Source organism: Ranitomeya variabilis, chromosome 6, assembly GCF_051348905.1.
Source record: "Ranitomeya variabilis isolate aRanVar5 chromosome 6, aRanVar5.hap1, whole genome shotgun sequence".
Lineage (NCBI taxonomy): Eukaryota > Metazoa > Chordata > Amphibia > Anura > Dendrobatidae > Ranitomeya > Ranitomeya variabilis.
The window spans coordinates 501,056,085-501,128,173 of record NC_135237.1 but is presented as its reverse complement, the minus strand read 5'-3'; the positions used below and the strand labels follow the sequence as shown (position 1 = coordinate 501,128,173).

The window sequence follows — 72,089 nt, the reverse complement described above, 5'->3', positions numbered from 1 at the left end:
GTGTGGTAATAAACATTCGGGTCCGGACCTGTGTGTGAATAAGTATGTGTGGATGTCCACTGAAAACATCAGGTGGAAGTAAGCATCCGGGACTCTGAGTTCTATGGTGATTAGTCCATATACAGTGGGGAAAAAGTATTTAGTCAGCCACCAATTGTGCAAGTTCTCCCACTTAAAAAGATGAGAGAGGCCTGTAATTAACATCATAGGTAGACCTCAACTATGAGAGTCAAAATAGAGAAAACAAATCCAGAAAATCACCTTGTCTGATTTGGCAAGATTTATTTGGCAAATTATGGTGTGACTGTTTGAGGTTGTGGACAGGTACAGGTGCCATTACTACAGTATACGAGTGGAGGACAGAGGAGTCTCTTAAAGAAGAAGTTACAGGCCTGTGAGATCCAGAAATCTTGCATGTTTTTATGTGACCAAATACTTATTTTCCACCATAATATGCAAAATAAATATTGCAAAATCAGACAAGGTGATTTTCCGGATTTGTTTTCTCAATTTTGACTCTCATAGTTGTGGTCTACCTATGATGTCAATTACAGGCCTCTCTCATCTTTTTAAGTTGGAGAACTTGCACAATTGGTGGCTGACTAAATACTTTTTTCCCCACTGTATGGTGGCGGCCATTCTCAGCCCTATGACCTTCCAGTTGGAGTTGCCCCCAGTGATGCATATCCATAACATGTTCCACAGGTTGTTGCTTAGGAGATTTGTCATGCCTCCGGAGCCTACGTTATTACCATCACAGTCAGTCTGCGTTTGCTATGACCTTGAGGATCAGGTGACTACGGAGGTGAATGCTAGTGTTTTGATGTGTCCCTGATGCACGTCTTTTCTGAACAGGTCCAGTGTTAAGGGTCCTGAGGCCTCTCATAGAAAAGGGTGTACTGTCACGAATCATTAAGGGATTCTTTGCAGCTCTGGTTCTGCTGGACTTTAAATGTAGAATTTTTTTCCTTTGGTTCAGCAAGAGTTAATGTCAGTCTCTTGCTGGCAGCTTCTTTTAGATTGGTCAGCTGATGTTGGTTCGTAACCAATTCCACCTAAAAATCAGCTTCTCTACATGTCTGACAGCCATTCCCTTCCAGTGTCAGTTGAATTCCAACCAGAGTACCCCTCATTCTAATTAGTGTGCTTCTGATTAGGTGATCACCTGAACCAAATCTTATTTAACGAAGGAAAGTATAAAAAAGAACACTGCTGTGGTGTTCATAATCCTCTTGCAACAGGACAAGCTGGATGGCAAAACTAGTGCTAGTAATATCCCAAAAGTAATATGAATGAAAAAATAACTTTTAATCATGCCAAAGGAGTTGAAAAGAAGGGCTCAATTCTTTCTTTACTAGCAGAGGGAAACAGTGAGCGTCATGTTGCCTCCATCCTTAATATTTCTAAGGCAGCAGTCAATTACAACAAGGTCAAGCAGCAGACATTGGGGACAACAAAGCTACAGACCGGCAAAAGGCAAAAACGACTTTCCACTGACCGTGATAACCGCCATCTTATTCGAATAGCACTCAGCAACCACAGGATGACATCAAGTGACCTACAAAAGGAATGTCAAATGGCTGCTGGGGTGAAGTGGACAGCAAGAACAGTTCGTAACAGGCTCCTTGAGGCAGGGCTCAAGTCATGTAAAGCTAGAATAAAAGAGAAGCAAAGGAGAGCCAGGCTGAAGTTTGCCAAAGACCATAAGGATTGGACTATAGAGGACTGGAGTAAGGTAATCTTCTCTGAGTCGAATTGTCAGCTTTGCCCAACACTTGGTCGTAATGGTTAGCCATAGACCTGGAGAGGCGTACAAGGCACAGTGTCTTACACCCACTGTGAAATTTGGTGGAGGATCGGTGATGATCTGGGGATGCTTCAGCAAGGCTGGAATTGGGCAGGTTAATCTTTGTGAAGGACGTATGAATCAATACGCATACAAGGTTATCCTGGAAAAACAGTTGATTCCTTCTGCTCAGGCAATGTTCCCCAACTCTAAGGATGTCACGGGAGATCTATGTAGGAAAGAGCTAATAACCCGGGCCCCTGTGATTTCCCTCAGACTAGGGAAACCCTGCCTGACCCTCTCCCAGAGTTTACACTGATTGTGTGCATGTCTGGGCCTCCACCCTCGCCCTATGTCCTGTTTCAACCCTAGGCTGAAACCACTACCCCCCCACCAGTGAAGAGACCACACTCCAATACCCACAGTTAGCACAGACAAGGATAACGGAAAAATAAGCACCACGCCGCAGTCACTCAGGAATACACTATAAATGCAAAGGGCAAAACAAATACAAATATGGGAAGGAGAAAATAAGACAAAGGGAAATACACCACCAGCAACGATACTCCAACTACTTAGCTCACCACTCCAGACCGAGATAACAATGCACAAGACAGAAGCTATAATCGGCGACGCCCAAATGTTCAGGAGAACTATTTAAAGGCAGTGGGCATGGCCCAGCTTCCAATCCGAGCACCAGGTAAATTAACCCCGGACCAGCTAGATAAAATCTAGCCGACGCCAATGAGCGCATAGTGGACAAAAGCGGAATTACCGCTGTCTGTCGGACGACCTGGTCTGAACAGCGTCCGACATGACAAAGGACCGTTTTTTCCAGCAGGACAATGCGCCATGCCACACAGCTAGGTCAATCAAGATGTGGATGTAGGACAACCACATCAAATCCCTGTCATGGCCAGCCCAATCTCCAGACCTGAACCCCATGGAAAACTTCTGGAATGTAATCAAGAGGAAGATGGATAGTCACTAGGGTTGAGCGACTTTCATTTTTTTAAGATCGAGTCGGGTTTTGGGAAACCCGATTTTGTCCAGAGTCGAGTCGAGTGCAGTCGGCCGATTGTCGCTAAAAGTTGGGGATCGACCGAAACACGAAACCCAATGCAAGTCAATGGGGAAGCATAGTCGGCAGTGAGTGGAGGCCAGGAAAACACCTACAGTGCCCATTTTAATGCCAAAAACATCCATTCTTGTTTCTGAAGCTTGTCAATCTTAATTAACTTTATAATAATAGTTGGGCATTGGAACTTGGGGGTCATTTGGCAAAAGTTGTTGGGGGTAGGGCTGGTTCAAGGTTTTAATGGGCCCAGGAAACGTGGACTACGTCACGGCGGTGGAGCAGGGAGAGGTAAGTATTTTAACGTTGCAAGTGCTGTGATCCTGAGCAACCAGGGGGGGCCCAATCGTTTGCATTGGCACTGGCACAGGGCCCCTCAAAGTATGGCGGTGTGTTTGCATGGCGGGGGCGCCTCCCACCAGCAGCGACACTTTTGCGTACTCTGAGGGGCCCTGTGCCAGTGACGTCGCCAACGAGTATGCCCCCCCCACCTGATGAAGGAACCTGCACTTTCATCTGCACCTTCCTCTTTGTCCCTGTGTAAGGTGGTGTAACATGCGGGAAGGGGAAACTTACTTTCAGCAGGGTCAGATTCTGGCTGTGTAGAGTGCAAGGGGAATGTAGTGGTCTAGGTCAATGTACCAGCAGACTCATCTAGCAGTGGCTGGGCAATGGGCAGGATGAGGAGGAAACAGATATAGGGCCAAAGAATAAATTAGGCTAAATGCAGTTCAAAATTGGTAACAGGACTAAACAGGCGGCATTGCTTTGTTCAGTGGAGTAGCAAACCCAAGAGCAGCAAACACTTTTTCAAGGGCCCAACCACACCAGTAGGCCAAATGCAGTTTAATATCTGATACTATAGGCCAAAAGCCAGAAGGTAGAAGCTCAGCTGTATTCAGTTGAGGACAAACACCAGGCAGGGGCAGACACCGTTAGTAGGCCCTAAACACCATTTTTTTTTTTAAATAAACAGCACTTAATGAGAGCCAGAAGGTTGAAGCTCAGCTTTATTCAGTTGAGGACAACACCAGGGAGGGGCAGACACCGTTAGTAGGCCCTTACCACCAATTTTTAAAAACACAGCACTTAATGATAGCCAGAAGGTAGAAGCTCAGCTTTATTCAGTTGAGGACAACACCAGGCAGGGGCAGACACCGTTAGTAGGCCCTAAACACCATTTTTTAAAAACACAGCACTTAATGAGAGCCAGAAGGTAGAAGCTCAGCTGTATTCAGTTGAGGACAAACACCAGGGAGCAGCAAACAGAGGTATTAGGCCCCATCCAGCAATTTAAAAAAAAAAAAAAAAAAGCTTAATAAGAACCAGAAGGTAGAAGCTCAGCTTTATTCAGTTGAGGACAACACCAGGGAGGGGCAGACACCGTTAGTAGGCCGGAACCACCAATTTGTTTAAAAACAGCAGTTAATCAGAGCCGGAAGGTAGAAGCTCAGCTTTATTCAGTTGAGGACAACACCAGGCAGGGGCAGACACCGTTAGTAGGCCGGAACCACCAATTTGTTTAAAAACAGCAGTTAATCAGAGCCAGAAGGTAGAAGCTCAGCTTTATTCAGTTGAGGACAACACCAGGCAGGGGCAGACACCGTTAGTAGGCCGGAACCACCAATTTGTTTAAAAACAGCAGTTAATCAGAGCCAGAAGGTAGAAGCTCAGCTTTATTCAGTTGAGGACAACACCAGGGAGGGGCAGACACCGTTAGTAGGCCCTAACCACCAATTTTTATAAACACAGCACTTAATGATAGCCAGAAGGTAGAAGCTCAGCTTTATTCAGTTGAGGACAACACCAGGCAGGGGCAGACACCGTTAGTAGGCCGGAACCACCAATTTGTTTAAAAACAGCAGTTAATCAGAGCCAGAAGGTAGAAGCTCAGCTTTATTCAGTTGAGGAACACACCAGGGAGGGGCAGACACCGTTAGTAGGCCCTAACCACCAATTTTTAAAAACACAGCACTTAATGATAGCCAGAAGGTAGAAGCTCAGCTTTATTCAGTAGAGGACAACACCAGGGAGGGGCAGACACCGTTAGTAGGCCCTAACCACCAATTTTTAAAAACACAGGACTTAATGATAGCCAGAAGGTAGAAGCTCAGCTTTATTCAGTTGAGGACAACACCAGGGAGGGGCAGACACCGTTAGTAGGCCGGAACCACCAATTTGTTTAAAAACAGCAGTTAATCAGAGCCAGAAGGTAGAAGCTCAGCTTTATTCAGTTGAGGACAACACCAGGCAGGGGCAGACACTGTTAGTAGGCCGGAACCACCAATTTGTTTAAAAACAGCAGTTAATCAGAGCCAGAAGGTAGAAGCTCAGCTTTATTCAGTTGAGGACAACACCAGGGAGGGGCAGACACCGTTAGTAGGCCGGAACCACCAATTTGTTTAAAAACAGCAGTTAATCAGAGCCAGAAGGTAGAAGCTCAGCTTTATTCAGTTGAGGACAACACCAGGGAGGGGCAGACACCGTTAGTAGGCCCTAACCACCAATTTTTTAAAACACAGCACTTAATGATAGCCAGAAGGTAGAAGCTCAGCTTTATTCCGTTGAGGACAACACCAGGGAGGGGCAGACACCGTTAGTAGGCCCTAACCACCAATTTGTTTAAAAACAGCAGTTAATCAGAGCCAGAAGGTAGAAGCTCAGCTTTATTCAGTTGAGGACAACACCAGGGAGGGGCAGACACCGTTAGTAGGCCGGAACCACCAATTTGTTTAAAAACAGCAGTTAATCAGAGCCAGAAGGTAGAAGCTCAGCTTTATTCAGTTGAGGACAACACCAGGGAGGGGCAGACACCGTTAGTAGGCCCTAACCACCAATTTTTAAAAACACAGCACTTAATGATAGCCAGAAGGTAGAAGCTCAGCTTTATTCAGTTGAGGACAACACCAGGGAGGGGCAGACACCGTTAGTAGGCCGGAACCACCAATTTGTTTAAAAACAGCAGTTAATCAGAGCCAGAAGGTAGAAGCTCAGCTTTATTCAGTTGAGGACAACACCAGGGAGGGGCAGACACCGTTAGTAGGCCCTAACCACCAATTTTTAAAAACACAGCACTTAATGATAGCCAAAAGGTAGAAGCTCAGCTTTATTCAGTTGAGGACAACACCAGGGAGGGGCAGACACCGTTAGTAGGCCGGAACCACCAATTTGTTTAAAAACAGCAGTTAATCAGAGCCAGAAGGTAGAAGCTCAGCTTTATTCAGTTGAGGACAACTTGAATTAGGGACTGCAGACAGACTTAGCAGGCTGTCCCCTGTGTGGACCATGCATCCAATACATTAACCCATTGAGCCACAAAGGACACGTAACCTTCCGTGGCCATGCCTACAGGTCCATGTGTCTGTTGTCAGGTGTACCTTTGGACTCACAGATTGACAGAATGCAAGGACAATGCGGTCTTTAACATGCTGGTGGAGGGGTGGGATGGCTTTTCTCGCAAAAGAATTGTCAACTGGGTAGCTCATAGCGTGGTACATCGTAGTCCATCCTGGCTTTATTAATATTAAATAAAATAAAAAAAATAGGCTCTATGCACTTTATAATTGGTTCCAGGGGTACACGGGCAGCAGTGGTCTGGTCAGTGGAGGCCTAGTGGAAGGAGGGACCGCAGACAGGCTTCGAAGGCCTAACACAATAAAATGGGCTGGCTGTAGGCACTTTAAAATAGGTTCCAGGGGTACACGGGCAGCAGTGGTCTGGTCAGTGTAGGCCTAGTGGAAGGAGGGACCGCAGACAGGCTTCGAAGGCCTAACACAATAAAATGGGCTGTCTGTAGGCACTGTAAAATTGGTTCCAGGGGTACACGGGCAGCAGTGGTCTGGTCAGTGGAGGCCTAGTGGAAGGAGGGACCGCAGACAGGCTTCGAAGGCCTAACACAATAAAATGGGCTGGCTGTAGGCACTTTAAAATTGGTTCCAGGGGTACACGGGCAGCAGTGGTCTGGTCAGTGGAGGCCTAGTGGAAGGAGGGACCGCAGACAGGCTTCGAAGGCCTAACACAATAAAATGGGCTGGCTGTAGGCACTTTATAATTGGTTCCAGGGGTACACGGGCAGCAGTGGTCTGGTCAACGGAGGCCGATTGTAATGAGTGTCTGCCAGTTAGTAGTCAAAAACAACAATTAAATGTGAATGTCTCGCATTAAAACAAAACAAAAACACTAAAGGGTGCAATCATTAGGTTCAGGGGTGGGATACTCTGCGTTGTTTCAGACCTACTAATTTAGCGCAAAGTATTTACAGTGGTAAATAGAGGACACTGCCCCTGACTATGTTAAGTACCATCATACATGTCAACACAATGGTATTGTCAGTGGCAGGTATGGAAGGATGTCATCGCATAGACTAAACATTGGTGGAAGTGTGAGAGATAACTGTGGAAGTGGTAGAGCAATGTTTGACCTGGGGGTGGGTGAACTCTCTTGTGGCCGGTGGTACAGGCCCAGGGCCCCTCATGTTACAACAGTGTGTCTGACGTTGGGTGCGCACCACCACCGCCAGAGACACTTTATTGTACTATGAGGGACCCAGTAGCAATGCCGTCGACCAAAAGCAAGCACACCCACCTCTTCAAACAAACAACAGTCTCACGGGTGCTTGCGCCAAGTCGCGATACCACGGCCCCGTGTGGGGAGTTTGGCCATTTAGGGAGGTGTAAACATGTCGTATGCTGGACAATCAGCTGCAGAAAATTAGACATTAGAAAAGTAATTCACAGTAGTCCACAGGCAAGAGCTTTTCATAGGAAAGCTAGGTGTCGGCCGGGCAAGGTGGGGCAAAAGATTTCGAAATCCAGTTGTGGTTCATTTTAATGAATGTTAGATCGTCAACATTTTGGGTAGCCAGACGAGTCCTTTTTTCGGTTAATATTGAACCTGCAGCACTGAATACTCTTTCTGATAGGACACTTGCTGCCGGGCAAGCAAGCTCCTGCAATACATATTCTGCCAATTCTGGCCAGGTGTCTAATTTTGATGCCCAGTAATCAAATGGGAATGACGGTTGAGGGATAACATCGATAAGGGATGAAAAATAGTTAGTAACCATACTGGACAAATGTTGTCGCCTGTCACTTTCAATTGATGCAGCAGTACCTGTCCTGTCTGCGGTCATAGCAAAATCACTCCACAACCTGGTCAGAAAACCCCTCTGTCCAACGCCACTTCTGATGTGTGCACCCTAACACTCCTAGTCTGCTGCCCCCTGGAGCTCGTGTGAGAACGATCACGTGCGCTGTGTGCTGGGAATGCCTGAAGCAAACGGTCAACAAGAGTTGATTGTTTGGTTGCTAATATTAGTTCCAAGTTCTCATGTGGCATAATATTTTGCAATTTGCCTTTATAGCATGGATCGAGGAGGCAGGCCAACCAGTAATCGTCATCGTTCATCATTTTCGTAATGCGTGTGTCCCTTTTTAGGATACGTAAGGCATAATCCGCCATGTGGGCCAAAGTTCCAGTTGTCAAATCTCCGGTTGTGATTGGTTGAGGGGCAGTTTCAGGCAAATCTACGTCACTTGTGTCCCTCAAAAAACCAGAACCCGGCCTTGCCACGCAACCAATTTCCAGTGCCCCCGGGAAAGCTTCCGCATTAAAAATATACTCATCCCCATCATCCTCCTCGTCCTCCACCTCCTCTTCGCCCACTACCTCGTCCTGTACACTGCCCTGACCAGACAATGGCTGACTGTCATCAAGGCTTTCCTCTTCCTCTGGTGCAGACGCCTGATCCTTTATGTGCGTCAAACTTTGCATCAGCAGACGCATTAGGGGGATGCTCATGCTTATTATGGCGTTGTCTGCACTAACCAGCCGTGTGCATTCCTCAAAACACTGAAGGACTTGACACATGTCTTGTATCTTCGACCACTGCACACCTGACAACTCCATGTCTGCCATCCTACTGCCTGCCCGTGTATGTGTATCCTCCCACAAAAACATGGCACAGTCTCTGAAGCATGTGCAGTGTTGAGTTCCACCTTGTTGCAACGTCTATGATTAGGCGATGCTGGGGAAGGTTCAAAGACCGCTGATAGGTCTGCATACGGCTGGAGTGTACAGGCGAACGTCGGATATGTGAGCAAAGTCCACGCACTTTGAGGAGCAGGTCGGAGAAACCAGGATAAGTTTTCAATAAGCACTGCACCACCAGGTTTAAGGTGTGAGCCAGGCAAGGAATGTGTTTCAGTTGGGAAAGGGAGATGGCAGCCATGAAATTCCTTCCGTTATCACTCACTACCTTGCCTGCCTCAAGATCTACTGTGCCCAGCCACGACTGCGTTTCTTGTTGCAAGAACTCGGACAGAACTTCCGCAGTGTGTCTGTTGTCGCCCAAACACTTCATAGCCAATACAGCCTGCTGACGCTTGCCAGTAGCTGGCCCATAATGGGACAACTGGTGTGCAACAGTGTCATCTGCCGATGGAGTGGTTGGCCGACTGCGGTCTGTGGAAGAGCTGTAGCTTCTGCAGGAGGACGAGGAGGAGGAGGAGGAGGGGGTGCGAACGCCTACAGCCAACTGTTTCCTAGACCGTGGGCTAGGCACAACTGTCCCGAAATTGATGTCCCCTGTGGACCCTGCATCCACCACATTCACCCAGTGTGCCGTGATGGACACATAACGTCCCTGGCCATGCCTACTGGTCCATGCATCTGTAGTCAGGTGCACCTTTGTACTCACAGATTGCCTGAGTGCATGGACGATGCGCTGTTTAACATGCTGGTGCAGGGCTGGGATGGCTTTTCTGGAAAAAAAGTGTCGACTGGGTAGCTCGTATCGTGGTTCAGCGTACTCCATCAGGGCTTTGAAAGCTTCGCTTTCAACTAACCGGTAGGGCATCATCTCTAACGAGATTAGTCTAGCTATGTGGGCGTTAAAACCCTGTGTACGCGGATGCGAGGATAAGTACTTCCTTTTTCTAACCAGAGTCTCATGTAGGGTGAGCTGGACTGGAGAGCTGGAGATCGTGGAACTTTCGGGTGTGCCGGTGTACATGGCAGACTGAGAGACGGTTGGAGATGGTATTGTTTCCGCCGGTGCCCTAGATGCAATATTTCCTCCTACAAAACTGGTGATTCCCTGACCCTGACTGCTTTTGGCTGGCAAAGAAACCTGCACAGATACTGCCGGTGGTGCGGAAAATGGTGGCCTTAAAGTGAGGACTGTCACTCAAGCACAAATGTCAATATTAATCTCCCACTGTTTTCTTTTTTTTTTCTTTTTCAGGGAGACTTTAGAAACCAAATAATAAAAAATAAATAGGCTTTCTATGGCCCACTGAGTAAGAGATGGCACACACAGGAGTCAGGAGTGGCACACAAGCAGAAAGGGCAATATTAATCTCCCACTGATTTATTTTTTTTTTGTTTTTCAGGGAGACTTTAGAAACCAAATAATAAAAAATAAATAGGCTTTCTATGGCCCACTGAGTGAGAGATGGCACACACAGGAGTCAGGAGTGGCACACAAGCAGAAAGGGCAATATTAATCTCCCACTGTTTTATTTTTTTTTTCTTTTTCAGGGAGACTTTAGAAACCAAATAATAAAAAATAAATAGGCTTTCTATGGCCCACTGAGTGAGAGATGGCACACACAGGAGTCAGGAGTGGCACACAAGCCCTGACTGAGGCCAATATTTTGCTCCCACTGATTGATGTAGTGTTTTTTTTTCAGGTAGATTTTAGAACCCAAATCAAGCAAAAAAATTAATAGGCTTTCTATGGCCCACTGAGTGAGAGATGGCACACACAGGAGTCAGGAGTGGCACACAAGCAGAAAGGGCAATATTAATCTCCCACTGTTTTATTGTTTTATTTTTTTTTTATTTTTCAGGGAGACTTTAGAAACCAAATAATAAAAAATAAATAGGCTTTCTATGGCCCACTGAGTGAGAGATGGCACACACAGGAGTCAGGAGTGGCACACAAGCAGAAAGGGCAATATTAATCTCCCACTGTTTTCTTTTTTTTTTCTTTTTCAGGGAGACTTTAGAAACCAAATAATAAAAAATAAATAGGCTTTCTATGGCCCACTGAGTGAGAGATGGCACACACAGGAGTCAGGAGTGGCACACAAGCCCTGACTGAGGCCAATATTTTTCTCCCACTGATTGATGTAGTGTATTTTTTTCAGGTAGATTTTAGAACCCAAATCAAGCAAATAAATTAATAGGCTTTCTATGGCCCACTGAGTGAGAGATGGCACACACAGGAGTCAGGAGTGGCACACAAGCCCTGACTGAGGCCAATATTTTTCTCCCATTGATTGATGTAGTGTTTTTTTTCAGGTAGATTTTAGAACCCAAATCAAGCAAAAAAATTAATAGGCTTTCTATGGCCCACTGAGTGAGAGATGGCACACACAGGAGTCAGGAGTGGCACACAAGCCCTGACTGAGGCCAATATTTTTCTCCCACCGATTGATGTAGTGTTTTTTTTTCAGGTAGATTTTAGAACCCAAATCAAGCAAAAAAATTAATAGGCTTTCTATGGCCCACTGAGTGAGAGATGGCACACACAGGAGTCAGGAGTGGCACACAAGCCCTGACTGAGGCAAATATTTTTCTCCCACTGATTGATGTAGTGTTTTTTTTTCAGGTAGATTTTAGAACCCAAATCAAGCAAAAAAATTAATAGGCTTTCTATGGCCCACTGAGTGAGAGATGGCACACACAGGAGTCAGGAGTGGCACACAAGCCCTGACTGAGGCCAATATTTTTCTCCCACCGATTGATGTAGTGTTTTTTTTTCAGGTAGATTTTAGAACCCAAATCAAGCAAAAAAATTAATAGGCTTTCTATGGCCCACTGAGTGAGAGATGGCACACACAGGAGTCAGGAGTGGCACACAAGCAGAAAGGGCAATATTAATCTACAACTGTTTTATTTTTTTTTCTTTTTCAGGGAGACTTTAGAAACCAAATAATAAAAAATAAATAGGCTTTCTATGGCTCACTGAGTGAGAGATGGCACACACAGGAGTCAGGAGTGGCACACAAGCAGAAAGGGCAATATTAATCTCCCACTGTTTTCTTTTTTTTTTCTTTTTCAGGGAGACTTTTGAAACCAAATAATAAAAAATAAATAGGCTTTCTATGGCCCACTGAGTGAGAGATGGCACACACAGGAGTCAGGAGTGGCACACAAGCAGAAAGGGCAATATTAATCTCCCACTGATTGATGTAGTGTTTTTTTTTCAGGTAGATTTTAGAACCCAAATCAAGCAAAAAAATTAATAGGCTTTCTATGGCCCACTGAGTGAGAGATGGCACACACAGGAGTCAGGAGTGGCACACAAGCCCTGACTGAGGCAAATATTTTTCTCCCACTGATTGATGTAGTGTTTTTTTTTCAGGTAGATTTTAGAACCCAAATCAAGCAAAAAAATTAATAGGCTTTCTATGGCCCACTGAGTGAGAGATGGCACACACAGGAGTCAGGAGTGGCACACAAGCAGAAAGGGCAATATTAATCTACCACTGTTTTCTTTTTTTTTTCTTTTTCAGGGAGACTTTAGAAACCAAATAATAAAAAATAAATAGGCTTTCTATGGCCCACTGAGTGAGAGATGGCACACACAGGAGTCAGGAGTGGCACACAAGCAGAAAGGGCAATATTAATCTCCCACTGTTTTATTTTTTTTTTCTTTTTCAGGGAGACTTTAGAAACCAAATAATAAAAAATAAATAGGCTTTCTATGGCCCACTGAGTGAGAGATGGCACACACAGGAGTCAGGAGTGGCACACAAGCAGAAAGGGCAATATTAATCTCCCACTGTTTTATTTTTTTTTTCTTTTTCAGGGAGACTTTAGAAACCAAATAATAAAAAATAAATAGGCTTTCTATGGCCCACTGAGTGAGAGATGGCACACACAGGAGTCAGGAGTGGCACACAAGCAGAAAGGGCAATATTAATCTCCCACTGTTTTATTTTTTTTTTCTTTTTCAGGGAGACTTTAGAAACCAAATAATAAAAAATAAATAGGCTTTCTATGGCCCACTGAGTGAGAGATGGCACACACAGGAGTCAGGAGTGGCACACAAGCCCTGACTGAGGCCAATATTTTTCTCCCACTGATTGATGTAGTGTTTTTTTTTTCAGGTAGATTTTAGAACCCAAATCAAGCAAAAAAATTAATAGGCTTTCTATGGCCCACTGAGTGAGAGATGGCACACACAGGAGTCAGGAGTGGCACACAAGCCCGGACTGAGGCCAATATTTTTCTCCCACTGATTGATGTAGTGTTTTTTTTTCAGGTAGATTTTAGAACCCAAATCAAGCAAAAAAATTAATAGGCTTTCTATGGCCCACTGAGTGAGAGATGGCACACACAGGAGTCAGGAGTGGCACACAAGCCCTGACTGAGGCCAATATTTTTCTCCCACCGATTGATGTAGTGTTTTTTTTTCAGGTAGATTTTAGAACCCAAATCAAGCAAAAAAATTAATAGGCTTTCTATGGCCCACTGAGTGAGAGATGGCACACACAGGAGTCAGGAGTGGCACACAAGCCCTGACTGAGGCCAATATTTTTCTCCCACTGATTGATGTAGTGTTTTTTTTTCAGGTAGATTTTAGAACCCAAATCAAGCAAAAAAATTAATAGGCTTTCTATGGCCCACTGAGTGAGAGATGGCACACTGTCATGAATCCCCAATGGCTAGGGATAGCACAGGACAAGCAAAGTACAAATAGATAACGGACGAGCTCTAGGGTGATGGAACCTGGGCTGACCGCTGCCCTACGCCTGACAAACGCAACTAGAGATAGCCAGGGAGCGTGCCTACGTTGGTTCTAGACGCCACACACCAGCCTAAGAGCTAACTAGTACTGCAGAGAAAATAAAGACCTCACTTGCTTCCAGAGGAATGAACCCCAAAAGATATAGTTGCCCCCTCACATGTATTGACGGTGAAATGAGAGGAAGGCACACACATAGAGATGATATATATAGTTTTAGCAAATTGAGGCCCGCTGTAAACTAGAAAGCAGAACGATACAAAAGGGGACTGAGCGGTCAGCAAAAAACCCTAATCAAAAAAACCATCCTGAGATTACAAGAACCCATGTGCCAACTCATGGCACATGGGGAGAACCTCAGTCCACTAGAGCTACCAGCTAGCATAGAGACATAATAAGCAAGCTGGACAAAAAAACCAAACAACGGAAAATCAGCACTTAGCTTATCCTGAAAGATCTGGGAGCAGGTAGGCAGGAACCAAACAGAGCACATCTGAATACATTGATAGCCGGCAAGGGAATGACAGAAAGGCCAGGTAAAATAGGAAACACCCAGCCTCTGATGGACAGGTGGAAACCAAAGGCCGCAACCCACCAAAGTCACCCAGTACCAGCAGTAACCACCAGAGGGAGCCCACAAACAGAATCCACAACAGTACCCCCCCCTTGAGGAGGGGTCACCGAACCCTCACGAGAACCCCCAGGGCGATCAGGGTAAGCTCTATGGAAGGCGCGGACCAAATCAGTCGCATGAACATCGGAGGCGACCACCCAGGAATTATCCTCCTGACCATAACCCTTCCACTTAACCAAATACTGGAGTTTGCGTCTGGAAACACGAGAATCCAAGATCTTCTCAACAACATACTCCAATTCTCCCTCCACCAGCACCGGAGCAGGAGGCTCAACCGAAGGAACAACGGGCACCTCATACCTCCGCAACAATGACCGATGGAACACATTATGAATAGCAAACGATGCTGGGAGATCCAAACGAAAAGATACAGGGTTAAGAATCTCCGAGATCCTATAAGGACCGATGAACCGAGGCTTGAACTTAGGAGAAGAGACCTTCATAGGGACAAAACGAGAAGACAACCACACCAAATCCCCAACAAGAAGTCGGGGACCCACACGGCGACGGCGATTAGCAAACTGCTGAGTCTTCTCCTGAGATAACTTCAAATTGTCCACCACCTGATTCCAAATCTGATGTAGCCTGTCCACCACCACGTCCACTCCAGGACAATCCGAAGACTCCACCTGACCAGAGGAAAAACGAGGATGAAACCCCGAATTACAAAAAAAAAGGAGAGGCCAACGTGGCAGAACTAGCCCGATTATTAAGAGCAAATCCGGCCAGTGGCAAAAAAGCAACCCAGTCATCTTGATCAGCAGAAACAAAACACCTCAAATAAGTTTCCAAGGTCTGATTAGTTCGCTCCGTCTGGCCATTCGTCTGAGGATGGAATGCAGACGAGAAAGACAAATCAATGCCCATCTTGGCACAAAACGTCCGCCAAAATCTAGACACAAACTGGGATCCCCTGTCAGAAACGATATTCTCCGGAATCCCATGCAAACGGACCACGTTCTGAAAAAATAAAGGGACCAACTCAGAGGAGGAGGGCAACTTAGGCAAGGGCACCAAATGAACCATCTTAGAAAAGCGGTCACACACAACCCAGATAACGGACATTTTCTGTGAAACCGGAAGATCAGAAATAAAATCCATGGAAATGTGCGTCCAAGGCCTCTTCGGGATGGGCAAGGATAACAACAACCCACTGGCCCGAGAACAGCAAGGCTTAGCTCGAGCACACACTTCACAAGACTGCACAAAGGTACGCACATCCCTAGACAAGGAAGGCCACCAAAAAGACCTGGCCACCAAGTCTCTAGTACCAAATATTCCAGGATGACCAGCCAACACAGAAGAATGGACCTCGGAGATGACTCTACTGGTCCAATCATCCGGAACAAACAGTCTTTCTGGTGGACAACGATCCGGTTTATCCACCTGAAACTCCTGCAATGCACGTCGCAAGTCTGGGGATACGGCGGACAATATTACCCCATCCCTAAGGATACCAGTAGGCCCAGAGTCTCCAGGAGAGTCAGGCACAAAACTCCTGGAAAGAGCATCTGCCTTCACATTCTTTGAACCTGGCAGGTATGAAACCACGAAATTGAAACGAGAAAAAAACAACGACCAACGAGCCTGTCTAGGATTCAAACGCCTGGCAGACTCAAGGTAAATGAGATTCTTGTGATCAGTCAAGAGCACCACACGATGTTTAGCACCCTCAAGCCAATGACGCCACTCCTCAAATGCCCACTTCATGGCCAAAAGCTCCCGATTACCCACATCATAATTGCGCTCGGCGGGCGAGAATTTTCTAGAGAAGAATGCACATGGCTTCATCACCGAGCCATTAGAACTTCTCTGTGACAAAACCGCCCCCGCTCCAATCTCGGAAGCATCAACCTCAACCTGAAAAGGAAGTGAAACATCTGGTTGACACAACACAGGAGCAGAAGAAAACCGGCGCTTAAGTTCCTGAAAGGCCTCCACGGCCGCAGGAGACCAATCAGCAACATCAGCACCCTTTTTAGTCAAATCAGTCAAAGGTTTGACAATACTGGAAAAATTAGCAATGAACCGACGATAAAAATTAGCAAACCCCAAGAACTTCTGAAGGCTCTTAACAGATGTAGGTTGTGTCCAGTCACAAATAGCCTGAACCTTGACGGGATCCATCTCAATAGTAGAAGGAGAAAAAATGTACCCCAAAAAAGAAATCTTCTGGACTCCGAAGAGACACTTTGAACCCTTCACAAACAGAGAATTGGCCCGCAGAACCTGAAACACCTTCCTGACCTGTAGAACATGAGACTCCCAGTCATCAGAAAACACCAAAATATCATCCAAATACACAATCATAAACTTATCCAGATATTCACGGAAAATATTGTGCATAAAGGACTGAAAGACTGACGGAGCATTGGAGAGTCCAAAAGGCATTACCAAATACTCAAAATGGCCCTCAGGTGTATTAAATGCGGTTTTCCACTCATCACCCTGTTTTATCCGCACCAGATTATACGCACCGCGAAGATCTATCTTAGTGAACCACCTAGCCCCCTTAATGCGAGCAAACAAATCAGTTAATAATGGCAATGGATACTGGTATTTGACTGTAATCTTATTCAGAAGGCGATAATCTATACAAGGCCTCAGGGAACCATCTTTTTTTTGCCACGAAAAAGAAACCTGCTCCCAGAGGGGACGAAGATGGACGAATATGTCCCTTTTCCAAGGACTCCTTAATATAATTCCGCATAGCAGTATGCTCTGGCAGTGACAGATTAAATAAACGACCCTTAGGGAACTTACTGCCAGGAATCAATTCTATAGCACAGTCACACTCTATATGAGGAGGGAGCGAATTGAGCTTAGGCTCCTCAAAAACATCCCTATAGTCAGACAAAAATGCAGGGATCTCAGAAGGAGTAGATGAAGCGATTGAAATCGGAGGTGCATCATCATGAACCCCCTGACATCCCCAGCTTAACACAGACATTGTTTTCCAGTCCAGGACAGGATTATGAGTTTGTAACCATGGCAGACCAAGCACTAGTACATCATGTAAATTATACAGTACAAGGAAGCGAATCACCTCCTGATGAACGGGAGTCATGCGCATGGTCACTTGTGTCCAATACTGCGGTTTATTCATAGCCAATGGTGTAGAGTCAATTCCCTTCAGAGGAATAGGAACTTCCAGAGGCTCCAGACTAAAACCGCAGCGTTTAGCAAATGACCAATCCATAAGACTCAGGGCAGCGCCCGAATCCACATAGGCATCGACGGAAATGGAAGACAGTGAAAAAATCAGAGTCACAGACAAAATGAACTTAGGCTGCAGAGTACCAATGGCAAAAGATTTATCAACCCTTTTTGTGCGTTTAGAGCATGCTGATATAACATGAGCTGAATCACCGACATTTCCGAAATTTTTGACAATATATTTCCGCTTCATCATGCCCCTGAGAGAGGGCTAATAAAACCTTTTCAGCCTGAATCTCTAGGTTCAGACATGGGAGTGTGAACAACAAAATCCTGTATGTTTTGAACTTTTGCCGCGAGATTGCTCAGGCTGGAAGCCAAACTCTGGACATCCATGTTAAACAGCTAAGATCAGAGCCATTCAAGGGTTAAGAGGAGGTAAGAAGCAGCTAGACAGCAATTAAGGGCTAGGCAGCAAAACTCTGAAGGGAGAAAAAAAAAAAAATTCCCTTAAACACTTCTTTTTCTCCTGCTTCAGCCCAAACAATTAACACTTTGTGGGCCGGCTATACTGTCATGAATCCCCAATGGCTAGGGATAGCACAGGACAAGCAAAGTACAAATAGATAACGGACGAGCTCTAGGGTGATGGAACCTGGGCTGACCGCTGCCCTACGCCTGACAAACGCAACTAGAGATAGCCAGGGAGCGTGCCTACGTTGGTTCTAGACGCCACGCACCAGCCTAAGAGCTAACTAGTACTGCAGAGAAAATAAAGACCTCACTTGCCTCCAGAGGAATGAACCCCAAAAGATATAGTTGCCCCCTCACATGTATTGACGGTGAAATGAGAGGAAGGCACACACATAGAGATGATATATATAGTTTTAGCAAATTGAGGCCCGCTGTAAACTAGAAAGCAGAACGATACAAAAGGGGACTGAGCGGTCAGCAAAAAACCCTAATCAAAAAAACCATCCTGAGATTACAAGAACCCATGTGCCAACTCATGGCACATGGGGAGAACCTCAGTCCACTAGAGCTACCAGCTAGCATAGAGACATAATAAGCAAGCTGGACAAAAAAACCAAACAACGGAAAATCAGCACTTAGCTTATCCTGAAAGATCTGGGAGCAGGTAGGCAGGAACCAAACAGAGCACATCTGAATACATTGATAGCCGGCAAGGGAATGACAGAAAGGCCAGGTAAAATAGGAAACACCCAGCCTCTGATGGACAGGTGGAAACCAAAGGCCGCAACCCACCAAAGTCACCCAGTACCAGCAGTAACCACCAGAGGGAGCCCACAAACAGAATCCACAACAGCACACACAGGAGTCAGGAGTGGCACACAAGCAGAAAGGGCAATATTAATCTTCCACTGTTTTATTTTTTTTTTCTTTTTCAGGGAGACTTTAGAAACCAAATAATAAAAAATAAATAGGCTTTCTATGGCCCACTGAGTGAGAGATGGCACACACAGGAGTCAGGAGTGGCACACAAGCAGAAAGGGCAATATTAATCTCCCACTGATTGATGTAGTGTTTTTTTTTCAGGTAGATTTTAGAACCCAAATCAAGCAAAAAAATTAATAGGCTTTCTATGGCCCACTGAGTGAGAGATGGCACACACAGGAGTCAGGAGTGACACACAAGCCCTGACTGAGGCCAATATTTTTCTCCCACTGATTGATGTAGTGTTTTTTTTTCAGGTAGATTTTAGAACCCAAATCAAGCAAAAAAATTAATAGGCTTTCTATGGCCCACTGAGTGAGAGATGGCACACACAGGAGTCAGGAGTTGCACACAAGCCCTGACTGAGGCCATTATTTTGCTCCCACTGATTGATGTAGTGTTTTTTTTTTCAGGTAGATTTTAGAACCCAAATCAAGCAAAAAAATTAATAGGCTTTCTATGGCCCACTGAGTGAGAGATGGCACACACAGGAGTCAGGAGTGGCACGCAAGCAGAAACTGCAATATTAATCTCCCACTGATTGATGTAGTGTTTTTTTTCAGGTAGATTTTAGAACCCAAATCAAGCAAAAAAATTAATAGGCTTTCTATGGCCCACTGAGTGAGAGATGGCACACACAGGAGTCAGCAGTGGCACACAAGCAGAAAGGGCAATATTAATCTCCCACTGATTGATGTAGTGATTTTTTTCAGGTAGATTTTAGAACCCAAATCAAGCAAAAAAATTAATAGGCTTTCTGTGGCCCACTGAGTGAGAGATGGCACACACAGGAGTCAGGAGTGGCACACAAGCCCTGACTGAGGCCAATATTTTGCTCCCACTGATTGATGTAGTGTTTTTTTTTTCAGGTAGATTTTAGAACCCAAATCAAGCAAAAAAATTAATAGGCTTTCTATGGCCCACTGAGTGAGAGATGGCACACACAGGAGTCAGGAGTGGCACACAAGCAGAAAGGGCAATATTAATCTCCCACTGTTTTATTTTTTTTTTCTTTTTCAGGGAGACTTTAGAAACCAAATAATAAAAAATAAATAGGCTTTCTTTGGCCCACTGAGTGAGAGATGGCACACACAGGAGTCAGGAGTGGCACACAAGCAGAAAGGGCAATATTAATCTCCCACTGATTGATGTAGTGATTTTAGTGATTTTTTTTCAGGTAGATTTTAGAACCCAAATCAAGCAAAAAAATAAATAGGCTTTCTATGGCCCACTGAGTGAGAGATGGCACACACAGGGATGGCACTCTAGCAGAAATGCCAATCTTAATCTCCCACAAAAAAAAAAAAAAAAAACAGGGACTGTCCTACAATTACTATCTCCCTGCAGTAATCTCAGCCAGGTATGGCAGGCAGCAATAAGGAGTGGACTGATGCACAAATTAAATAAAAAGTGTGGACAAACAAAAAAGATAGCTGTGCAGAAAGGAACAAGAGGATATGTGCTTTGAAAAAAGCAGTTGGTTTCCACAGTGGCGTACACACAGCAATACAGCTATCAGGGAGCCTTCTAGGGCAGCCCAATGAGCTACAGCGCTGAGAGAAAAAAAAAATGTAGCTTCCACTGTCCCTGCACACCGAAGGTGGTGTTGGACAGTGGAAATCGCTACAGCACAAGCGGTTTGGTGGTTAATGGACCCTGCCTAACGCTCTCCCTGCTTCTAATGAAGCGGCAGCAACCTCTCCCTAAGCTCAGATCAGCAGCAGTGAGATGGCGGTCGGCGGGAACGCCCCTTTATAGCCCCTGTGACGCCGCAGACAGCAAGCCAATCACTGCAATGCCCTTCTCTAAGATGGTGGGGACCAGGACCTATGTCATCACGCTGCCCACACTCTGCGTTCACCTTCATTGGCTGAGAAATGGCGCTTTTCGCGTCATTGAAACGCGACTTTGGCGCGAACGTCGCGTACCGCATGGCCGATGCAACGCTGGGATCGGCTCGGTTTCATGAGACGCCGACTTTGCCAAAAGTCGGCGACTTTTGAAAATGAACGACCCGTTTCGCTCAACCCTAATAGTCACAAGCCATCAAACAAAGAAGAACTGCTTAAATTTTTGCACCAGGAGCAGTGTGAAAGACTGGTGGAAAGCATGCCAAGACGCATGAAAGCTGTGAGTAAACATCATGGTTATTCCACAAAATATTCATTTCTGAACTCTTCCTGAGTTAAAACATTAGTATTATTGTGATATAGAAAAACACACACGCGGCTACCTCACAAAAGACGGATGGAACCCTCAGCTGCAGGAAACAAGACAGATAGGTGCCACCTATGTCAATTAGATAACCAATGAGTACTAGTGCAACCGAATCCGCGCTAAGGGGGTGACAGAATGAAAATAATATAGAGTAAACTAGTGTGACAACAATGCAAGCAAACCCTAATCAAATCCTGGCACAATAAGAGAATGTGATGAAACCACAAAGGGTAAATGTACGTACTGTGCTAACCTACAAGACACAAGACCATCACAGGTCGACTGCAGCTCACATGGTCCGGCATCATGAGGACAGCTGCAGTCGACCTGTGATGGTCTCGTGTCTTGTAGGTTAGCACAGTACGTACATTTACCCTTTGAGGTTTCATCACATTCTCTTATTGTGCCAGGATTTGATTAGGGTTTGCTTGCATTGTTGTCACACTAGTTTACTCTATATTATTTTCATTCTGTCACCCCCTTAGCGCGGATTCAGTTGCACTAGTACACATTAGTATTATTGTTTCTAAATGATTATGAACTTGTTTTCTTAGCATTATTTGAGGTCTGCATTTTTTTGTTATTTTGTTTTTTGTTATTTTGACCATTTCTCATTTTCTGAAAATAAATACAAAATGTATTGCTTGGAAATTCAAAGACATGTCATCAGAAGTTTATAGAATAAAAGAACAATTTACATTTTACTCCAACATCTACCTATAAAGAGAAAAATCAGACAAACTGCACATTTGGCAGTGGTCTCTTATTTTTTGCCAGAGGTGTGTGTATGTATATATAAACTGAGCAATCATGGGAGAAGAGCCTTGGTGAGAGAGGTAAAGAAGAACCCCAAGATCACTGTGGCTGAGCTCCAGAGATGCAGTAGGGAGATGGGAGAAAGTTCCACAAAGTCAACTATCACTGCAGCCCTCCACCAGTCAGGCCTTTGTGGTAGAGTGGCCCAACGGAAGCCTCTTCTCAGTGCAAGACATATGAAAGCCCACATAGAGTTTGCTAAAAAAACACATGAAGGACTCCCAGACAGCAAGAAATAAGATTCTCTGGTCTGATGAGACGAAGATAGACCTTTTTGATGATAATTCGAAGTGATATGTGAGGAGAAAACCAGGAAACCAGGCACTGCTCATCACCTGCCCAATATAATACCAACAGTGAAACATGGTGGTGGCAGCATCATACTATGGGAGTGTTTTTCAGCTGCAGGGACAGAGGACGACTGGTTGTCATTGAAGAAAACATTAATGTGGCCAAGTACAGAGATATCCCGGATGAAAACCTCTTCCAGAGTGCTCTGGACCTCAGACTTGGCCAAAGATTTTCACCTTCCAACAAGACAATGACCCTAAGCACACAGCTAAAATAACAAAGGAGTGGCTTCAGAACAACTTTGTGACCATTCTTGAATGGCCCAGCCAGAGCCCTAGCATAAAACCCAATTGAGCATCACTAGAGAGACCTGAAAATGTCTGTCCACCAACGTTCACCGTCCAATCTGACGGAACTGGTGAGGATCTGCAAGGAAGAATGGCAGAGGATCCCCAAATCCAGGCGTGAAAAGCTTGTGGCATCATTCCCAAGAAGACTCATGGCTGTACTAGCAAAGGGTGCTTCTACTCAATACTGAGCAAAGGGTCTGAAGACTTATGACCATGTGATATTTCTGTTTTCTTTTTAATAAATTTGCAAAAATGTCTACATTTCTGTTTTTTTCAGTCAAGATGGGGTGCAGAGTTTACATTAAAGAGAACAAAAATGACCTTTTTTGAATTCACCAAATGGCTGCAATGAAACAAAGAGTGAAAAATTTAAAGGGGTCTGAATACTTTCCGTACTCACTGTATATATAAAATACATAAATTTTAGGCAGATGTAAAAAAACTGCTGCAAATTACCCTAAGTAAAATATTATTGCCAAGCCATTTTGCACTTTATTATCTATAATCATGTATAATGGATGCACTTATAAAAACATTGTCATATTAGTTGTACACTGCTCAATTGAACCAAAATGTTACTGAGCCCCCATGGGCTATTAACTAACAGTTTTCAAATTCTTCAATAGAGTGCTGCATTTATTTTTGTTCGCTGCGTCCAAAGCGCTGCTGTCTATTGAGCACAGGTGAATCCGCATGTGTTCACTGAACCGTGCAGATTCACTGTGTCTAATACATTCTTTGGGTGAAATTCCTCTTGTGGAAACTAGCGTCTCTGCAAGAGAGATTGATAGGCTGCGGTCTGGAAAGACGCACCCAGTAGCATAGCTACCTGGGGGGCAGAGGGGGCGGTCGCCCAGGGCCCAGCGCTCTGAGGGGGCCCACCCGGAGCTACGCTACTGTAACTGTATCAGCTGATACAGTTACATTCTGCGGCAAAGCAGGGATAATCGATCTACCTGCTCTGCTGCCCGGCCGCTATGGGGCCCCTGAGCAGGCGGTGGGCCCTGATGCCAGCAGTGGGCCCCCGCCCATCATTGCTAGGTCAGCTGTATCAGCATTTAGCCGATACATCTGATCACATTGATGGGAGAAGGAGCGCTACGCTCCTTCTCCCATAATCCCCGTCAGCGTCTGATGTCACTGACACCGACACTGACAGCGGGCGCGATGACGTCACTAACCGCCGCCCACTGTCAGGAGATGAGCGGGCGCTCAGAGCTGCGGAGGAACCAGGAAGAAGAGAGGTGAGTATTTATTTATTTTTTATGGGGGCTGCCTTATACTACAGGGTCTGCCTATAGGGGTGCTGCCTTATACTACAGAGTCTGCCTATAGGGGTGCTGCCTTATACTACAGGGTCTGCCTATGGGGGTGTTGCCTTATACTTCAAGGTCTGCCTATGGGGGTGTTGCCTTATACTACAAGGGCTGCCTATGGGGGTGCTGCCATATACTACAGGGTCTGCCTATGGGGTGCTGTCTTATACTACAGAGTCTGCCTATGGGGGTGCTGCCTTGTACTACAGGGTCTGCCTATGGAGTGTTCCCTTAGATTACAGGGTCTGCGTATGGGGCTGCTGTCTTACACTACAGAGTCTGCCTATGGGGGTGATGTCTTATACTACAGGGTCTGCTTATGGGAGTGCTGCCTTATACTGCAGAGTCTGCCTATAGGGGTGCTGCCTTATACTACAGGGTCTGCCAAAGGGGGTGTTGCCTTATACTGCAGGGTCTGCCAGGTGTTGCCTTATACTACAGGGTCTGCCTATGGGGGTGCAGCATTATACTGCAGAGTCTGCCTATGGGGGGCTGCCTTATACTACAGGGTCTGCCTATGGGGGTGCTGCCTTATACTACAGGGTCAGCCTATGTGGTGCTGTCTTATACTACAGGGTCTGCCTGTGGGGTGCTGCCTTATACTACAGAGTCTGCCTATAGGAGTGCTGCCTTATACTACAGGGTCTGCCTATGGGGTGCTGCCTTAGATTACAGTGTCTGCCTATGGGGGTGCTGCCTTATACTACAGGGTCTGACTATGGGGGTGTTGTCTTATACTACAGGGTCTGCCTGTGGGGTGCTGCCTTATACTACAGGGTCTGCCTATGGGGGTACTATCTTATACTACAAGGTCTGCCTGAGGGGTGCTGCCTTATACTGCAGGGTCTGCCTATGGGGTGCTGTCTTATTTATACTACAGGGTCTGCTTGTGGAGTGCTGCCTTATACTACAGGGTCTGCCTGTGGGGTGCTGCCTTATACTACAGGGTCTGCCTGTGGGGTGATGCCTTATACTACAGGGTCTGCCTGTGGGGTGCTGACTTATACTACAGAGTCTGCCTATAGGAATGCTGCCTTATACTACAGGGTCTGCCTATGGAGTGCTGCTTTAGATTACAGGGTCTGCCTATGGGGGTGCTACCTTATACTACAGGGTCTGCCTATGGGCATGCTGCCTTGTGCTATAGAGTGTGCCTATGGGTGCTGCCTTGTGCTATAGAGTCTGCCTATGGGGGGTGCATTATACAATATAGAGTAGGCCTATGGGGAGTGCATTATACTATATGGAGGCTTATGGTGAGTGATTATACTATATGGAGGCTTATGGGGAGTGCATTATACTATATGGAGGCTTATGGGAGTGCATTACATGTACAGTATACATTTAGGACTATCTGGTGCATTATACTATATGGAGGCTATCTAGGGGAGCATCATACAGTGTAGAAATTACAGTGAAGTGGCCATCATACAGTGTTGGAGCCATCAAACAGTTTGGAGGCTACTAAGGGGTCAGTACAATGTGTGGGTGGTACTATACAATGAGGGGACATTATACTGTGTACAAGAGAGCATCATGCTGTGTATAGGGGAGCTGTACAGGGGGTAGACTCGGGACATTATTAAATGTAAAGTGTGCACTTATTGTTATAGGGGAACTATGCTGTAACATCTGGCCGCTGCAGGTTTACCGCTTGCAGTGTCAAACCCGCAGAAACTACGGATTTCCTGCGGATCCGCAGTGTTTTTTACAAAATTCCGGAAAATTCCATGCAGAAATGCTGCAGATTAAAAGAAGTAGCATGTCACTTCTTTTTTGCGGATCTGCAGCGTTGTTGCACCCATTCCAATATAGAAATCGGCAGGGGTAAAAAACGCAGTAAATCCGCAAAAAATCAGCAGTAAATCCGCACAAAAAACGCATCAAATCCGCACCTGCGTTTTCTGCCAAGAGATGCAGAATCTGTGCCAAAAATTCCTAAACCTAATCCACAAGGTGTGCACATAGCCTTATCCTTCTGTTAGCTTGCTTGTGCTGCTTTTTTTTCTTTTTTGTGAGAGTTATGAGAGAGAGCGAGAGATTAGCCGTTAGTCCGGTTTAGTTTTTATTCTCTATATTTGCAGCTCTGCTGCATATTCTATATAATAGAGCTTAGCAAATCTAATAATGGGCTTTAGGGCAATGTTACAGATGTGTGTGGTGTGGATTTACTCTGTGATCTAACAAGGCCTGAAGGCACAGGTTACCTATAAATGACGGCTGTGCCATTATAGGTAATAATTACCTGTACAGGTGCTCATTATTAGTACAAGAGCTGATGATGACGACGTGTCTTGGTCACATGACAGACCGCAGGTAGATCATTATCAGTCGAATATTAGCGAGTAGTCAGAATTTCTTTGTTAGGCCACATTCACACTTTCAGTATTTTACCTCAGTATCTATAGCCAATACCAGGAGTGGGTGATAAATACAGAAGTGGTGACGTGTTTCTATTATACTTTTCCTCTGATTGTTCCTCTCCTGGTTCTGGCTTACAAATACTGAGGTAAAAAACTCACCAAATACTGAATGTAGCCATCCCCATAGCTGATGACACAAAGCCTCGCTGCATGTGCCAATAAAGTCCACAAACTGAAAGATGTGGGGATTTCATAGGAAAACACAGACGAGCAAGATGTTCTTCTGTCCATGGGGATCACAGATCAGGGCCTTCTCCTCTAAATCGTCCGTTACCTCACATGGAGTCCAGCAGGTAAGGACTGGGGCTGAAATTCATCCCTGGCATTGGAGATCTCACAGGCCTATGGCAGATGGGATATATTACTAATATTACCCTGGATGGAGGAAAGCAAGATTTACTACAAGACCAATATTTCTAATGATACCAAGGTCACAACTCTTAGCAGTATGGGTGTCTTCAGTGGTGTAACTTGAAACTCATGGGCCCCGATGCGAAAGCTCCAACAGGGACCCCAAATATTTTAAATCTTTAATAGCAATAGTCTTTTTCTATAGGCCAAAGGGACTTTTAGAACCCCCTAGGCTCCAGGGCCCGGGTGCGATTGCAACCCCTGCACCTGTTGTAGTTACGCCCCTGGGTGTCTTGAGAACACCGATTCTGTGAACAGTGTAGCAGACAAGGAGGCCCATGACCAGACAGGCCCTTCTGACATTTGCCAGAATTGCCAGTCCGGCCCTGGAGTTCAGGATCTCTGGAACTCTCGAGATTCGGGGCTGGCGATTGGCGGCAGCGTTCTGTATAACTGGCGGTACAGTCTCACAAGCCATGTAGGCTTTGATTGGGGAGAGGGGAGTCAGCAGCCGGCAGACACTTCTGTCACTTCTCCCTCCCCAAGAACCAATAGCCTGAGAGTTGAGGCCACTTCATACGGTGCAGGTTCCGGCTGTGTTCTACAGCCGGCGCCTATGTGCACCCGCCATGATGGCAGCAGCAGTGTAATCATGTAGATGCCGCTGTTAATTGTGGCTGCGTCATTTAGGAGGCTGGGAATAAGGGAACGTTTCCCTTCCAACCACATTAGCGGAGGCACGGCTCTGTCAGCGGGGTCCCACTGGAGGCGCCTGCACACCTGTGTCACGGGAGGTCGCTGGGTTTACCATACGCTGCACTATTACACGGAGGTATCAAGTCATCGCAGATTCATGTGTCTAAGAAGGAAAATGGAAACAAATGTTTATGAAAAATAGTAAATAAGATCTAAAATATATGAAAATAACTGTCCAAATATGTAAGGAGAAGAGGGGCCTCCTGGGACTCATGTGTGGAAGGGGCACCTGCAGGACTAGCGTCAGAACCACCTCTGAGCCTGAGGCGTCAGGGACTGAGGACTTAGTACCGAGGGGCAGTAGATTTGTGCGCATGTGCGTAGTAACCTGCGCTCTAAGCGTAGTGAGCAGAGACCAGCGAGGGACAGATCCGCCACATCTGTATGTTGTAGGCGGGGCATGGTGATGGGCGTGGCCACACGGCCCCGCCTTCCCGTAACTACTCACAAAGCAGAGAGGCGGGGATTTGGAGTTGTAGAACCGCCCACCAGCCAATCAGCAGCGCTCGGAGGGCGGAGCTTCCCGTGACGGTGTCAGAGTCGCAGCGCTGTGGGAGCCGCGACATCTGCCACCGTGTTGTTGTGAGTGTGCACAGCGCGATGTGCCGGAGCCGGGCGGCCGGGAGCTCGGCCCCGCTGATGTCCGCCGCCGCCACGCTATGGGACTGATCGGCAGGATGTCGGGCTCCGCGCTGCAGTTCCTCGGCCGCCAGACCCTGGGCCGCTGGATGCACGGCCGGGAGGACGCTCTGCTCGCCGGCTCCGAGGTGGGAGAAGATGCGCGGCCGCTCATGCACGCTGCCCCGCCACACGAGGGCGCCGCCGCTGCCGGGGATCCGTGGAGCTGCCCCCCGGGGATGTGCTGGTGCCGGAGCCTGGTGCTGCTGTGCGCGGTGAGCGCCGTGTGCTGCGCCTCCCTGGCGCTGGCCCGCCACTACCTGAAGGACCTGCTGCTGTGGGTGGAGAGCCTGGACAGCCTGGTCGGCGTGCTGCTCTTCATCGTGGGCTTCATCCTGGTGTCGCTGCCCTGCGTCTGGGGCTACATCGTGCTGAACGTGGCGGCCGGCTACCTGTACGGCCTGGTGCTGGGGATCGGGCTGGTCATCGTCGGGGTGCTCATCGGCACCTTCATCGCCCACCTGCTCTGCAAGAAGCTGCTCACCCACTGGGTGCTGGCGAAGATCGAGAGCAGCCAGAGGCTGGGAGCCGTCATCAGGGTGGTGGAGGGCGGCAGCGGGCTCAAAGTCGTGGCCCTGGCCCGGCTCACCCCCATCCCCTTCGGCCTCCAGAATGCGGTGTTCTCGGTAAGTGGTGGGACTACAACTCCCAGCAGTGCTGGCTGGGTGGGTGACGGTGCTTTCACATCATCTGCTGCTGTAGCACTACAACTCCCAGCGAGCTGGGATCTGCTAAACTTCTACAACTCAAGGAAGAACTTTCTGGTAGATTTCCTCTCTGTGGTGGTCCCAAGGGGATGGACGGGACATTGTCCATGTCTAACCCTTGTCCTCACACATCTGTGTATGGAGGGCTGCGGGGTCCTGAGGATGGGAGATAAAGGTCCCCCGATCACTGCAATGGTGATGTCGCCTCTATTACCTGTCACCCCATAGGCCTTATTGAGAGCAGTACCTGCCCCACCAATCTGATCCCACCTGCGGTGTAGTGGGCTGAGGAACCCGATCACTAGAATGGGGGTCTCCCTGAATGAACTGGATTACACACTGGTGAAGCTGCCCAGCGCCTGTTACCAGTTACGCCATAGACTGCCCAGCGCCTGTTAGCAATGACCCCCACAGTCTTCCCAGTGCCTGTTAGCAGTGACCCCCACAGTCTTCCCAGTGCCTGTTAGAAGTGACCCCCACAGTCTGGCCAGCGCCTGTTACCAGTGACCCCACAGTCTGCCCAGTGCCTGTTACCAGTGACCCCACAGTCTGCCCAGCGCCTGTTACCAGTGACCCCACAGTCTGCCCAGCGCCTGTTACCAGTGACCCCACAGTCTGCCCAGCGCCTGTTACCAGTGACCCCATAGACTGCCCGGCGCCTGTTACCAGTGACCCCATAGACTGCCCGGCGCCTGTTACCAGTGACCCCATAGACTGCCCGGCGCCTGTTACCAGTGACCCCATAGACTGCCCGGCGCCTGTTACCAGTGACCCCATAGACTGCCCGGCGCCTGTTACCAGTGACCCCATAGACTGCCCGGCGCCTGTTACCAGTGACCCCATAGACTGCCCGGCGCCTGTTACCAGTGACCCCATAGACTGCCCGGCGCCTGTTACCAGTGACCCCATAGACTGCCCGGCGCCTGTTACCAGTGACCCCATAGACTGCCCGGCGCCTGTTACCAGTGACCCCATAGACTGCCCGGCGCCTGTTACCAGTGACCCCATAGACTGCCCGGCGCCTGTTACCAGTGACCCCATAGACTGCCCGGCGCCTGTTACCAGTGACCCCATAGACTGCCCGGCGCCTGTTACCAGTGACCCCATAGACTGCCCGGCGCCTGTTACCAGTGACCCCATAGACTGCCCGGCGCCTGTTACCAGTGACCCCATAGACTGCCCGGCGCCTGTTACCAGTGACCCCATAGACTGCCCGGCGCCTGTTACCAGTGACCCCATAGACTGCCCGGCGCCTGTTACCAGTGACCCCATAGACTGCCCGGCGCCTGTTACCAGTGACCCCATAGACTGCCCGGCGCCTGTTACCAGTGACCCCATAGACTGCCCGGCGCCTGTTACCAGTGACCCCATAGACTGCCCGGCGCCTGTTACCAGTGACCCCATAGACTGCCCGGCGCCTGTTACCACTGACCCCATAGACTGCCCGGCGCCTGTTACCACTGACCCCATAGACTGCCCGGCGCCTGTTACCACTGACCCCATAGACTGCCCGGCGCCTGTTACCAGTGACCCCATAGACTGCCCAGCGCCTGTTACCAGTGACCCCGTAGAGCCGCACCTGTAACCATTGATCCATCCCAACCTGCAGTGTAGGGGGGCTCAGGACCCTCATCCTTGTGATCGTGGAGGGGTCAGGGAAGGTGATGAGTAACCTCCAGTGTAACCCATGGCCTCTTAGTGGTGGTCTATAGAAGCCATCTTCTAGGAGACTCTGCTCGTAGCCCTCCGTGTCTGTGATCGGCCTCCTCATTCACTGAAGACGTTATAACCTGCGATATTTCTCAGCCTTCTGTCCACTTCTCGGCTGCCGATATGGAACCAGTAATGGCTCCCCCCATCGGGTCAGACCCCGGCTCCCCAGTGACCGAACTGCGCTTAGTCCGCTCCCGTCAGTCATCGCACAGTGAAAACCTCACAGCTTCCTTCCTTACACGAAGTTCTCCCAGGTTCCTTTGGGGGCAGAGCTCTTCCTGTTCCCTTCTCTGGGGGCCGCGCCGCTGTTTGCTGTGCACAATTTTATCCTTTTTTCTTCTAAAGAGATTTTGGAAAACCGATGCAAAAAGTGTAGTGGAATCTGCTCCAACCTAGGCAGCGTCCAATCAGAAGCCTCCAGGGAGTACAAACTCTTCCAAAACCACGTCAGGAAGAGAGTACACCCCCCCCCCATAAAAAAGCATCATCTCCTGGGGTCATTTCCTAGAAACCTCGGTGTGAAGGAGGCGGACAGCGAGCACGTGTCACATGTAGGGTACCAGAACATCGGGAAGTCTGGGCTGATCCGCAGGTGGATTATAGGATATTCCGAGCTGTCGATCCGTGATCTGTGACCGCTCTGCAGAGACACCGCAGATTAGACGCCGCGCGGGGTTAAGCTGTCATGGATCCGCTGGGTGGTAGGATGGTGACATACACCGCCTGCATCTGTGTGAGACTCCTAGACCCTTACACTCATGGGGTTTGTTCACATGGAGCAGGTTTGTCTTAGGCAGGTGCAGAAGTGTCAGCGGCTCTTCTGCACATCAAGTTTTGGTTTGTAAAAATCCATGCACGTACAACTGATTAACATTTCTGCAGGTGCATGGATTTCTGCAAACCACATCTTGATATGTGGATGAGCCGCCGACATTACTGCAACATATAAGCCTTGTGCCAACTCAAGTGCACCTGTCCTTTTTTTTTTCCTATAAAATCAAAGTAAAAGCAAATTATCAAAAAAAAGAAAAAACTGCATATCAATCTAAATGTTACTGGAACTCTCCTAATTTTCATACTCTTCACTTAAGTGGTTCGTTATCAGCATTCTGACAGCACTATAGGTGCTGGAACTTCCCTTCCCCTCACTTACCTTGCATAAAAGCCCAACTATCTCTGTTATCCCTTAAGTAGAGAAATTAAAGACCAACCACAAGTTCCAGCAATCCTTCTTGGCATTTTTGCTTCTATAGACAGATCACACTTGACAGCTGGCAGTGGACGGCAGGTTAGACAGAAACCCCTTGTGGCCAACATTGATTTTTTTTTTTTTTGGAGGTGGGGGAATAAAACCTCATCTACAAATCACTTTATTACAGATTATCTATCACATTAACCAATGAGACTAATGTGTCTGACAGTCCAGTGACCCCTGCAGTCTGTTACTGGTGATGAGGATGCCATCTTTAGTTTTTCCTTCTTTTTTCCTGTTCTCTGTGCACAATGTTCTATTTCTTCTATTTTTAGTCATTCTTTTTGCCTCTTTTATGCCCAGAGCTTAGAGATCACCCAGCTACCTGTCCAGAGCTCCTCAGGTGTCTGCGCGCCGGTGCTGCTCGTCTTGTCCAGAGCTCCTCAGGTGTCTGCGGTGCTGCTCGTCCTGTCCAGAGCTCCTCGGGTGTCTGCGGTGCTGCTCGTCCTGTCCAGAGCTCCTCAGGTGTCTGCGGTGCTGCTCGTCCTGTCCAGAGCTCCTCAGGTGTCTGCGGTGCTGCTCGTCCTGTCCAGAGCTCCTCAGGTGTCTGCGGTGCTGCTCGTCCTGTCCAGAGCTCCTCAGGTGTCTGCGGTGCTGCTCGTCCTGTCCAGAGCTCCTCAGGTGTCTGCACGCCGATGCTGCTCGTCCTGACAGCGGTGATTTACGGCTGCTCCTCAGGTGTCTGCGGTGCTGCTCGTCTTGTACGGAGCTCCTCAGGTGTCTGCGGTGCTGCTCGTCCTGTCCAGAGCTCCTCAGGTGTCTGCGGTGCTGCTCGTCCTGTCCAGAGCTCCTCAGGTGTCTGCGGTGCAGCTCGTCCTGTCCAGAGCTCCTCAGGTGTCTGCGGTGCTGCTCGTCCTGTCCAGAGCTCCTCAGGTGTCTGCGGTGCTGCTCGTCCTGTCCAGAGCTCCTCAGGTGTCTGCACGCCGGTGCTGCTCGTCCTGACAGCGGTGATTTACGGCTGCTCCTCAGGTGTCTGCGGTGCTGCTCGTCCTGTCCAGAGCTCCTCAGGTGTCTGCGGTGCTGCTCGTCCTGTCCAGAGCTCCTCAGGTGTCTGCGGTGCTGCTCGTCCTGTCCAGAGCTCCTCAGGTGTCTGCGGTGCTGCTCGTCCTGTCCAGAGCTCCTCAGGTGTCTGCGGTGCTGCTCGTCCTGTCCAGAGCTCCTCAGGTGTCTGCGGTGCTGCTCGTCTTGTACGGAGCTCCTCAGGTGTCTGCGGTGCTGCTCGTCTTGTACGGAGCTCCTCAGGTGTCTGCGGTGCTGCTCGTCCTGTCCAGAGCTCCTCAGGTGTCTGCGGTGCTGCTCGTCCTGTCCAGAGCTCCTCAGGTGTCTGCGGTGCTGCTCGTCCTGTCCAGAGCTCCTCAGGTCTGCGCGCCGGTGCTGCTCGTCCTGTCCAGAGCTCCTCAGGTGTCTGCGCGCCGGTGCTGCTCGTCCTGTCCAGAGCTCCTCAGGTGTCTGCGGTGCTGCTCGTCCTGTCCAGAGCTCCTCAGGTGTCTGCGGTGCTGCTCGTCCTGTCCAGAGCTCCTCAGGTGTCTGCGGTGCTGCTCGTCCTGTCCAGAGCTCCTCAGGTGTCTGCGGTGCTGCTCGTCCTGTCCAGAGCTCCTCAGGTGTCTGCGGTGCTGCTCGTCCTGTGCAGAGCTCCTCAGGTGTCTGCGCGCCGGTGCTGCTCGTCCTGACAGCGGTGATTTACGGCTGCTCCACATTCCAGGCGTCTGGCTGCGCCCCAGAGCTGCACACACATGAACGCTGATGTTTCAGGAGATTATTTTAGCAGCTGTGGATTTTTTAAAATTTTTTAATATGTGAAAAAAAATTTCTCCTAGGAATTACATTTTTAGGTAATTTATATTCATGATGATTCAATTTATTACAGAATAACTCCAGTAATGTCGGTTAATAAGCCTGAATATTCAGAGCTGCTCTCCAGCGGTTTTTCTTTATCTCCATCGCTGAAGTGGCGCTTGTAATCTAAGGTCCCTGCCCCATGTCTTGTATTTACCCGCTGCCATCTTGGCCATCTTGTGACCGCAACGTCTGATTGGCCGGATGTCAGGAGTTGTCACAAGCTGTCAGTCTATGGGAGCCAGAGCGAGACCCTCATAGGCTGCACTGAGAAGTCCCCTACTGTACAGCACATGTTTAGTGAAGTTCTCTTTATTCACCCAAAAACACGGCAAAAAATTAATGTTTGTTGGGTTTCTTGCAGCGTTTTTCACTGACAGAATTCACATTCTGCAGATTTCATAAACACACGACCGGAATATTCAGAAAAGTGCTATCATAAACCGATCTGGTAAAATGTAAGCTGCCTTGTGATTGGATGCTATGGGTAATGAAGACCGTTTTCCTTTTGGTCGCTCTCTTGATAAATCTGCCCCAAGGTGAATGTCCACATGGACTGTAAAGTGGCGTGCTTATAGCGGATGTGACACCTCTGAAGTGAGGGGGTGCCATATGTGGTGAATATTAATAGAAGAGCGAGTTCATAGCTACTGAAACCTCCGATAAAATGGCCCCCGGGACCCCCCATTCTCATGGAGTACTTGGGAGCTTTTCCCGGCATATGTGACAAACGGTTCTGACACTTTAGGCCTCATCATTTGCACTTTTTTATTAAAGGTGTTGTCCAGCTTTGGGATGAAAGTCTGCGCTATCTTCATGTGACTTGCAGACCTCTGAACCCTCACAGCGTGCGCACCGCACACTGTCAGGATCCTCCTGTACCAGCGGCACGAGCAGGAAACTAGATGACCGTAGGTACCGTATGCTCTTTGCTTACTTGCTGTCATGTGCCGACTAGACGTGCGCAGCCTCGCTCAATTCACTTCCGTGGACCACGTCTATACTGAATGTGGCCGGAAGTCTGCAAACCACATTCTTTGGGCCACGTGAATCCTGACAGCACGCAGTGTGCGAGGATTCACAAGTCTGCAGACACATACAGCACTTTCATCCCAAACCTTGACAACCTATTTATTCCGCTTTTCTTTGTTTTATGGTGTATTGTAGACTTATTTTTTTACATGCCAAAACTTTTTTTTTTTTTTTTTAAGAGCAAAATGTCCCACAGTGCAGCCATCACTGTTTCAGGGGTTTGGAATGTTTCTTTATGTACTTTGTATTTATTCACAGAAGCAGCGACATGTTAACGCCGGCAGTTCAAAGGTTACAAGATGCTGGTTAATTAGTATTTAGTACTTTGTAATAAATGGAAAAAGTTAGATAGCGACTGATCCATTTCTGTGGCCTCTGCTGTTTATATAGCAGAATAACACCATCAAAATCCAATCAAAAGCTTGAGGTTTAAGCTTCTGCCGGGCACCTGTCGGAGGTCTATCACCCATGAAAACCAAGGATGGGCATGATGGGTTTTAACATGCCCAGTCCTTCTTTCCTCCAATACGAGAGACATGTTGTGCTGGTCCTGTGGAGATCAACAGTTTTGGCGACATTCATCTTATGTGTATGGGAATATATAGTATTGGTGCTGGTGGGAGTGTAGATTGTGAGGGTACGTTCATATCCCCCCATATCCAGGGTGGATTTTCTTTCCAGATTTGCTAGCGGAAGACTCGCTGTGTATTACAGTACCAGCAAAATGATCTCCAGTTTTAACAAATCTTACCCAAACGCTGAGCAAAAAAAATCCAAACGGAAATTAATTTGTGAGTAGCAGGTTTTTTGCATAATTTCCACATTGAGTTCAAAGAGGAATTTAAATTCCACAACCGTCAAATCCAGAACTGAAAAAAGATGACACTTTCTGCAAAGTTTTAAAAAATTGGAAATCCACACTGAAAACTTCTATTTATGAAAACTCAACAAGCTGCTCTTGACGGATCTTTCCGTATAGGAGGGACTGTTTTGATTAGCTTTGGAAGCTCATTAAAGCACTCCTATCAAAGTTTTTATCCTCTTAATATATTGCAGCCACCATATTATACAGCACTGTGCACTTACAATTGCTCATTTTGCCTTTCTACCCAGCTAATTCTTCTCTTTTCTCTGAGTAGAAACAGGAAGTCTCTTGTCCTTGCATTCATCATTCCCCTCTTCATCTCCTGACCCAGCTGCTCCCTCTTCCCCCTGCCAGGAATTTTTGCAGAGACTCATGACTTGTACAGGGAACATTGATCTCCTGTTTATACATAGAGGGTAGAAGGAATCATCTAGTCAATTATTAATCACGTGATGTCATAGAAATAATGGAAAAGAAAAGAAATATCTGGGTAGAAAGGCAAGGCGAGCAATTGTAAGTGCACAGTGCTGTATAATATGATGACTGCAGTATATTAAGACTAGCTGTTTCCAGCCAGCTAACGCTCGGCACGCTCATTGCTATCTAATTAACGCTGCTGGTGATTAAACTAAAGTAAATAATGACAACATTCAATAGCGCTTACACAGGTGGTAAATTAACTTAAAATGAAGTTAATAACAATAGTGTGGTGATGTGTTGGGGGCGGGATTGTGTGGTAATGGGGTGGGGGGCGGGATTAGGTGTGGTGATGGGGTGGGGGGCGGGATTAGGTGTGGTGATGGGGTGGGGGGCGGGATTAGGTGTGGTGATGGGGTGGGGGGCGGGATTAGGTGTGGTGATGGGGTGGGGGGCGGGATTAGGTGTGGTGATGGGGTGGGGGGTGGGATTAGGTGTGGTGATGTGGTGGGGGCGGGATTGTGTGGTGATGTGTTGAATGGGTGGGATTATGTGTGATGATTAGTGTTGAGCGATACCGTCCGATACTTGAAAGTATCGGTATCGGAAAGTATCGTCCGATACCGGCAAAGTATCGGATCTGATCCGATACCAATACAAGTCAATGGGACTCAAGTATTGGAAGGTATCCTGATGGTTCCCAGGGTCTGAAGGAGAGGAAACTGTCCTTCAGGCCCTGGGATCCATATTAATGTGTAAAATAAAGAATTAAAATAAAAAATATTGATATACTCACCTCTCCGACGCAGCCTGGACCTTACCGCTGTGAACCGGCAGCCTTCTTTGCTTAAAATGAGCGCGTTCAGCACCTTCCATGACGTCACGGCTTCTGATTGGTCGCGTGCCGCTCATGTGACCGCCACGCGACCAATCAGAAGCCGTGACGTCATCCCTCAGGTCCTAAATTCCTAGAAGGGAATTTAGGACCTGAGGGATGACGTTGCGGCTTGTGATTGGTCGCGTGGCGGTCACATGAGCGGCACGCGACCAATCAGAAGCCGTGACGTCATGGAAGGTGCTGAACGCGCTCATTTTAAACAAAGAAGGCTGCCGGTTACCAGCGGTGATGTCCAGGGGCCTCCGGACAGGTGAGTATATCAATATTTTTTATTTTAATTCTTTATTTTACACATTCATATGGATCCCAGGGCCTGAAGGAGAGTTTCCTCTCCTTCAGACCCTGGGAACCATACACTGGAAACTTCCGATTCCCGATACCACAAAAGTATCGGATCTCGGTATCGGAATTCCGATACCGCAAGTATCGGCCGATACCCGATACTTGCGGTATCGGAATGCTCAACACTAGTGATGATGTGTTGAAGTGGCGGCATTATGTGGTAATGTGGTGGGGGGCAGGATTGTGTGTGGTAATGTGGTGGGGGAATTATGTGTGGTGATGTGGTGGGGGGGCGGGATTGTGTGGTGATGTGGTGCGGATTGTGTGTGGTAATGTGGTGGGGGGCAGGATTATGTGTGGTGGGGGGGCAGGATTAGCGAGTAATCACGATGCCTCTTAGGCTTCTTTCACACTTCAGTTGTTTGCCGTCAGTCTGCTCCGACATAGTGACGGATCCGTCACAATTGTTGAGAAAACTGTTCTAACTGATCCGTTTTTTTTGACGGATCCGTTACTTGGGGTTTGTCTGGGAAAAGTATCTACTTTTTGAAGTATGCGCAATTGAAAAAGCGGATTGGGGCGACGGATCCGCCGAAATGACGGTCGCGACGGATCCGTCGGCCATAGGCGGCCATTCTATGGAATGACGGACGCAACGGATCCGTTGCGAACTGCCATTTCGGCGCAGATAAAAAACGTTTTAATGTCCGTCTATGTCTAGATGACGTCCGCCAAATTTCGACGGATCCATCACATGGCGGATGTAACGGACGACCATCCGCCACAATCCGTCGCTAATGCAAGTCTATGGGAAAATAGCGGATCCGCCAAAAAAAAAAATGGCGGATCCGCTATTTGATGAAAACGGCGGATTCAAACTGACGCCAAAAGACTGAAGTGTGAAAGAAGCCTTATATATATATATATAGATGATGATAATTTTGTTGAGTGCTTCTTTAACACTTTCATTTAGAATTGTATGGCAATTAGAATGGCCGATCTCCCACAAGCTATAGATTCTGCGGATGATTGTTTTTAGTTTTTTTTTTTGTTTGTTTTTTTTTATCCCCAGCTTGTGAACGGTTTACATTTGGCAGCTGATTATTTTCAAAACTAAAGAGCATAAAAGCTAACTGAAAAAAAATAATGAAATTGATCATGTGGATAATGATTATAGGTAATAATAAACCCTGATTGATTTATATTAATCATCATAGTTACAGAGAATCTGTCATCAGGGTTTTGCCACCTAATCTGAGAGCAGCATTATTTAGAGACACGCTTACTGGGCAGCTTGCTGTAGTTTTGATAAAAATCAATGTTCTATCAGCAGGAGATTATCACTAAAGCCAAACCTCCGACTCCTCAACTTCCCTGACTCCCGACTTCACAGCACTGCCTCACTACTGAGCATGTACCGTATTTTTCGGACTATAAGATGCACCAGACCATAAGATGCACCCCAAATTTTCAGATGGAAAATAGGGGAAAAAAATGTCAAATGGGGGTCCGTCTTAGTCTGAATTCAGCCTGTGGGGTGGCGGCAGCTCTCTGTGCTGCGTGGGGGGCTCCGCCGGCATTTTGTCAAAACCCGGAAGCCCCCACAGCTCCGTTGCTGCGACGTGGAGGCCTCCGGAAAGATGGCCGCTGGTGGCCCCACAGCACTGCCTCACAACTCAGCATGTGCATAAAGTGCAGCACAGATTCATCTCTTCTAGGACCCCACAGCACGGCCTCACTACTGAGCATGTACATAAAGTGCATCACAGATTAATCTCAACTAAAAGCCGAGATCCTTAGATCAGGAGCAGAACAGACATTTATAGGACATTTCATAACTTATCCAAACAATTATGAAAACATTTTACAGCACATCCTGCACTGAACTACTGAACCCAATGTATTATATATATTAGGAGGTGGTCCATTTTATACCTACTCCACCAAAATGGACACCAACTCCGACTCCACAGCCCTAGTAGTAAACCTGCTGCCATATAGTCCTCCACATTCATGAGCTCTATATAACCCCGCCCCAACATGGATCGTCGGTTTACTGCCTATGCACAGTGTACACACCGAAAGCTGCGAATCAGTGGTGTGGGTGGGATTATATATTGCTCAGCATTCAGAGAATTAACACAGCAAAACGGGCAGTAGTGCTTGCCTGCTCAGGTCTCAGAACTAATGCGCTCTCGGGATGCCATATCATTGGTATTTTGCACCTGTGTTGCCACCCTCTCTATTACTTACGTTTACTGCATCCTTATTTCAGCATTCAAACTAGAAAGTCTGCAGCAGATAAAACAGGGATTTTTATTAGAACTGCAGCAAGCAGACCAGAAAGTGATACATCACTAGAATCAGGGTCTCTACCCCTACATCATGCTGCTCTCAGATGAGGGGAGCAAACCGCCTGGTCATGGATTCCTTTTAAATGATGATGTTGTCCTTTTGACAGGTTATGTCATTTATATCCCATACATGTGGTTTCATCCCCTTGTACCCACATCGGTCTAGAGAGCGTGCCCCTGTTGTGCACTGTCAGCAATGGAGAGGACGCCACCCAACTAGCTCAGCTCTCCATTAATTCCATTAAATTTTCACCTGTTCTTGAGATATTACCAATTTTCTATTGTTGACAGCTCATCGTCTAGGAGACCGACCACCGCTGCTAGAGAGCAGAACTTGCACAGTGCTTACAATCTTTTCTCTATTGGACTCATAAGCACTGTTTTGAGGCTGGCCAGGATTGCTGGACTCGTTTTTACCTATTTTTCCCAGTCGGCTTTACAGCAGTGCTTACAAGCTAAAGAGGAATGGTGGTCGGTCTCCTTGGCAATGAGCTTCAAAAAAAAAGAAAAGTATTAGGCTACGTTCACATTAGCGGCGCCCGCCGCAGCGGCGGGCGCCGCAGCGGCGCCGCATGCATCATGCGCCCCTATATTTAACATGGGGGCGCATGGACATGCGGTGCACTTGCTTTTTGCGCCGCATGCGTCCCTGCGGCGCCCGCGTCGGGTCGCGGAGGACGCAGCAAGTTGCATTTTTGCTGCGTCCAAAATCAATGAAAAAAAGGACGCATGCGGCGCAAAAAGCTGCGTTGTGCATGTGTTCACATTTGCGCTGTGCGTTGCGGCGGCGACGCTGCGGCGCACACCGCAAATGTGAACGTAGCCTTAGTATCTCAAAAATGTCTGCAAATTTTAATGAGCTGTAAATTATATAATTGCTTGTTTTTCCCAGCACTATAGGGCAATATCCATCTATAAACCTGAGACTAACCCTCAAGTTCAATAAATTGTTTTATTTTTGCATCTCCCTTTAAATATCCATTTAAATGGTGATCTAAGTGGTGGTCCCATATCACCTCACACGTGCAGCTCTCCATTCACTTCTATGGTAGCTCTGAAAATTGGCAAGTGCGTATGCTTAGCAATAATTTGGTGGTATTGATGGAAAAATAAGAAGTTATGGCCCTTAAAGAGAATCTGTCACCAGGTGTTTGCTACTCGACTGAGAGCAGCACGATGTGGGAACAGAGACCCTGATTCCAGCAGTGTGTCACTTACTGAGCTGCTTGCTGTAGTTTTGATAAAATCACTGTTTTATCTGATTCACATCTACCAGTTCTGTGAATGCTGAGCCCTGTATAACCCCGCCCACACCACTGATTGGCAGCTTCCTGTGTACACTGCATAGGCAGAAAGCTGCTTCTCTGTCAGCAAGTTTTAGTCCTCTATTGATAATCTGCTGCTAATAAAACAATGATTTATTTTATTTTTTAACAAAAATGAATCTACTCATATAAGAGATGACAAGTTGGTGCATATAAATTTCTTTGGAGAGGGGAAGCTATAGGCAGGGACAGTCTACTACATGTTGTCCATAGAACATTATAATGTTGAGAACAATCAGTCCAGGAAGAGAAAGCAATAATCTCTCTGATAATAAGATCAGTGGCACCCCATCGATCAGCTGTCATCACACTGTGTAGTGGCCGCTGCTGGGTCCTGCAGATCGAGCTCTATTCAACAGCAGCAGCGGCTTGTGAATGGAGTTGTGGTCCAGTTTGTCCTTCATATATCTGGGAGCTGGAGTTAATAATGGCTGATTGGTTGGGGTGTTGGTCTCCAACCGATCTTATATCGATGATCTATAGATGACTGGCCTGGTGCGTCCTCATGGTAGTGGTGAAACAAATGTGATGTCGTGCCAGGCCGGCTAGTCACAAGAAGAGCCATGGATGCCACCAGGTGAGAGCCGCCACTCCATCTCCTGTCCAGTGACCACAGACCACTCTCATGGCTGACAGAATGGGATGTGTGAATAAATTCCCACCAATTCTAAAAGTAAGGATAGTTCATCACTATACAAGTAGTGGAAGACCCCCTTTAAGGGTTAAACTGATGCGATATTAAAGGGTTATTTCAGCGTCAATGACGTCACGTCTGCAGAGGAAGAAGAGACAGCCATGTCAGATGTCCATATACCCAATAAGCCGGTGCAGAGACTTTCTTCTTCCTGTGGAGATCACATGCACGCTCATCCGAACCCAGCATGCATGTTTACGGGGAAGACGGGAGGGCTCACCTATGATAAAGAATTGCAATGGGTCCATAAAAATCAAATTCTATACTATTTAGCCATATGGGATCCTTTTTTTTTTTTTCCGCATTCATAAGCTTGAATAGGCGAGTCTCATCTGAAATACGGCGAAGACTTGTACATGCTGCAGTGTGACTTTTTCTCCGGTTGACGTTCGTTCCATTAGAGAGAAAAAAAAGTGTAATCTGCACAGCCTTAAAGACATTGGTTGGAGTGCTGTCGGGTTTTTTTTGTGTGTGTGTGGACGTAGCCTCGATCAGAGAAAATGGATTTAATAACAGCCGGGCACTGGTGACCGCTGGGTGACTTCTCTCGGACCTGTCCCCGCTCTACACTATGTGTCAGGCGTTGGAGAAGCCGGCGCGGTCCAGAGAACACTTCTTGCCATCCATGGCTCATTTCGACACCATGTTTTGACAGAAATGTGTCAGCAAATCGGGGGTTTTTTTTTTTTTTTTGTAATAATGAAGTCTGTGGGTATTTCATTCTGCCGTGGAGCCAGTAACCTGTCAGAGCCCCTAGGAAAGGCCAGTGGGGCTTCTTAAGGCTTCCTTATTAGCTTTGAAAGTGTAAGCTGTAATCTTCTTACTACCATGAGGTGACTTACACTGAGGTCATGTGTCGTTATCTCCGATCAGAGCGATCCTCGCTTTGTCTATTATCAGATTACAGGATGGCGGTGTCCTTACTTATGGACTTTTATTCTCCCGCTTCTGCTACCATTGTGCTCGGTATTGAGGTTACTGCCATGTGGAAACGAGCATTTCCGATTCCTTCCATCTCTTTTGGCAATCAGAGGAGCCACTTGTACCTTTTGTACGCCTTTTCTTTGCATATCTCTGCTCATTCGTGATTATTTGATAAAATGATCACGAATGATCATTTGTCTTCAGAGAATACAGGTTTCCCCATTACTGCGATAGATGACAGTTCATGTTGATAAAATTCTGTAAAGAACTGTAAGGCTACGTTCACATTTGCGGTCAGCGCCGCAGCATCGGGCGCCGCAGCGGCGCCGCATGCGTCATGCGCCCCTATACTTAACATGGGGGCGCATGGACATGCGTTGTGCTGCGTTTTGCGCCGCATGGCCGCAAGCGTTGGACGCAAGAAACGCTTCAAGTTGCATTTTTTTTGCGTCCAACTTGCGGGCAAAAACGACGCATGCGGCGCAAAACGCAGCGTTTTAGCGTGCGTTTTGCCGCGTTTTTGTTTGCGTTGTGCGCTGCGGCGCCGACGCTGCGGCGCACAACGCAAATGTGAACGTGGCCTAAGGCTATGTTCACATATGCGTTTTTTGTTTTTTTTTTTCTGCAGCAAAACCTGCTCTCTTGGCAGTAAGAAACTTGTTGCAGAGAATCCGGTTTTGCCTGGTTTTTGCATTTTTGTCATGCTACATTTGCTCATAGTTTAATGCCCCCCAAAATCTGGTTCTACTTCATCGGTTTTGGCACCAAAAAATGCCGCAATACCTGATACCAGCGTTTATTCACCACCCATTACTTTAAGTGAGTGAAAAATTCTGAAAAAAGCAAACGCTGAAAGAGGTGACAAATCTCTACTGCAAAACCCAAGGTTTTGCACACAAAAAACAAGGACATAAAAAAAACCAGGCTGTGTGCATGCGATTTCTGAACTCTCATAGATATGGCTAGTACTGCTAAAACCCGCACCCCTGGGGGGAAAAAAAACTGGTCACGTGTGCGCTTACCCTAACTATGGTTTCAGGAGAACTTGCAGCAGCATGTCTGCCGCTGCCTCCAGCTTTTCCCATTCCAAAGATGATAGTTGGTGCTTTTAACATTTCTATGGCCGGGGAGGAGTTCTCTATAGAACTTTGAGAACCATCAGACATCAGTCCAGGAGGAGAAAGCAGATTTCTCTGATAAGATATGTTACAGCGTTTCTTATTTTCATGTGTACTATTGATTCATGAAATAAAAATTAGTAGTAAATGTGTTCCCCTCAATCTTCAAGTAGACAGCAGCCATTTCTGCTAGTGGCCAAGACAACGTTGTTCCCCCTTTATCGCATATCTGTAGAAGTGAGCGGTGTCAATATCCTTCTGACCTGCCATGACGCATACACGATCGGCAACTATCATGTACATGTCCTTCTCAGCAGTAGTGATTGGGTGTAGATGGCGCTGGATAGCCCCTTCAAGAAGACCAAGTTGTCCTGTCAACTTAAGGGCAACCAAGTAAAAGTGTACAAGCCCCAAACCTCAAGCGTCCGAACGGGCTTTTGTGGTGTCACAATAATAGGGGCTGCCAGCTGTGTAGGCAATGCTGTTTCTCAAATTCACTTCCCGAGTAACCCCAAACGGCCATAATGTAAGGATCTCGTACAGACGGAGCACATGTGGCAGGCTGAGGCCTTGCCAATAATTACACTAAAGGAATCCTGAAACCGTGACCCGTCGGGACGTCTTGATGACTGGTCTAGATTGCTCTGCTGGCTGCATTTTTCAGGGAAACAGAAGTAGCAGTGTTGAAAAGAATGGAAGATAGAAATGGATATATAATATGGAACATTGTCAATTAAGCCCCCTATTTGACTGATGGCTATCTCACCGACTCACTCTGCCGAACGGTCCTGTGTTCTCTATGAAAAAGCTGCTGCCAGAGATCTGTCGGCAGCCTAATGTTTCCAGAACAAGGGGGATTGTCCTCCTGTAATCGGACATTCTGTCCCTCGAACTCATCCGATCAGACCAGTGTACGTGGGCTTTAGATTAATGTGACAGTCGCAACAATTGTTTTTTTTTATCCTGGCCATTTTTTTTTTTTTCTATGAGGCTAAGCACTTATGAACTGGTGGTTGCTAACAACCTTGCAATAATCTCTCCCAGCTCAGAGTGATCATGATCCTGCTTCCTGTCACATAAGATCGACAAAGCAGTTCCTTTTCTTTCTTCCTGCTCTGTGGATGGTATGTAACTGCCGACCTCATGTTGATTGACAGCCGGCTTCTCACTGCGTTAGGCTGGGCCGGCTGTCATGCAGCATGATGTCGGCAGTGTTGCATCGTCAACGGAGCGGAAGAGAAGGGAATAGATCCAAACACAAACAAAAAAACGAGGCAGATATTTTACAAATGCGAATCTGGTTGTATAATTTTAGATTTTTGTCTAAAAATAATGTATCCGTTTCGTTTGGAAATAAAGTAACCATGCCTTTATAGATACTGGAGGGAGAGTTACATAATTTGGGTTGTCATCAGAATGTGAGTGTTGTGATGAGACTTTACAAATTGTAGCACCCGCAGCGGGGTTAATGTATATCGCAGAACAAGTCGAGGACAATCCACAGGGACGGTTTCCAGAAGCAAAACCGAGATTATCTGCGCTCATCCCTTGTGTTCTGCTCCTCCGTACAGTTGCGCCCTGCAGGATGAGAAACAGTGCAGGTGTCTGATAAGACGTCGCAAGAAGACCAGGCTGTGATAAAACTGTATATTTTATGAGCCTGTGTCTGGCGGATACGAGACGATGTTCTCTGGGTCAGTCTCGGCTCGTAATTTTATGCAATGGGACAACACTGAATATCAGATTAGATTAAGGTGTATCCATTTATGCCGGTGTTTTCCCACTCCTGCCATAGTGTCTGCCTGCAACGCCCGAGGCTAAACCTGTTCTTCCGCACACTGCTGTATATATAACATCAAGTATGTGTCATGTTATGTGCTATAACTCCTGCAACTACCACCAGCGGACCTACTATGTGGATCAGTGATTCCAGTAGCCTCCAACTCCCCCAGCAGATCGCCTGGGGTTTAGGGAGATGGCTATTTGACTCCCAGTCAACCTAAATTCTCCTCACCCTTGTCTTCTTGATAGACTTCCGGGCATGTACACAATTCATCTTTTTTCAGGCTTATTTCACAAGGAACCCGCCTGAAAGCCCCTAGAAAAATGCCCCAAAAAAGTGAACACGTGCACTGCAATGTGAAAGACTTGCTGTTCTATATATTCCTTATTTTTTTTATCTTATTGTGACATCTTTAGGCTTCGAAAGCCATGAAGCAGTTAGAAGAAGCTACCAGTCCATTCTTCGGTAGTTTGCATACACAAAAAAATGCCACCAAGAAAATGACCATGATGATGCCAAAGAAGACGCTTCGGGGAAAAATGCCACCAACATTTTCCTCCTCTGGTTCAAAATCTTTACGCAAACGCGAGCAAGTAGAAGATGGATGCTGTGTGCACATTACCTAACGGTCTAAAAGGCCTTAGTAACATCTGTGTATTACAGCTGTTTTTGTCATGATGTATCTGCCAATTTAATTGATTGAATATTGCACTGGCGGCTTGATAGCGGCGCTAAATACCATATGTACCAGGCCCATGTATTGCCAAGGATAGCATGTGCATAATGCACAGAATTTATTGATAAAGATGCAACCAAATAATGAATCTTCAATCATTTGTACAAGAGTAGTTTATCCGTTTAGGAAGATGGCACCGACCTTGATGCATGTTTTGGCAAAAGCCTTGGCGTCATTGTAATATACAGCTGATACGTACTGCTGGAAGAGTTGGCTTCTGAGCCCGCACTATGCATGCCAGCAAGTTTCCTGAACACCTTGATGGCAGTGCTGTGTGTATACAAAATATTAAGCGGTTGAAGTATGTGTCCACTTATACACTTATTTTTTTAACAATTTAAGTAATGCTTCTAAAATAAAAGCAAATTAATGATGTCTACAGTCCCAGAGAAGCCGTACGCTTCTGATCTAATATTCACGTGTTCTCCTAAGCTCCATTCAGATGTACATTTGGTAGAATAACAAAAAGTACAGATGGATGACAATGTGACTGCAGGGTTTCACGTTCGTTACAAGGTAACCATATAGGTCTGCATGAGAGCTGTATGCACAAAACAATAGACGATATGACTCGCTGCCTTTATTTTTTTGCATTATGCATTGGAGCAATATAGATTGTGAACGTGAACTCACACAACAAACCAAACTGCTCCAATCTTCATTAACTTATAAAGTTAGACTCCTGACCCTCTAATATATGTTAGTTGGGTGGTGTGGATTTCATTTTACTTCTTGTTTGCATCATATTTTGTTTTCTGTAGACCACCTTCACTGTATACTTACCCCACCCATGTCACCCTGCACTTTTCTCTGTGCTTATTCCCAGAGTTAAAGTGACTGTTATCATTGATACAGCTGTAGCGTGAATCTGGGCACACACGAGCAGCCCTCCGTGGCGGGTATAGGTGCCAGTCTGTGAGCCACTGTCCTTGGCACTAAAAGCCAGGAGCTGGTAATTAGTAGGATCATCTTTGGCATGTGCTGCTGTGTTCTCTCTGACTGGCAAAGCTGTTCTCGTAAGCGATCAGAAAATGAATCAGCGGAGTTAATTATTTGTAAATGACATAGTACTTTGCCCACAGACTCCTGGTATGTGTGTGTGATTCATACCAGTTCAATGACACCAGTTGCTTTGCTTTAATGAGAATCTGACAGTAAGACCAACCCTCCTTAGCGTCTACATAGGGATGTGGGTCATAGGAAGCTGACTAAAATCATACCTTGATATCTGCGATCCAGTGTCTCATTACAGAGAAACCCGCCTTTTCCTAGTATTCAGATGTACCCTATTCACTTACAATAATCTCTGGAGGCAAATTCTCAGGAAGATCTACTTCCCACCCATAGATCTTAACAGCTCATTTCCATATTAAGAAAAATGCAGATTTCTCTGGAATAAGAGATCAGATCACAGATATCAAAGTATTATTTTATTCAGCTTGCTATGACCTACATGCCCATATAGACGGCTTAGGAGGGTTCATCCTACTGACAGATGCCCTCTAAAGGAGCTTTTCTTGTCTATTTGTCGTATAGATACCCAAACATACCACATGGGCAGCATTGTTGCTTTGCAGCGCTGGGGTCCTGGGATCAAATCCTTCTAAGAACAACATCTACAAGGAGTTTGTATGTTCTCACCGTGTTTGGGTGGGTTTCCTCCGGGTTCTCCGATTTCCTCCAACACTTCAAAGACCATACTGATAGGGAATGTAGATGGTGAGCCCCAATGGGGACAGCCATGATAATGTGTGTAAAGCGCTGTGGAATTACGGTATTGGTGCTATATAAGAAAGAGTAAAATAAAAAATAAAGGCATTTAAGGCATCCATGTCTGGAAAAGTAGAGCTACAGGGTAGTCTCAAGGGCAATGCTACCTAGGAAAAAAATGTGTAAAATACTTCTGCTCTTTCTAGTATTACCATGTAAGTCACTGAGCTTAGAAACATAGTTTAGGCTGTGTATCGGCTACACTAGGGTCATTCGCTTGTCTGGAGGAGAGCGCTGTTATTGGGAATCAATACAGAAGTACATTAAGCTATATAGACCCGCACGTATGCCAGGATGGCTGCTGAACGCCGGGATGGCTGCTGAATGCTGTGTCCGCTTTTGGATGTTGTGAATCCATCCATCCATACTTGGTGGTCTTTGTCTCTAGTGCCTGCAATGTGTGTACATTTGAAACTTCCTTCAAGAATAGTCATCTGGCCACCATGATAAATGGCACATACAGTACAGACCACAAGTTTGGACACACCTTCTCATTTACAGATTTTTCTGTATTTTCATGACTATGAAAATTGTACATTCACACTGAAGGCATCAAAACTATGAATTAAAAGGTGGCTACTTTGAAGAACCAAGAATATAAGACATAATTTCAGTTGTTTCACACTTTTTTGTTAAGTATATAATTCCACATGTGTTAATTCATAGTCATTCTCTTCACCAATGGGTGGCCCAGCACAAGAGCCCAACTAACCCAAGATGTATAGAACATACAGTACAGACCAAAAGTTTGGACACACCTTCTCATTTAAAGATTTTTCTGTATTTTCATGACTATGAAAATTGTACATTCACACTGAAGGCATCAAAACTATGAATTAACACATGTGGAATTATATACTTAACAAAAAAGTGAAACAACTGAAATTATGTCTTATATTCTAGGTTCTTCAAAGTAGCCACCTTTTAATTCATAGTTTTGATGCCTTCAGTGTGAATGTACAATTTTCATAGTCGTGAAAATACAGAAAAATCTTTAAATGAGAAGGTGTGTCCAAACTTTTGGTCTGTACTGTATGTTCTATACGTCTTGGGTTAGTTGGGCTCTTGTGCTGGGCCACCCATGGGTGAAGAGAATGAGGGTCTCTCCTTCCTCTTTCCCCAGCATATGCTGACTCTTGTGTATGGTTGTGTTTTTTGTTTTTTACAGCAATTGACAGAACAATGTATGTGCGAAAATATTCTATTGCGGAAAAGTCTAAGGCTATGTTCACACGTTGCGTTTTTGCTGCGTTTTTTTCTGCAGGCAGAAGCTGCTTGCAAAAAAGCAGCATGTTTCTTCTGCATGCTGATAAAGTAGGGTCCCTCCCCCCCCCCCCCCCCCCAAAAAAAAAAAAAAAAAAAGAATCATGATGCAACTTTGTGAAGGTTTTTGCTGTATTTTTTTACTTCCTCATTGCTTTCTATGGGTGAAAAAATGCAGAAAGAAGTGACATGCTGCAGTTTGCAAAAAAGCAGCAGTTTTCCAAATAAGTCAGAAAAAGTCTATCAGATTTCTGAAATCTCATGGCTTTTGCTGGTACTTCAAAACGCAGCTTAAAATTTGCATAAAAAAGCAGCAAAAATGCAACATGTGAACATAGCCTGTAGACTTCTACTGTTCTCTCAGGCTGTCAATAAGTATCTGCAGATGAGCACTGACATTTCTTTATTGATTTTAAACCACCAACACAATTCCTAGACTCGATGGATTTTAGTAATGTAAAGGGACATCACATGTTTGGCATCCGGCTTATCTCGTTCCCATGATCCCATCAGTGAGCGATCGTTAAATGGCGATTGTCCAACTGCTCTCCCCCATAGACCTGCACAATGGTAAGTAAGCCACCGCCGGACGTGTCCTGGAGAAGCAAAGGGATCAGACCTTGTAATTTAACACGCCGGAGCCTTGTCTCGCTCAACATCCGAAGAGTTGGGGGTCTCCAATACACATTAAATTGTCTCCGGTCTGGCTGACTTTAAAGGGGTTGTCCCAACTCTGTACAGGTGATCACTTGCTGATAGTTGGGAGGTCCTTTAACCAGGAGCCACACCAATCCTGAGAATGGGACTGCTAGATCCATCAGAGTACAGCACTTGGCCATCTCTGGACAGGCGGAACTCGACTAAACAGCCTTTTATGTGCCTATGAGGCTGTTGCGTTTCGGTCAGGAGACTCACAACCGATTTTGATTATCGTGGCCTGTACCCGGACTGTATTTCACAGATGTCTGAATTTCACGTTTATTTAAAAGTAACCTGTCACCAATTTTCTGTCCTACCAACTAAAAATACCATTTTATTCAGTGTCGGCTATGCATTCCCTAAATACTTATGTAACTCCGACTTCCCCATATATCACCCATAAAACCCTTTCTATTTCTCCAGCGATGTATGCTAATAGGGGCCGTCCGGGCCAATGGGCATGACTTTCGGTTCACTCCACCCCTCTCCTCAGCTGCTGCACGCAGTCCTTGACGTGGATGACGCAGATCGCTGTGAGATATCGCTCCTGCGCAGTCAAATGGTTTCTCTCACATGCGCACTTATGCTTTTTCACTTCGCTTGCAGTTGGGCAAAGCATACTGCGCACAGGCGAGAAACCATTTGACTGCGCAGGCGCAATACCTCAGCGATCTGCGTCGTCCACGTCAAGGACTGCGTGCAGCAGCCGAGGAGAGGGGCGGAGTGAACCGAAGCCACCCCCATCAGACCAGACAGACCCTATTAGCATACGTGGTGGGAGTCAGGGGGGGGTTACATAAGTATTTAGGGAATGCATAGCCGACCCTGAATAAAATATTTTTAGCTGGTAGGACAGAAAATTGGTGACAGGTTCCCTTTAAGCAACATTGGTGCAGGTAAATGGAAAATACCCTCCAGTATTTAATCTAGGCTGACCTTCAGTAAGAGAAAGTCTAGAAGGAGGTTTTCCTTTTCACAAAACCGTTTTTATATTCTGTCTCCAAAAAATAACACAAACCAAATGTTGGTCATGAATTGTAATCAGGTTTGTTTGCTCTGGTTTTTTTTCTCTAATTATTTCAGTTCTGCGGTTACCAGCCGCGCCATGTCGATTCCTGGCAGCATGTTTGCTTTACTTTAATTAAATTTCGCCGTGTCTTCTGCTGCCGACTGCCGGATTATTCTGCTCAAAATACAAAGAGCCGAGCCAGCATCTCATTAATGTGGATCCCAAAGTCCTCACCATGGGGCGGCTGAGACGTCGGCAAAAAACAAGTGGGTTACGCTTAAAAACGGCAAAAAAGAATATGTATTGTCACTTTTTTTTACATATCAATTAAATTTGTTCAGTAACATAATTTTTGCAATAATTTCAGTGAAGATAAGTCACACTCGAACATATGTGCGCTAAATAGAGAGTGGGAGCCAAGATTTTTTGAGATTGGTGGGGTATATGGATTTTATCTCATGCTTGATGTTCTTGGAACTTCTGTAGGGTAAGTTCACACTAGGTGTTTTATTTTTTATGCAAATATTCAGCTGTGTCTCATAGTACCAGCAAAGTCTACAAGATTTCAAAAATCTCCTGCACACCGCTTGATTTTTTTTTTCCAGGATCTTTTTAATTTTTTTGCACAGTAAAGCATATCACTTATTTCATGTTATTTTTTTGTGTTTTTTTTTGTTTTTTTTTTGTTTGTTTGTTTTTTCAGCATTTTTCATCCATTGACAAGAATAGGTGGTGAAAAATCTGCCGATATCACGTTTTGCTGCTTTTTTTTTTTTTTGTGCCAAAACCTAATTCTGTAGAATAGGATTTCTTTTCTTTTGCCTGAAACTTTATCAGCATGCACAAGAGACAAATCTAGAATGCCAAAACCGCAGGAAGAAACACATTTATTTTTTTTTTTACAGCTTCTTTCCTGCCAAGAAATCAGGTTTTGGCTTGGAGAAAAAAAAAAGCGCTGAAAAAAAACATCTAGTGTGAACTCTGTCAGGTTTCTTCTGGTAAGCAAGTGTTGACCAACTGTGGCCCTGGGATAGAACGGTCAGGTTAATATAATTGTTCTGTCGGCAGACAGCTGGGACTACACATCTGACGTGTCATGCGAAAAAATCATTAGCAGCTTGTGTGAGGCCTATTTTACAGTTCTGGCTACTTGAAGCCGATGTCTGGGGTGTCGTGTGTGACTTGTGGCCGCTGTAGCCCTACTCTATGGCCTGGATATTGTCAGCAGTACAAATCTTGGTTACATAATTCAATATCCCGCGGGAATGAGCTTGATGAATTTTCTGCCGGTGTAAGTAGTCTCCGCCACTAAATGTGGTTTTCCGTAATTTATTATTAAATTCCTACATTGCAGTATTGTATGACGTACTGTAAAAAAACGGTCTCAAAGTTACTTGTAAGATTATTGTTAATCCGGAAGAGTGATTCCAGTGCAGGACTCTGCAGTTTATCTGCGCTGTCCTCACCTACCCTGGGTCCACCGGTGCATTTCTGTGGCGGTGCCGGTGTACCCTTAACGACGACAGGGGAGGAAAAGTATAATAGAAACATGCCACCACTTCTGTAGTTCTCACCCACTCCTGGTTTTGGCTTACAAATACTGAGGTAAAATACTGACCAAATAATGACCGCGTGAACATGGCCTTAAAATAAATGGTTAAAATTGCAATGTGCTTGTAAAAAACCCCAGCATTAGCAATTTCTCATGTTAAAAATCTTCTCAGCTCTTAAGAATGGAGGGATTTTTAATTCTTTGCTGACCACCTTTGCCATCTTATAAGTGGTGGCTGGTTTCCTAGGCAAGGGCTATGCGCTTGCAAGTTGTTAGTTTTTCAGCCTGCAAGTGCAGTTTTGAAGCTAGCTATACCCAGCAGCCTGTTTGTTCCCTGGCAGTCCTCCGATACTGTAGAGGCAAAACTGCCTCTGCTCGCAACAACATGGGAGAACGCACTGTTTAGGCCAGCAGTGCCACCGTGGTCTGAACTGTGAATCTTCAGGAGCACACCATCCCCAGGCAAACAGGAAGCCGGGAGGTTGAGGAGCAGTGGGCTCCTGAGAAGATTAGAACAACCCCTTAATAAAAGGGCAGAAAGTCCATATCGAGGCAATTCAGTAACTGAGAGGAATCCGGCCATCTTGGCTTCTCCCAAGTTAACAGGTTCATCATCCGTCTGATGTTCCCCGATAAAATAAAATGTCTATTAATCCAGCATTGTGGTATCAAAAGATCTTTATTTGAACGTTACCAGCAGGGCTGTGGAGTCGGTAAGCCAAACCCCCGACTCTTGACTCCATTTCCGTGACACCGACTCTACCAAAATGGACTCCGACTCCACAGCTCTGGTTGCCGGACATTTGCCATAAATGTTTTTTTTTTTTTACCTGGTGTAAATGGTGCTGTTCTCCTGGATCTGGTGTTTCTTCTTTTGTTCCTGCACCTCTTGAATTCTGAGATAAGCCCCATCTTCTGTGTATATAAATTTGGTATTTTTAGACAACTGGGCATAGTCCTCAACCATTCTCCATCTACGACCTTTTGAGGACCACACTCCTTTGGTTAAAAAGACTACATTTGTGTACAATGAAGGGGAGGCCATATCTCAGAAGAGGAGAGGCCACAGGAACAAAAGAAAACTGCGCCAGATTCAGGAGAACAGTGGCATTTACAGCAAGTAAAAAAAAATATATGCAAATTTATGGCAAGTGTCAGGTCTTCACCACATAGGACATCTGCTGCTGATAATAATAATAATAATAATTTTTATTTATATAGCGCCAACATATTGAGGTCCGTGCACTACTATAAGGGGCTCACAAGGAGATATTCCAGTCAGTGATCACCTAAACACTAAATAGATGGGGGTCCCACCACTGATCAATCCTGGTCACACGTTTCCCTCACGAAAGGGGACTGGTGTGACATTGAGATACTTAATGTAGGCCTACTGCACAACAACTGTACCTTGGAAGTATTAGGCTTCTTTCACACTTCCGTCGGTACGGGGCAGTCACAAAGCGTCGGCGCAACGTACCGACGGACAACGTGGGCAGCGGACGCAGTGTTTCAACGCGTCCGCTGCCCATAGTAAACTCCCAGGGAGGAGGGGGTGGAGTTACGGCCGGGCATGCGCAGTTTAAAATGCAGGACCCGACGTACGAAAAAACGTTCCCTTGAACGCTTTTTCGCTACTACGGTCCGCAAATACCGACGCATCCAGTGCACGACAGACGCGATGTGTGGCCATACGTCACGATCCGTCGGCAATACAAGTCTATGGGAAAAAACGCATCCTGCGGGCACATTTGCAGGATACGTTTTTTTCCCAAAACGACGCATTGTGATGGATCTAAAAAAGACGGAAGTGTGAAAGTAGCCTAAGTGTTCCCTTGGTAACCAGACAAGGCATTGTTCCATTTCAGGTTTGATGAGCAAAGCAGAGTGTTCCGATCCGTTGCTGTGGGCAACAGTGACTCACTTGGAGCGAGTGCTGAAAAGTTGTGCACTGTATGACAATGTGAACAATGAGGAGGCTGCGGTGCTCATCAGCTCCTTGAAACGGCCAAGAGTCAGACCCTACCACCGATCTGATATTGACGACATCTATTATGAATCTTATTCAGATCCCAGAAAAACCCTTTAATATTGTCTGAGAACTAAAACGAGCTGTAATTTCAAAGTTTGTTTGTTTTCCTATTTTTATTTATTTATTTTTTTTTTTTAGATTACCGATCTTTCCTTACCCAACTACCTTGCGGCATCTTCCATCGGCCTGTTCCCAACCCAGCTGTTGAACTCTTACTTGGGGACAACGTTGCGTACGATGGAGGACGTCATTGCAGAACAAAGTGTCAGTGGATACTTTATATTCAGCCTACAGGTAATGTTCCACCTTCACTTGGAGCACAAGCATTTAGGAAAGGGTCGATTAATGGAGTTGATCGTTTTCCTATGTACCGTAATTTGTTTTCATTTAAAAAAAAATTAAGATCATTAAAAAGTTTAATTTTGCGGCAACCAGCTTGGCTTTAATAAAGGGAGTGTGTCAGTCCAAATTGCCAGTATAATCTAAAACCTGGAGCCTTGTAGGGAGATATAGCCCTATAAAAATCACACCTGTAGTCTTCTGATTGCCTACGTTCAGCTCAAACTGGACTTTATTTTAATATGCTAGTTCGGATGATGGGTGCACCCTTGGTATCGCCCCGGCACCATTTCACCCACTTGGTTTGCATGCCCCTGCCTCCCTCACTGGCGACTGCCAGCACTGACTTGCCTGAGCTTTCTTGGCAGTCAGTGCAGGGAGGTGGCAATGTGCAATAGTAGTGGGCTGAGCTTCTTGGCTACACCGAGGGTGCCCATGCACCCTACCAAGCATATATGAGTTAAGTTCAGCTTCTGAAGAATGGGGGCAGAGTTTTGAGCTCTTTTATAGGGACTGTCAACTACGAGGCTGTGTGCTTAGTTTGGGTTCACATACTCCCTTTTAAAGGGTTTTTACCATCCTATAAAATAATGGCTGAATGATTGCTAAATAGCAAGTAGTTTAAGTTACTAATATCGTCTTAATAATGCCCGTGCCCAAATCTGCAGTTCGCTGCTGTGCTACTAGTCCTTTGTTTGGCACTTGTGTTTCCTAAGTTGACAGGGCAGTAAGTGATGGGGCTGGTGGACTTACTATTTCAATAGTGAGCCCGATACCCTTCTCGATATAGCGGAGGTTAGCTTACCTATTAAAACACTACGCCATTTTTTTATGATTTTTATGTCACCCCTATTAATGCATGTTCCCTTCCTGTAGTAATAAGCAGTTGCTGCCATCTAATTTTTCCGTTGCCGCTCCGCCATCTTGTTACCTCAGCTCTTGACATTGGAAAGTGTCCTCCTGTCCACCCGGCAAACACCGCAGTTATCTGGCGGGACACAATTAGCAGAAGAGGATCAGAGCAGTGGTTGTCGGGTGGACAGGAGGACACTTCCTAATGTAAACAGTCCAGGTGAGCCTGAGCGAGGCTCTGACGTACATTGAGCGCTTGTGACCATTAGCTGTGACCTGCAGTCAGTCAAGAGCTGAGGTAACAAGATGGCGGAGCGGCAACGGAAAAGGTGGCATACATTTTAGTGTAGGCAGGGAACACAAAAAACGCCGGAGTGGTGCCTGTTATGACGGAAAGATACCAAAAGAAGCAATGCCATTGGCCATGTTTCAATTGCCTACATCTCGCTCTTTGAGTGCTGAAGTATGCTGAAGCAATGAAGACTGAAGCAGCTTATAACCGACTCTCTTCTCAGCATCAACTGTGGACCCAACCTGTTGAAGTAGGTTAGTTCTGTGTCGTTAAAGACCTCACTGCAGATATGGGATCTGCACTAGTGATCCATCAGCAACGAAATGTTGGGGGTTACAGGGAACATAGAGGAAAAACACTATGCTGATGAAGAACAGCCAAAACTAAAGAAAATACCAGAAAACATGACCTAGCCCAGATTTCCTTTTTTGAGAAGACCCTTTTCTCACTGTAGCTGTAATCTGATACCTCAGTGAGCTACCAAGAGAGAAGGATTTGAGCTGTATTTCAGAGTGCATAAGGAGTTCAGGAGGCAGGGGAAGAGAAGTGGCTCTTAAAGGGAACCTGTCACCCCCAAAATCGATGGTGAGGTAAGCTCACTGTCATCGGGCTTATCTACAGCATTCTGTAATGCTGTAGATAAGCTGCCAATGTTACCTGAAAGAGGAGAAAAAGACATTAGATTATACTCGCCCAGGGGCGGTCCCGCTCCGATGGGCGTCTCAGGTCCGGTACAGCGCCTCCCATCTTCATTCCATGACGTCCTCTTCTGGTCTTCACGCCGCGGCGCAGGCGTACGTTGTCTTCCCTGTTGAGGGCAGAGCAAAGTACTGAGGTGCGTAGGCGCCGGAAAGGTCAGAGAGGCCTGGCGCCTGCGCACTGCCGTACTTTGCTCTGCCCTCAACAGGGCAGCGCCGGAGCCGCAGCGTGAAGACCAGAAGAGGACGTCATGGAATTAAGATAGGAGGCGCCGGAGCGGACCTGAGACACCCATTTGACCGGACCACAGCGGGACCGCCCCTGGGTGAGTATAATCTAACCTCTTTTTCTCATCTTTCAGGATACATCGGGGGCTTATCTACAGCATTACAGAACGCTGTAGATAAGCCCCTGATGACGGTGAGCTTACCTCACCATCGATTTTGGGGGTGACAGGTTCCCTTTAAGTGGAGAAAGAAGCAGATTTCTCCAATAAGTCAAATTAGAAAGTTTCTTATATTTGCTTTTAGCATTGATTTATGCAAAGTTTGTTGAAATGACCCTGACAATTATTTTTTTTCCTTCTCCCCTTCCTCCACAGATTGTAATAAGCATTGCTCTTATGTTTTATGTTGTACACCGGGCCCAAGTTGAACTGAACGCAGCTATCCTGGCTTGTGAAATGGAGCTGAAGTCGTCTCTGAAAGGCGGTCAGCTCAACGGTGCCAGCTCTGTTTTCTGCAGCAAAAGGACCTTGTTATCTGTGGGTGGGATCAACATCGTATGATTTCTGCTCTAGTCGTGTAGCCTTCATTATTGCCAATATTCCAATGACTTTCCATTTGTGGATGGAAGACTTGGGCTCCACCGGAAGTTTCCCGCGGTTTCCTATGCCAGGATGCCCATCAGGATCTCATTCACTTCTTGTGTGTGCGCCATGGCATATGCAAAGCACTTTTCCTGCACAGCTCTTAAGAACAATCGTCATGGCATATTTATTTATTAAAGCTCACGACTATTTCATACACAAATGACAAAGAAAACGTGTATAAAATGCTAAATTGTGATTTCATGTTTTCTTTTTGCATTTATAGCGTTGTTAGAGGATCACCGCACCTAAACTACAGGTGAAGTCGTAGAAAACAAAAATAGCTGCCGAAATCTGTATCTATAAGTCACAGTCAAGTTAAAGGGAAGGGGCATCTCCAGCATTACTTTATATTGTGCCAATTCATCTTAAATGAAAAATTAACTTTTTCCAAATCGTATTAGTTAAAAAATCAATACGAACCGTTTTGTGTTTACAGCTGTGTCTCCAAGGCAACAGACTACAAAGAAACCTCATGTAGTCTGATCGTATAGACACTTTCCCTTTGCGAATTAGGGATGGATGAATGGCAGTATGGCTACAGGATAAGGAGTTTGTTGGTAGACGGTTACCATGGTGACACATTACTTTGCATAGTTGCTGTTGGATCAAAACAAAAGGAAATTTCTTAATTAAAGACACATTTTTTGTTTTTTTTGTGATGCATTTGGACAATACAAAAGAAATGTTGCTAAAGGGGTTGTCTGGCTGAAATAAAACTGTTCCTAGGGTATTTGATATGTAAAAAAAACCCACAACTTGGTCAAGTCCACCCACCTGGATCCAGCACAGGCGACACAGTGGTCTGCACAGAGATGAGACGCGGTGATGACATCATTCCACCAGACGCCTGACCGCTGCAGCCTGTAATTGGCCAGATGATGATGCGCTGCTCCGTCACCTGACTACTGCAGCCAATCACTGACCATTGCCGACTGATCGGTGACATCGCAGCTTCCTGCCTCTGCGTAGACCATGGATGGGCCTGCGCTGGGTCCAGGTGGGTATGGATAGGTTTCATATAAATTAATTTTATCTACCTTTATTTTGCCACTCCACCCCTTTAAGATGGACCTTCTTTTTCTGCCTGAGGACAAAATTATATTGACCACAGTAGATGCTTGGTCAGCTACATGTAGTTTTGGGGACCTTTTCCAAACATGTTTATGAATGTTTTAGGTGACTTTCATATAAAATATTTCTGTATTAGACTTGCTAGCTCTTTAATAATTGCCTGGATAGTGTTTAATAACCACAGGACCATTTTTATTGTCCGAGAGACTTCAGAAGTACACCCCCTACAAAGTGCTCTTAAACCAGTTGTATATTGTTACCAGTTTGAGTTCCTTAGACACAACTGGAGGTTTTCTTTTGGTTTGTTGCGGGTTAAAGCCATGTTCACGTCAAGGGCTAGATCTACCGACAGTCATCGTTTTCCTAAAAGAGATGGTAGTACTTACAGCAGCAGTGTTCAGCCAATAAATATGCTAGGGATTGTGCCAGCTGATGGCATTACTTATGTGGGCATGAAAATACCCTATTGTCGGCAGCACATTCCCCCCCCTGTGGAATTAGAAATGTGCTGCCGACAGTAATGCAAAGTGAATAAGGACAAACGATTGTCCGAGCGCCGATCAACTTATGTATTTTGCCCATGTGAAAGAGCCATAATGCGCATCCTCAGAAAATTGGCTAATATTTTAAATCGTGATTTTATGTTAAATATATATTTTTCAAATTTTTTTTATGTTTTTAATTTCCGTTTTCCGTATCTTTATTAACAAATAAAACCAACAAAAAACAGAAATCCTGCAATTTTTTTTTTTCACGCGCCACTAAGTCTTTGGTTGGAGTCACACTTTCTGTTTCAGCAAACTCATTATCGTTACAGACGGGATTTAGTGATGAGCGAACGTGCTGGGATGAAGCGTTATCTGAGCATGCTCGGGTGGTAGCAGAGTGTCTTCGGCGTGCTCAAATAATATGTTCGAGTCCCCGCGGCTGCATGTCTTGCAGCAGTTCGAGAGCCACAATACATGCATGGATTGCCTCACAAACAGGTCCCTGCATGTGTTGCGGCTGTCGAGCAGCCCCGAGGCACGTTGCCGCGGGGACTCAAACATATTATTTGGGCACTCTGTTAGCACCCGAGCATGCTCAGATAACACCTTATGGACTCTAATGCACCTTAGGATTCTAATGAAAAGTAGAACACCTCTACACACAGTAGATGACACAGGCTCCACCATTCACAATAGGTGACGGTCACAGCTCACCTCCCACTCCCTTCCCAATGACCTTTGCCTAAATCAGAACATGCCCAAAAAATACCGTATTTTTTGGATTATAAGATGCACTTTTTTCCTGAAAATATTTGTATTTGGGGGCAAAATGGGGGTGCGTCTTATAATGCGGAAATACCTTGCCGGCCGCGGTGGAGCAGGGTCTCTGCAGGAGGAGGCAAGAGAGGAGCATTGCCACAGGCAGGGACGAAGGAGTGTTCAGATGTGCGCTGCTGCTGGTGTTCGGTGGTGTAGGAGCTCCACCGACATTTTGTGAAAGCCCAGAGCCCCCGCACTTACATGGTTTACTATGCGGTGGACTCCGTGAAAATGGCTGTCGGGGGCGGCGCATGCGCAGAAGGAGATCTCTGCACCAAGATCTCGGGAGATGACATCTCAGCGCTAAGATCTCCATCTGTGCATGCGCCGCCCCAGGCAGCCATTTTCCCGGAGTCCACCGCATTTTTTTTCCCATTTTTCTCCTCAAAATTGGTTCTGTTTTTTATAATCCGGTGCGTCTTATAAACCGCAAAATACAGTACTTCTGTCGAATTGAATGAGTCAGAGCTAGTCCAATGCACAGGAAGTTTTAGTGTAGTAGTAGTAGTAGGCTTGTTGGCAAGTGTGACAATTGCAAGATGTCTGCTTTTTGTTTGTTTTTAATTTTTGTTTTTAGATTTATAGAACTGTTAAAAAAAAAAAAAAAAAAAATTTAAAAAGAATTGAAAATCATAAAACCTGATTAAAACAATCGGTCTTTTTGTGTGAGACCTTCCCTTTATGGCCATACGCACATTGCTGTGTGTCCGTATGGGATTATTACTCGTCTGTTATTATTTCAGGGCGCGATTAAACTTTAGGTATTTCTGGCCCTCTTGACTATTTTTCAGACTTGACGTCTTCTCGTTGTGTCGGACTTTCTGATACATAAGACTCTAAACAATTCACTTACTCTATGGTACATGGCAATATGTATGTAATGTAAAAATCATTTTTTATTCTATTTTTGTAGGTGTAGTTGTAAGGGTATCGCCTACTTACTCATATGGTACATCGACAATACATGTCTAGAAATCTATGGGGATGGTAAGATCTCCAGATCTTTAAATGCTGGACTGTCTGCAGCACGGACTATTGAGTGGCCTTCAAATTTTTATGCTTATTTATTTTTATTTTTACTTGTAATATAAGCTTTAAGATGGTACAAGTATAGCCATTGCTTGGATTTTTTTTGTATTTGAAGCTTGCATTTGTTGCTTAAGCACAGCGGCGGTAGAAGTTATCGACGAGCATTATTTTATTTTTTAGGTTGTATAAATTGACTTTCTTCACAAACTGACCGCCTTTATTGTGTGCAGGGCACAAGTGCTCTTAGACTTATACATTGCTGTACTGTGTCTGGTCCAATTCCTTTGCACATTTATTCCATTTTGAAGGTAAGACGCGTGATCAATTTGTTTTTCGAGATGGTAAAACTGACCCCCTTTTTTACTCAGGACTTTTGAAATGTGAATTTTCGTCTGAGTTATTACAGTTCAGCTATGGAATAATAAATGACAATTTAACAGATGTGTCGAGTGAATCTGTGAAAATCTGATTTATTTTTTTTGGAACTGAAAAAATAAATCTGTTCTGAATTTTTCAATGCTGTGAATATATGTAGCCGTGTCCCAGTTTGGGATCTAGGTTTTTAAGGAATCTTTAGTAAGGTAATTTAATAGTGGATCTGAAACTAAGATAAATAGTTTTTTTATTTCTTCATATATCTGAAAAATGTCTATTTTTGGCAGTTTTGGGTCACATTCTCATGTTATCTACAGCAGGAGTCAGTTGTAATATACTTCTGAACTTCAGCTGTGTGTTCTGGGGTTGGAGCTCAGATCCCAGCACATTAATCCCTCAGATGCCACTGTCAACAGTGACAGTGACATATAAGGAGGTTGACAGAAGGAGATAGCTCCCTCAGGCGGCCCATCGGCAACTCTGCAACTCAACTGTGGCATGCCGATAGGTTGCTATTGGAACTGGAGGCCTAAGGCCGGGGTCAGACTTGCGAGTGCAATGCAAGAAACTCACACATCAATACCCGGTACTTGGGACTGGAGCAGTCAGCTACATAGAAGTACATGCAGCCGCACACTCCGATCCCAAGTGCCGGGTATTGATGAGGGAGACTCACGCGAGTTTCTCGCATTGAACTCACAAGTGTGACCCTGGCCTAAGATAACCTCTGGTCCGTCAGACGGCTCAGCCGGAGGCAGGGTCTAACAGACTACCTGTCTAGGCAAACTGACTAGCTGGATATATACTGCACTACATTAGTACAGCAGTGTTTTATCAAAGGATCGAATGTTAGTCTGCTTGTTGGACTAATGAATATTGTTGAAAAAAAAAAAGTTTGTAGGTGTAAAAAAAAAAAGAAATTAAAACAAAAAAAAATAATCCCACATTTAGTGCTAAAAATTGTTTATTCATGATATAAAGGCCACATATTCGGATGCACTACGTTAACATTCTGTAGTATACAACAATATAATTTACCCCCCATGGTGAACGCCATTAAATAAAATTATGAAAAGCAATGCCAGAATTGCTGGGTTTTTTTTTTTTCATCTTGCCTCACAAAAAAAATAAAATAAAACAATGATGATCTTAAAACGATATTAATTAATACAGCTCATTACTCAAAATTCAAGCCATCATACAGCTTGGAAAAGTGAAAAGAACTTATTGCCTTCAGAATAGTAAAAAAAAAATATATAATCGTTGATTTTCTTATGTAAAAGTAATAAAATATAAATTGGGTGTCACCATAATTGTATTCATTGGCTGAATAGTTAACAAGTCACTTATATTGAAGGTTTTTATATTTTTAAAAAAGAAAAATAACTAAAAATTCCAGACTTTTTTTTTTTTTTGGTTCATTCCTCCTTTTTAAAAAATTAAAAAAAGTGTTCGAAAAGTCTTATATGCCACACAATCGTACCAGTCAAAACTACAGCTTGTCTTAAAAAAAAAAAAAAAAAAAAGTCCCTGTACAGCTCGACCTATGAAATTATCAAAAAGTTATGGGTAACAATATGGCCACAAGAAATAAAAGTCTAGAATTGCTGTTTTTTGTTTTTATTCAGTTTTTTTTGTCCAAAAGAGTATATTAAAATGAAATCGGAGAGTCGTATGTGCCACAAAATGGGATCACTGAAAACCACAGCTTCGGCTTTGCTTTCTTCCACCTTACCAGAGCGGTTCATCTTGGCAAACGAAGAATAGGAAGGACCCGTCCATAGTAGCGACACAGCGGGTAAGTTAAATTGCTTTTCCAACTGGAAGCAGCAAAGCCGATTCCAGGCAGCGACCTGCACCTTGGTGAATATGGTGAAAGCGGTCATTAAATATTGGAGACAAATGTGTTTAAGGTGCAACTTATGAAGAGTAAATGACAAATGTGGAATGTCTTTACTTGTAATGTGGTTCGGAGTAGTAAAAGACCACTTAGAGCTCATTCACAAGTCAGTTTTTCTCGTGAGAGTTCTATGCGTATTTTTCGAACCTTTTAGAGTCTATGGAGCTGTTCATATGTCGGTGTATTTTTGCTGGCTGAGTGGTCCCCACAAAATCATGTAGACTTGTCCAACTTTGATCGAATCTCCTCTCAATCCCGCCAATGCAAATCTGTGAGGCCGTGAAAAAAAAAAAATAAATCAGACCGCTCTGATGCTACCTGTGTGCTGTCCTTTATTCATGGACTGTGTATTTTTAGAATGTTGGAAAAACTCCATTGGTTTTTATCTGACAAAAAACTGATGGAACACTGACCGAAGTCTATGGTAAAGAAAAAACACTGATGAAACTCAGACCAATTTTCTCATATACAGTATATCTGACGTCTGAACGTTGCTTTATAGATGCCTGAATTGAGCGTGCTGAAAAAGTTGCATATTGGTTACTGTCATTGGATAATTTTTTTCTTAGTCTGTATACCAGAGTGTTGGGCTAAATTTGGACATCCGTGTAGAGACCGGGATGTATGGATTGGCAGCGGGGATCCCGACCCAAATCAACAGGCTCTGATGTCCCTATGAGGCTGTCGGTTTTAGGTCGGGAAACCCACAGCCGGTCCCTACATCACATTCCATACAAGGACCGGGATTCACAGATGTCTGAATATGGTCTTAAACATTCAGCCATTTGTGTTGAGAAAATAGAGATGCTTGTATATCATTAATAATAAATTACGTTGTGTTTAGTGATGGGAAAGGATTAGAGTGTGACTTCATAAAGGGAGAAGAAATGCGACACTTGCCAGTAGAGTAAAAGTTCATGCAGAGACCATGTGACATCCAAAAGTGTGGCCAACAGCGGTTTTGCTCTTTACATGCGCCTCTTCCTGGTCCTGACCACAAGCTCACCCACAAACCTGCTTATTCAATTACGGGGCAAGACACAGCTGCAACCTTAAAATCATCTGAGCGGTACACAAATTATGGCAGTAAAAACTACATACTCTGCCTCTTTCACACGCCCTGATACTTCCAGTGCTGGAACACCAGTACCGGTGTTATCATGGTCTGTGTGCACCATCAGTGTGACATGTACTGGCGTCTGGGAAAAGCAGTACAATTAACACTCTTCCCAGGAGCTGAATCCAACTCTTGCCATTGGTGCCTTGTCTCCCTGCGATCAGCGCAACCAGGCAACACTTATGAGAGTTGAAGTCAGCACCAGCTGTCTGAATAGCACATATTAAATAAATACATTAAAACAATGTAGGGTCACCCTTATTTTTCCTAACCAGCTGTGGGAAAGCAGACAGCTGGGGGCTGTTGGTGTTATTCTGGGAAGTGGCCAATAGCCATAAATTTTCCCAGCCTATTAATAACAACTTACATCTGTTTCCTTACCCCTTATTGGTTATTCAAAAGGGGGACCCCCCTATTTGTACTAACCAGCAAAGGCTAAACAGACAGATGTGGATGAATATTAGTAGACTGGGAAGGGGCCATGGATATTAGCCCCCTCCCAGACTAATAACACCAGTCCTCAGCCTCCCCAGAAGTGGTGCATCCATTAGATACGCCAATTCTGGCACTTAGCCTTGGCTCTTCCCACTTGCCCTGATGCGTTGGCAAGTGGGGTAATAGATTTGGGGTCGTCGGCTATTTTATGCCTGCTAACATCAAGCCCAAGGGTTCGTAATGGAGAGGTGTCTATCAGGCACTCCCATTTTACTAACACCATAGTCAAAAATAATAAAGACACACTGTGCTGGTCATATTGCGGACTGTGCTGCTGGGAAAAAGGACATGTCTACGTGTTATGTACATGGTCCTTGTGAACACACTGACATGTGCACAGACCCATAGATTTGAATGGGTCTACGTCTATAAGTGTCACCACTCGTCCTGGAGACACTGATGTGTGAAGGGGGCCTTAGAGCGATTGTACTTTAAACGGTATAAAAACATCTCCGATTTATCAAGACCGACATTGCTCACTGAAAATTGTTGAGCACTAGTGATGAGGGAACGTGCTTCGATAAGGTGTTTTTCTGCAGCCGAAAAAAGGAGGAACAACATCTCCTAACCAAGTTCTATCAGTAAGCACGGATGTGGTAATGGCTCTTACTGCTGAAAAATGCAGAGGGTTAGATTGTCATCAGGTGACTGATTTAATGACCTGCAAAAGTGATTGTGGTTGATGAGGTTTATTTGCCCACGTGTTTTCTATTATAAAGGCAAAAACAATCCGCTCTCTACAAATAATGAACATATCTGTTCATTAGGTGCGGGATTGGGTAGTCCCAAATTAATACAACCAGTTTTGAGAAAAGCATAATCGTGACCCTGGTAAGATTGGCTTTGCAGGGATCAATATTCTTAGAGGAAAAACCTTCATTAGATAGACATATGCTTCTGCTACTACAAAGAGAAGTACTGTATATTGGAATACTCAAACTGATGGCCGAGGTACGCTAGGTGTAGTACACACATTTATTTTGCCATGTTTAATATTTTGGAGATAATGTTTTCATACTGTATAATGTGCTATTACTCTTAGGGCTCATGCAGATGACCGTATAATTCTGAAAGTGCTATCTGTAGCACATGTCCCCATGTTATTTTTTGTCCAATTTTTTTTCTCGGAGTAAGTCAGTTCTCGCCCTTTCAACTCTATGGGTCCCTTGAAAAATTTGGGCTGTGGTCCAATTTTTGTAGACTGACACTATAGAGAAGATGATGACACTTTGTTTCTCTCTCCAACTACGAGAAAATTGGATCAGGCTCTGAACAAAGTCAAATCGGAGTGTGATTAGCATAATCGCACTGATTGTCTCAAATGTCGAGATGATGGTTTCCTCCACCTTCTATTAGGCTTACTGTACACACGGCATCTTTTACACACCAGCTCAGAAGCATGGATTTCCTAGGCAAGCTGTTTCCGTGGTGGGTTTTATTCTATAACAGCGGAGGTGAACCTGTGGCACATGTGCCAGAGGGGGCACGCAGAGCCTTCCCTGTGGGCATGTGTGTTATCACCATTCCACATCAGTGGACCTGGGCTGGTGGGTGAGGAGCTGCATCCTCCGACACACATCCAGATGAAATGTTTTTTAGCGCACAAACTGGACAGGTCCGTGCACCGCAGTACACACTGATGGCCAAACACCGTTCCACAGCTGACGTCGGCGTACACGTGACTGATGGAACAAAAAAGCTGGCGCACCACCAAATAATAATCTAATAAATTTCAGGGGGGTGCAGAGAAGTGGCTAATAAATAAATAATAAAGGACCATCAAAAAAAGAAGAGAAAAGAGGCCACAACATAATCCGCACACCACCAATGCAATATATGAAAAAGAACAACTTTTATTGGTAACAAATACTAAAAGCAATTAAAAACAATACAGAAACAGAGCTCCCCCGGAGGGCCTGTTCAAGGTGCAACATGCATATAGTAACCCACCTGGCGCAGCATAATAAACAACTATACTATGTGCTGGGTGGAACATGCAACCTATAATAAGACTGCAAATCCCTATCTATACAAACTCCCGGCAGATATAGAGACAAAAAAATGAAAGTCCCCAAGAGAAATATTATGGACTGACTCAATGTGCGTGCTATCTTGTATATAAAATATAACCCAGCTTTAATAAGGAATAATGTAGCTATATAAAGGCTGGACACAAGGGGTCCCACAGCCGTGGAGATCCCTAACTAATCCACAGAGGCACAACACTAAATAGCCGGGGAGTACCCAAAGGGTAAAAAAAGGGGGTAACCTGAGCAGCCGGTGGGAGGAACAGGACCAAGAGGCAGGAGGACCCAACGCGTATCGCGGTTACTGAGACCGCTTCGTCAGGGGAAGTGACTTACCAACGTAAGATTCATTCTTTATATATAATCCTAGGTGCTCATAAGCGGGCACAGGTGTGCGGCAGGAGAGCCGGAAACCGAGAGGCAGGAAGTGGAAAAAAAACTGGGCACATGACAGTGACATCATGCACCCCCCGTCACTTGGACGCTGAAATCAGCTGCTAGATACAGAATACGAAGTGGCGCCCTGGAGGAGGGGAGAGGAAGGAAGGTGAGTGCCTGTGATTACTGTGTTTTTTTTTTTGTTTTTTTTCTTTCTTTCTGTGATTTGACCAGTGGTGCCAGATTGGGGACATACACATTCATGAGGGAGCATATACAAGGATGGGGAGACGTACCAGGATGGGGGTAGCATATGCCAGAATGAAGGTGTATATACCAGAATGGGGGAGCATATACAAGGATAGGAAGAATATTCATTTATATCTGCAGTCTGGTACCACTGCTCCTGTCTGTGGGCGCTCTCTGCTGCCCCTCGCCTGCTCTCTGCTGCCCCCCGCCTGCTCTCTGCTGCCCCCCGCCTGCTCTCTGCTGCCCCCCGCCTGCTCTCTGCTGCCCCCCGCATGCTGTCTGCTGCCCCCATCTGCTCTCTGCTTCCCCGTCTGCTCTCTGCTGCCCCCCGTCTGCTCTCTGCTGCCCCTCGCCTGCTGTCTGCTGCCCCGTCTTCTGTCTGCTGCCCCGTCTGCTCTCTGCTGCCCCGTCTGCTCTCTGCTGCCTCTTGCCTGCTCTCTGCTGCCTCTTGCCTGCTCTCTGCTGCCTCTTGCCTGCTCTCTACTGCCCCTTGCCTGCTCTCTGCTGCCCCTCGCCTGCTCTCTGTATCAATTGTTTTTTCTAAACTAAAACCACAGTTTTCAGGTTAAATTGCTGTGTTGGCACTTTGCAATAAATAAGTGGCTTTTGGGTTGTAGTTTGGGCACTCGGTCTCTAAAAGGTTCGCAATCACATCTCTATACTATCCCTAAATTGAACATGTCACTTTTATCAATCGCTTCAAGCTTTTCGAGCCCTGAAGCAGTTAAAAAAAGGCAGATAAGACGGAACACATGTAGGGAATTATTATTTTCACCTTGCTGTGCATTAGGTTCATTTTATTGGTGGAAACCACTGGAAAAATACATTGTGTACATACAGTATATCGTAATATGCACTTGCTACTGCAATAATTTGTGTGTACTGCTCACATGAATTTAAGGTTGGAGCTGTGTCTTACACCTGTTTATAAAATGTGAGGGTGAGGTACCTCAGGGCCCGGAAGAAGTGCGTGTCAACCACAGGATACAAGTGTGAATTGAAAACATCCACTATACTGCAGTGACTAAGTGCACATTGCAGGAAGCAGATCTAAACCAAAAAAATCGAAACAGGAAGGTGAGACCACAGTCTGAAGTGGCAAGTGGACATGTCCCTGGTTCCCTGTGCCAACCACAGCCTTCAGAAGTATAGGAATGGTGTACAGCAATGACCACTCCATTGACGACGTATGTCATGGACCTTACATGCAGTACAGTCAGGTCTTCTGACAGTATGGGCTGAGGCAAAATGGGACTGCTGTGCTGCACTGAAACCAGAATTTTTAGATTTAGGCCCACAGGATATTCACATTATTTTCTGATAAAGCATAAACTATTAAGAGTATCCACATAACAGAGAAAGCGCAAATACACATGACAAGAAATGGTGATGTGTCTGTCAGTCATTTCTTACAAATTCCTGCTTGAAACATGCAGATATGTACGGTACCCCTCCTACCTTTTCTTAAATGGTATCAAAGACCCTTAATGGACTGGAGGTCACATCAAGGACACGTTGTGGCCACGCAAAAACATCTATGGCATCGAAGTAAATAGAAGCATAGAAGAAAATACTCTACAGCTGTATTTTAATAATGAAATAAAAGTTACGTTTTTCATACAAGTTATTTCTGGTGAGTCAGATCGCTTGGAAGTTTTTACTTTTTTCTGGACTTAGAGGAAGGTCACACCTAGTTTGCTCGGAATAAGCAATGGTGCATGAGGTTTGCCCACAGGATCATACAGTTAAAATTGGATGGAAATAAGCGCTGGAGAGTTCTGAATTGTCCAGCAATGAGTCCGGATCTACACGTGCTTCTCACTAAATTAGAATATCAACAAAAAGTTAATTTCTTTCAGTTCTTCAATACAAAAAGTGAAATTCATATATTATATAGATCCATTACAAACAGAGTGATCTATTTCAAGTGTTTATTTCTGTTAATGTTGATGATTATGGCTTACAGCCAATGAAAACCCAAAAGTCATTATCTCAGTAAATTAGAATACTTTATAACACCAGCTTGAAAAATGATTTTAAAATCTGAAATGTTGGCCTACTGAAATGTATGATCAGTAAATGCACTCAATACTTGGTCGGGGCTCCTTTTGCATCACTTACTGCATCAGTGCGGTGTGGCATGGAGGCGATCAGCCTGTGGCACTGCTGAGGTGTTATGGAAGCCCAGGTTGCTTTGATAGCAGCCTTCAGCTCGTCTGCATTGTTCGGTCTGGTGTCTCATCTTCCTCTTGACAATACCCCATAGATTCTCTATGGGGTTAAGGTCAGGCGAGTTTGGTGGCCAATCAACACAGTGATACTGTTGTTTTTACACCAGGTATTGGTACTTTTGGCAGTGTGGACAGGTGCCAAGTTCTGCTGGAGAATGAAATTTCCTTCTCCAAAAAGCTTGTCGGCAGAGGGAAGCATGAAGTGCTCTAGCATTTCCTGGTAGACGGCTGCACTGACTTTGGTCTTGATAAAACACAGCGGACCTACACCAGCAGATGACATGGCTCCCCAAACCATCACTGTGGAGATTTCACAATAGACCTCAAGCAGCTTGGATTGTGGCCTTTCCACTCTTCATCCAGACTCTGGGACCTTGATTTCCAAATGAAATGCAAAATTTACTTTCATCTGAACACAACACCTTGGACCACTGAGCAACAATCCAGTTCTTTTTCTCCTTGGCCCAGGTAAGACGCTTCTGGCATTGTCTATTGGTCTTATGTGGCTTGACACAAGGAATGCGACACTTGTAGCCCATGTCCTGGATACATCTGTGTGTGGTGGCGCTTGAAGCAATAACTCCAGCAGCAGTCCACTCCTTGTGAATCTCTTCCAAATTTTTGAATGGCCTTTTCTTAACAATTCCTTCAAGGCTGCGGTTATCCTGATTGCCTCTGCACCTTTTTCTACCACACCTTTTCCTTCCACTCAACTTTCCATTAATATGTTTGGATACAGCACTCTGCAAACAGCCAGCTTCTTTAGCAATGACCTTTTGTGGCTTACCGTCCTTGTGGAGTGTGGCAGTGACTGCCTTCTGGACATCTGTCAAGTCAGCAGTCTTCCCCATGATTGTGGAGCCTACTGAAACAGACAAAGGGACCTTTTAAAACGCTTAGGAAGCGTTTGCAGGTGTTTTGTGATAATTATTCTAATTTACTGAGATAATGACTTTTGGCTTTTCATTGGCTGTAAGCCATAATCATCAACATTAACAGAAATAATCACTTGAAATAGATCACTCTGTTTGTAATTGCTTTATATAATATGAGTTTTACTTTTTGTATTGAAGAACTAAAATAAATTAACTTTATGATATTCTAATTTAATGAGAAGCACTTTTAAATCCCATTGAACACCTGTGGAAAAATCTGAAAATTGCAATTGGGAACGACACCCTTCAAATAGGAGTCCTGGAGCAGTTTGCAAAAGATGAGTGATCTAAAATTCCAGTTGAGAGGTGTAAGAACCGTGTTGATTGTTATAGAAAGCAATTGATTGCAGTTATTTATTCCAAAGGGTGTGCAACCAAATATTAAGTTGAGGATGCCAACAATTTTGTCCGGCCCATATTTGTAGTTATGTGTGAAATTATGACCAATTTACATTTTTTTCTGTTTTGTTTTTATGTTGTTCCAATAAACACAATGGAAATAAACGTGTATAACAAAAAATGTGTAATTGCAATAATCTTCTGGGAGAAATACTTCATTTTCAATTTCAAGGGTGCCAACACTTTCAGCCATAACTGTATATAGCATAGAAATCTCCCAACACAGTATCACAAAATCATATTGTTGGTTTTTTTTCAAAGCTGTTCATTTTGCACTTCACATCTTGGCAACCTCGAGCAATGATAAAAAAAAAAAAGGCCACGTCCTTCTACCTCATTGTTTAAGAAATACCTGTCTGAATTTAACTCCTAAATGTCTGTGCTTGAAAAGAACTTAAAAAGAACACGTCTAGACAATTTCACTATAAAAATTTAGTAACACAATAAAAATTATAACTTTTTGTAGTAATCCGATGTGCAGGTGGTGAGAAATCAAGTTTTGAAGCCACACGCAAATTTCCAGCAATTGAAGCATTGAAATAGCTGATTCTGTTATTTGCTCATTGAGCGCTATGTGAAGGACAAAACAGAAGGCAGTAGCAGTTATAAACGCTTCTGTATTCTGCTAATCATGATCCCCGGTTTTCTCTGACAGCAGTAGACTTGATCTGCTCCAACTAGAGCGCAGGAGCATTAAAGCAGCGACTACAAAACAATTTGATGCAGATTCTCGACCAGCGTCACCTGCAGGGAAAAGACAATGGGCTGTACTAAAAAGGTTAAAGGCAACATGTCATCTAAGTCATGCTGTCCGAACCACAAGCAGCATAAATTTGACAATAGCGGCATTACTGGAGCCGTGCATGTTTTATTTTGAAGAAAAAGACCTCACAGTCCAGGAGAAAGGAGCAGGAAGAAGCTGCTGGGGATCGGCTTCAGAGTAGGCATCCAAGACGCATAGTCCTGGCCAGATTTCAGAGTATGATTTCTCGGCAACATTGAAAAGCTGTGGGAATTGACAGCGGCGCACACAGATAGGGCAGTACCGTCCGATAAGAAGAAAACGGAAAGTGGTATTAGCACTCATCTGGAAATGTTGTGTACAGGCACAACATCTATTAAAGCGTGGCTGGACGAAATACACCTTCTGCCAGATTTGTGTTAGCCACAATGGAGAGTGTCATGTTGGGTGGGTTGGGTTG

At 45.4% G+C, this 72,089-nt stretch overlaps 1 protein-coding gene across 1 annotated transcript; it reads left to right on the top strand.

Moving 5' to 3' along the window:
• Positions 1-27,890: 27,890 nt before the first annotated feature.
• TMEM64 (transmembrane protein 64) lies at positions 27,891-59,150 on the top strand. The gene is made up of 3 exons (XM_077270808.1): positions 27,891-28,686; positions 54,460-54,615; positions 57,105-59,150. Exons 1-3 carry the CDS (start codon positions 28,042-28,044, stop codon positions 57,288-57,290), a joined length of 987 nt encoding a protein of 328 aa, XP_077126923.1. The 5' UTR covers positions 27,891-28,041; the 3' UTR covers positions 57,291-59,150.
• The last annotated feature ends 12,939 nt before the right edge of the window (positions 59,151-72,089 follow it).

Bases quoted from the DNA above. Each gene is read 5' to 3' on its own strand.
- TMEM64 (XM_077270808.1), top strand. From the start codon at position 28,042: ATGGGACTGATCGGCAGGATGTCGGGCTCCGCGCTGCAGTTCCTCGGC. The intron at 28,687-54,459 runs GTAAGTGGTGGG...TTTTTTTTTTAG, and splicing joins TCCAGAATGCGGTGTTCTCG to ATTACCGATCTTTCCTTACC. The intron at 54,616-57,104 runs GTAATGTTCCAC...CTTCCTCCACAG, and splicing joins ACTTTATATTCAGCCTACAG to ATTGTAATAAGCATTGCTCT.